This window comes from Xylaria bambusicola (assembly GCF_022495145.1).
Source record: "Xylaria bambusicola strain CBS 139988 unplaced genomic scaffold F5B22scaffold_32, whole genome shotgun sequence".
NCBI lineage: Eukaryota > Fungi > Ascomycota > Sordariomycetes > Xylariales > Xylariaceae > Xylaria > Xylaria bambusicola.
In genome coordinates this window covers 303,230-363,347 of record NW_025953585.1, presented here as the reverse complement: position 1 = coordinate 363,347, position 60,118 = coordinate 303,230, and the positions used below count along the sequence as shown (strand labels likewise).

Genomic DNA, 60,118 nt, shown 5'->3' with positions numbered 1-60,118 from the left:
TGCTCTTGGCCGCAGCCGTTAGGTTGCATTTCTGACCTCTCTGGCCCGGACTAGCGCACATGGCTGAGCTACAATGGCACCTTACCTACTTCGTTAGTACCGACCTAGTTGAGGCTGTTCTTAGACAAAAGTTGGGACATCTATTGAGACCAGAGATCTTCCAACTCTGACGTTGGTGATAAGGGAGCACCTACATACATGTTGGTGGTGTCGGGCCGTTTTAGTTTCCCAGCAGCGTCTAGGACCAAAAAAAGAAATATTTTGTGTTCCTTGGCGTTGGCTGAGAGCACCGAGCGAGTTGGTAGCAATACTCACTCCGTTGGTAGGGCCAATGTTTTGAACGAGGAGATTGTGCTAATCCTCTGGAGCTTGAGAGTGGCGGTTCTTCGCTCTCTGTTCGCTCGTTGCGGTGCACACGACTTGATTACGCGGTCCGTGTGTTTCTGAGATCTCATGGCTCGTTGCTCATTGTCATTGTATGGCAATGTAATGCTACGTAACATACCGCGACTTCAAGCACTGCCCGTGTACATGTACTGCATAGGCTATTAGAAGGGGTGAGTTCACCGTTGTCGCTTGGACCAACATGTATAACAAGTCGCATTTTCCCAGAGATTTCGCCTCTGTTAAGCTAGATATATTTGTCTGTTAACGGCTTGCTATCTCGCGCATGACATTTTTCAGATAAGCAAAGCAAAGAGGTGCCTCCATATCATCACTACATGTACGTATTGTTCAGGTAAGATAGGATATTACCTGGTAAGAGTGTCATCTGCAACCAACGTAATATATGGAGGCGGTACATGTCGTGACTCTTGAGACCGTGTGTAGATGCCGGCATCATGTGCCCACAGCGTAATGCACTGCAGATCAATAGGCGAACCGATGATGTTTGATTCGCCTCGGCACCGCGAAACGGCATGACTTGATTTGCTGCTTAGGAATCGTGGAATGCAGGCCGCCCTTGTTGGCAAGATGTGTATGCTATTTGTTTTCCAAGTACTACTCTGGAAGTCTGGAATGTCGCATTGTATTGGCTGTTTGATTGATATGGCCCAGAAATGGGAGTCATTGCTGAGTCCTTGCATACATATATGCAGTACTACCTAACAAGGTGCCTACGAGTATCATGTACTGAGATTCGGTTCAGAATTGTCTATTGAAGTGCTTATTCTGACTTGATGTAAGCGCTTCCGTTGGTAGTTGCTCGGGAGAGCTCGACCCCTTTGCCTCGTTCCTGGCGCTTAATAGTAAGAATCGCGGAAATTCATGAGGGAAGTGAGGGTAGTATCTACGAATTTATCGTCACTTGATCATACCTAGGTGCCTAACTATCTACATAGTGAGTCTTTCTTAAGGTAAAGGGCCAAATCTTCACCTTAGATTTTATAAGGCAGAGCACGGGAAGGGCTTAGTGCATTTTAGTTAGAAGTCGTCTCAAAACCATCGTGACACAGTGCTCGCGCAGTCTCTCCCTTAAAGGTCGGGTCTGTTCGGGCTACCTCTCTCTTGTACAGGTAGGTCAACGATTCACAGCTGCCAAGTAGGATACCTACCACTTTCCCTCATTCTGTGAGTATATGTTGTACCTAGATATAACTAGAGTGGGAAATGTATGCCATCGGACACAGTTGAGCGCTTTGCATAGTACACATCACATTTTCACATGATCTAGCAGCCAGCAGTGTCTCACTCAAGGTAGCATTTATTATCTATTACCTTTGATAGGTAGCACGCATCCCCCACGTATTTCAAGTAGACCTGACCACCGGAGCAGTTTTCGATGCTCTTTCACTGCCTACATATTACAATATCAGGTAACCCGAGCGTGAACAAACGAGACACGGGCCGAGAAACCTAGATTTCCCCACACACTGTAGTCGGCACTGTACATATAACTTTCGTAAGACTTGAGTAACAGCCAACGGCTTCGCCGGAGGCAAGGAGTTTTTTATATTTGTTCAAGTATTTATCGTCACTCGGCCGAGTACCTGCCGCAATATCGCAAGCACGCTACCGCGGTCGGCCTGTAGGGAGGCGGGAGGTATCTGTCTTATATATACCCGTATTACTTAAGTAGCTGACCGTCTCTGGCGGTAACGGTGACTTGATCCTTATTTGCACTTGGAAGAAAGAGTTGTGGTGGCTCTTCTGGTTTTCTAGCGCGTCTACTGTCCCGGCTTCTGATCCGGCCAACACTAATACTGCTGGGTCCTTCGCCCTAAACTCGAAAAAGTACCTACGGTATCAGGGTTATCTCACCACAGACTTCACCGACAGCTTTTCCTGCCTGGTGGTCCCGACAGGGGAAATAATACTAGATACAGAAAAAAAGGCCAGTGCTTTGACGAGCCTTGATCGATACAGTCTACCGACCAAGACGCTTACTGGGCAGGTTCGATATAATACTAAAGTCGCTAAGTCGGTACTAAGCGAATAGCGAATCCAGGGACACCTGAATTGACGAGAACAGCGCGCGAGTGCATCGAATCAGCTCTTCCCGCTGCCTTGCCACCCCCTTATTCCTAACAACTTCAGCATCTCTGGGTCTTTCCGGTACCCATAAGTGTGTATGTACATAGACAAATGTCTGGGCGAGAAGCCTGAGCAGTGCAACGAAACTTATTGGTCAGCGATTTCATTTGCAGCCATTTTAGCCTCTGCCGCCCTGACAGCCCGTAGATTCGATCGAAGCTATACATAGTACGTAGCGGCGTGACCAGATCGAACGGGCCGCCGCCACCATCTACATGTAGGTAGGTATTCGGCACATCGGGGTACACGTACTTGGACGGCGACATACAGTACTATAGGTAGGTAGGTCAGATAGGTGGGTGGCCTGCGGTGTTTCGTTTCATCTGCATCATGATCGACCGAGCTGGAGTCCGGGGAAGGGAGGGACACGATTGGATAGTTGACGAATGTGTACGTTCTTCTTTGATGATCATGCGACTACTTACGTAGTACTCCTGGTGGTGCGTAAGTGGTCTACATTTCCTGGAGCGAATTGGGTTCAAATATACTTTATTTATCGGTAGACAGACAGCACGATGTCTCGTGGGCTCGACTGGTAATAGTTTGTACCGATTGTAGGTGTTAAGTACCTACCTACATACATATATGTAGGTACCATAAAAGTAGAATCTAATACCACAAACCCTGACCTGAAGACTATCTTGCAGGCTCTATGAGGGATGTTAGGATTTAGCTGGCAGCCTTTTCTCTGACACAGATGCTATCTGCCAGACCTTCGAGTATGTATCTTACAGCAGGTAGGTAAGTTGGTACTTGTAGTCTTATACTTAGATAGGTCCATAAAAGGGGGCGGGCGGACAGAGGCAGAAAAAGAAAAAAAGTAGAGAATGAGAACGAAAAATAAACAAATCAAATACAAAGTAGTAAAAAAAAGCAGAATAAATCAAGAGAGCCTACCTAGGGGGGGGTCAAGCTTCGAAGAAGCATCGCGATACTGCTTCTCATAGGATAAGAAAGTAGAGAACACGAAGCACCGCCGGGATAAGAAGCACAGAGCCAGCATAGCATATTTATTCCTGACTCGTCTGACCGCAAGAGTTCTTCCATCGATTATCAGACTGGCTGAGTAGCGGTGTTGAAGTCTTGGTGACGATTATCTCTAACTTTTTGATTTATTCTCATACTTAGTTTTGGTTCTTCTCTCCCCCCCTCATCATCCATCATCCCTGGGCTTCCCCTCCTTTTCATGCTTGCAACACCAAGAATCTTTTACCTATCTACCTACCTACTTAGTATAATAATAGCCACGTATATACCTGCCTATCAACAACTTCTATTCTGCTACTACACCCATTTGTATAGATATTTGCTTAGCTCTCTGCTTCAAGCTCAACTCAATGATCTAGTAGGTATGTTCCTACTGTATATCAGATCTAAGATTGAAAGTTACGAGCATGTTATGTGCAAGTACCTCAAGGCCAAGATTCTACCTTACTCACTTATAAAGTACCTGACTAGCGTCGCATAGGTACATACATATACACACACACACACACACACGCTACAGTCCGGGTACAGGGTATCTTCCCTGCACGTGTCCCGCTCTCCCATTTCCCATCTCCATCTTGTTCCCATCTCTCATCTGGCGTCCGCTCCGTCTTCTAGGTCTGTCTAGGTATTCAAGCAAGCAATCTACCTAACTACCTACAGTAGGTTAGTCTAGGTGAAGCCTGAGCTGCGCTGTGGTGCGCTAAAATCTTTCCCTTCTCCACTGCCCGCCTGGCTGGCTGGCTGGCTGCCTTGTCCAGCAACGGCGAAGCCAAACAGGAGAGCAAAAATTCTCTCCTGCGCTGCTTTGCTTGCTCTGCCCCGGCACAGCAACAGGATCACTAGGATTAATAGGATATACCCAAGGCCTTGGACAAGAGGCCCATTCTCTCCTCTTCCCATCCTCATCACAGACACCTTTTGTGTTGTGCTGTGCTGTTGTTGTGCCTATTGTTGTTCCTGTTGTTTGCTGGAGGGTTGTGTCCGTCCCGTTGTCCGTTCTTTTCCCATTCCTCGTCGCCCCCTTTTCCTCCATTCTCATTATCATTCTCATTTGCTATTTGCTCCTGGGCGCACATAATCTCTTGCCTCGGCCACAAGACGTTCACAGAACATTTCCCATCCTTGCATGAGTGAGCAGTCCTTGGCTCGTGAGCCGTGAACGGCCTGATACTACATGCCTCCTACCTACAGCCCACACCATCAATCTCCATCAATCTCCATCAATCTAAGCTACCGCCTTACATACAGCACCCAGGTAGGTCCTAGCACTTAAGATTCCCTCCATACAAAGACTCCATACCGAGACTCCATAGGTACTTGCCTACTGCTACCTACCTACCTAGGTAGCCTGACCTACACCTAAGCTCTCTTCTTTCCCTTTCCTGCGTCTGACCGCCCAGCCAATCTCTTCTTCTCCTACCTGACTAACCCTCGCATCAGCCAACCAGCCTTCTCCATCTCCATCCCACCAACCTCCATTCCACACCCTACCTCCCGATCGACACTCCCACGTCCTAAGCCCTTTGTCGCTGCTGCTGCTATTGTCTCTGTCGCTGTCGCTGTCGCTGTTGCTTCAGTCGTGCTGTCGCTCTCAACCACGCGACACCATCCGTTGTCGGCTTTCACCCAGTTCTCACAACCTCCAGATTTATCCCCATTAAAAATCTGTCATCGGTTGGACACCAGCTACAAGTCGAAATTCAGCGGACTCGGCTATCCTCTGAATATCGCTACACCCGTACGCGCTATCTTTGCACACCAGATCGCTTACCCTTCCTTCAGTGCCGCCTAGCTCCGACAAAACAGCTGTAGCAGACCGCTGGTCACCCATAGCCGGTGTACCCATCCCATCCTATCCCTACACCCGCTCCGCCCGCACAAAGATGAACCGAGGAGACATGTACTATGATTATTCTGCGACCGCTGCGCGTTCACCGGGATCGATGAGGCAAGGATACGCGACTGTTGGCCTGTCCTCGGGTTTGGGAGGAAATCGCCAAGGTCAGCGTCCATTAGATTCCCACAACCACCATGTCGGCGCCTACGGTCACGATGACCGGCTTGGAGGAACTTCGCCATTCGAGGCTGCACAGAGATTCGAGCGTTTAAATCCAAACGGAATGCACCCTGGGTACATGCTCGATAACAGCCAGACTTGGGGGTACAATGGAGGGATAGCCACTATGAATGGTCCTATGAATGGCAATAGCCGGCTGGGTGGTAGAGCTGTTAACCGACGCGCTGCGTTGCCATCTGTAAGTAGCCCTTCTCTTCTTGCTCACACATCTCCCTGGCATTGTCAGTGTCTAACAATGTGTTTATTAGACCTGGACCGACCAGGCGAATCTAGGTATGCAGCCGCCCATGTCCCAGATGTTCGATCCTAGCATGGGCATGAACGGCAACGAACATGACATACCAGGCATGGCAGCCGATGCCCGCGGCATGATGACAACCCCTGCTTCCGCCGATGCTGAACAATTAATCCCCACCGCCATCGTCATAAAAAACATCCAGTTCCAATGCAGAAAAGAGATACTGCAAGGTCTAATGGTCTCCATGAACCTTCCACAGCCCTACGCTTTTAACTACCACTTTGACAAGGGAGTCTTCAGGGGTCTTGCCTTCGCCAATTTCTCCACCCCAGAGGACACAGCTATTGTGATCCAGAAGATGAACGGGCTAGAAGTTATGGGTCGGAAGCTTCGCGTTGAGTACAAGAAGATGCTGCCGCAGGACGAGCGTGACAGGATCGATAGGGAGAAGAGGGAGAAACGTGGACAGCTTGAGGAGCAACATCGCGCGCCACTTCCCATGCACCAGCAAAGCGCTCTACAGGCTCTTGGTGTCAGCGTTAAGCAGCAGCCGAATAATTCCCCTTTACGTACGTCGACAATTCTTATTTGCGCCTGATTAGTCCTGTATACTAACTCATCATTCTAGGTGACGTAGATCTAAACGATCCCGCAACCTTAGACTTCTATACTCAGTTAACCATCTTCAAGAACGATCCAACTCGCGAAATTCACATATTCCCTGCTGAGGTTGCTCCGGAGCAGCGTCGCCAGATACATATCTTGGCTCATAATATGGGTTTGGAGCATAAATCTGTGGGCGAGGCGCACAACAGGCAGATCCAGGTTCAGAAACGATCGGAAAATTCACCCCCTGTGCACAATCAGAACCAGTTTCCTAATGTATCTTGGGAGGACCACAGGCGAGGACTGAGCCGTGCTGCTACTTTCGATTTCGCAGAATCTCGCATAGGTTCAAGTGCATACCACACTCTTGGCCGACAGAACCCTACATTAGAGCTCCCTGGCAGCCCAGAACACAGCATACCCAACAATCTCCGTGCTGCAAAGAGCTTTGCGGATCTTCGAGCTCACAGTCCTAGTCCTGCGCCTTCAGGTTCCAGTTATGCTGGTCTTGGCAATGGGCTGGGGGCTCGCTATGGTGACTTCTCCCAGACATCGCTCACAACACCTCCAAATCTAACTCCCACCACTGCGCATAATGCTGCTTCCAGCACAGATGCCTTGTTGGCATCCAATATGAACTCATTAGGTCTCGGCTACGACTCGAGTGGCTCACATTTGCGAAGCACTCCAGGTGCTATTGGAAGTCAACGCCCAGGCGCAAATGGAGCCAGTCGTAACGCTCCCGAAAGACAACCTCGTGGTCCAGAATGGGGAGAGCCAAGCTCTGGATTCTCAGCCCGCGGTCGTGGCCACATGCAACGAAGCAGCGGTAAGCCATCCAGAGACTTGCTATTTTCTTCATGACCTCTTCCTGTACTGATCTTGTGTGGGTTTATAGACTCTTCTGATGCTGGTCGTAACTCTGGAAATCCCCGGTTCCATTAATTTGCCATGCTAAATGCCCCAATCCACAGCTCAACGAGGGCTGCAGTAGCGCATTGGTCCATTTCAATATTTAGAAAACCTTGCTTCCCGCTGTACACGCGAGCCACTCCACTTAGGATTGTATGACGACTTCTGATGTCTGGGGATTGATATCAAGAATGCCATATGGAGACACGCTTGAGATGTATTTGCAAGTTACCCACGGTCATGATGCTTTTCATCTCGACCTTTGCGCGAAAGGCGCACCAACGAGACGATGATTTTACGATATAGAGTTACAGCCTGCTCCCCGGATCAGATCTCATTTGCCACATCTCCCTTCTCCGCCATTTGGGTCAGATGACTTTGTCTAATTATCGGCATTTTACCGAACGGACAGTTCTTTCCGTTCTACGGCGTTGGCTTTCGACCATTTTGTAATATGATAACTGGTTTGCGGTGCTTCTTTATACACCACGCGCATTATTATCTGCTTTTTCGCCCACGCTGAAAGTCCACCTGATACAAATGGAGATGTGGCTTTGTGAGGGAGCTCGCAAGTTATTTACGGAAGCAGATGGAAGGCAGTATACGATCCTCTTCATTTTATGCCACGATAGCCTCTGATGATGACCCGGTAAGCGTACCATCTCTGGATACAATATACAACAATTCATGGGCGACCATTTACGGCTTGATGATTTCACAGCTATACCCTCGGGACGTTCCCGGTTTCTGCACCGCTCTCCCCATGGGGCTTGGAAACGGAACCAGGAAACCCCCTTGACGATGGCCACGCTGTTATGACGCATATGCGCATCAATTAAAGACGGAAATTGCGGTACCGGTTGGCTATTACAACACCAAGACGACTCTGCTAATGATTGTCACTACGGCAGAACAAAATCTGGGGTCGTCATGGCAGTTGCCAACTTAGTATCAGCAGACTGGACACGAAGAACGAAACCATGATGTTGACGGAACCTATTACGTATTGATTGAATTTTATGCTTATTTCTCACTATTTTCTATTTCTTTTGGCGCTGGTTGGACTTATTCGTTTGCCGTGCAGCCGTGTGGCCTAGTGATGAATATGAAGAGAGACGGCGGCGGGTAATGGATTGTATACTCGACAGAATTGTCTTTTAAATGCGTGTCTCTTCGCTATTGTATTGCGCATTTCGATTTGCTCGGGCGAGTGACTTGATCCGAGGGCGGAATTAGTATTGCTTAGAACGAGGGTCGGCTGCAACGTGGAGTTAGGGCAGAAGAGTATGGGCGAGATGGTCATCATAGCGGAAAACGGGGTGCATTGCGAGATACCTAATCGCTTCCCCAGGGGATTGAACCGTCAATATAAAAAAGTATCTGATCGTTTCACCCCTGTGTCTCATTTGGATTGTGCTCATAGTGTGACGGGCCGGTATCTTAAGTGAATCAGCCGCTGCCACGATGCTTTGACCAACTACACCTTGAGGTATTCCAGTCATAACAAGTCTAGGTTTAGTCCCATATTTGTGCGGAGAGTCTATATTGCGGGTATATTCGACTTACACGCGCCTGGACTGGAAAGCTACTGAAGATCCATATCTATGATCGGCAGCACGCTTGAGCGAGCGAGTTTTTCAGGTTTCAACTATAGTATTCAACGAGCTCCTCTTATTTTCATTACGTTTGTGAATAGGTAGATGTTCACTAACAAACCCCCATACCTACTTACTTAAGATGACTTGCTTATATATGTTTGGGGGGGAGGTTGTTATTTATCCGTCTTTTCTATCATCACGCGCGCGATGAACCACTTGCGGGTAAAGTCCGCGCCGCATTAAGCATGAGCTCGAGTAGTGGTAATATCGTGATGACGGGGTACGTAAGGTGGGAAAAGGTAAGTATGAGCTCATTGCGTTCTGGATGTCCTGACTGCGCATTCTCTTAGATGCTCGAGGCCCTGCATTCTACATATTAAGGAAGGGGGGTGGGCTGTTTGGATCCCTTTCACCTTCATGCGAAGCCCATGGCGATGCTGCGTGGTCGTCTGTCTATATATCCTCCAGTCAAGCTTGTCTCGCGCTTCTAGTGAAATCCTGGAGGGGTTCGCGAGGGTCTGGAAATACATTATTCTTGATTTTTGTCTTTCGGTGCAGGAAAGAATATCATGCAGGGCAAGCTGGTCCTTCACATATTTCTCATTTGTTCGTCTGTCGTGGGATTCATTCTGCCGAGCTACTCTCGACCAGATCTTACACGCATCGACAAATCGAATAAGAGCTTGGAGCGCATTGATGGTACTGGCTCACGACACATCAGCGCGGCGCTGCAGTCGCAGATCCTGTACTCGGTGAACACGTCGGACCGCGACTCATCGCGCGTTGCGCCGGCGTGGCAGAGGGAGGGATTGGCTGGGTTCGGCGTCGGAACCGTGTACATGTTGGACCGTCCGTCCGTCTCGTTCTCGTTCTCGTTCTCGCATTTGCTCTTTCAAGCTTTGAATGCTCTAGAACTAACGAACCATTTGTTGGATAATGTAGTCGAGATCGGGACTCCGCAGCAGAGAATCTCGCTGATACTAGACACGGGCTCGTCCACGACGTTCGTGGACCCGGATTGCGTTCGCGCCGCGGACCCTGACGCGTGTCGGAAGTACGGGCATTATGACACGAGTGCGTCGATCACAGCGCTCGCTCTGGATAAATACTTCGCTGCCCAGTTTGGAACGGGATATATGGAGGGTTCGTGGTATAATGATACTATTTACGTCGGGCAGGACAGTACGTTGGACGCCCCTTTTCCTTAACTTCCTATGTGGCAGAGTACAGATCTATCTATGGTGTTTGCTTGCTGCCTTTGCTTTTGGCTGTCTAATTTAACCTACTATGTCTATACAGAGCTGCCTCTCCCGCGCTCGCGGATAGGCGTCAATATCTGGAGCACATATCTGTGGGCGGGGATCCTCGGGGTGTCGTACGGGATGCGATGGAATACAGCGTATCCCACGCTGCTGGACCAGTTGGTCCAGCTCGCGTATATCGAAGTGCCTATCTTCAGTCTCGAGGTGGGGATGCAGGGGAACGGATCTCTGCAGTCTGGTATGTTGGTACTCTCTCTTACTTTGAAACCCGCAAACGCTGGTGATTGATATTGGGTATTTGCTGCACTAGGTAGTATCGTCTTCGGAGGCGTCAATCGCTGGAAGTACCGCGGCTATCTTGAGCCAGTGCAGATATGGCCCAACCCGTCCGATCAGAAGGATCAGCTTCACCAGGTAGGGTGAGTGATACCCCTTATATTCTCCCCAGCGGAGATGGGTGTGGCAGTTTTGTGACTAAGGCTTTTTCTTTCCGCAACCCAAGGTACTCGATCAACTTAACCTCGTTTGGGTTCACTCGACCCGGCCAGTCTGAGGTTACGCTGACCAGCGACGATTTTGCCCGGACGATGCTGATCGACACTGGGTCAACCTTTACATATCTCGACGCGGACCTCGTTGCGGCCGTGGCGCAGGCGCTTAATGCCTGGATTGATGAAGAGGGTGTGTATTATGTGAACTGTGAACTGCGATCCGAGGATGGCTTCGTGAGCTTCGGGTTCAATCGAGGCAACATGGTTATTCGCGTCAGCTATGCCGACTTTATTGTCGATTTCGATACTTATTGCGCCTTGGGCGTCCAGCCTGCGGATCTGGGGGTTGCGAGCTGGGTGCTGGGGAATAGTTTCATCCGGGCTGCGTATAGTATGCTTCCATCTATCATCACCATTTTGTTATTGTTGTATGTGGTCGAGAAGCTGATGCTTGACATAGTTGTATTCGACCAGATGAACGACGCTATCTGGCTCGCTCAGTATATGACATGTGACAGTGATGATATCAGCGATCTGACGGTGAACGCTGGTAGAGAGCTTTGGTTAGATTATACGGGCCTCTGCTGGTGAAACAGCGTCGATTACTTCGTTTCGGAATGCGATACGGTAGTATACTAAGCACGGAAAGATCTTGATTTGTATACCGACGTGGGACACCTGTCTTTATTATATCTTGCCTGCCTCAGTATCAAGCCATAAAACCATTCTAGATATCTCAGTCTTTACCCCGAATATCCTCACTCAATGCCCCCTGTCGGGTCCAAATGTTCATCCCTATCTTCGAGCCACTCGTCACCGGGAGACCAGCGTGTAGCGTTCGCTGGTCTCCGGTGCCATCGTCGAGCAAGTTCGACCAGAAGACGGCATTTCCCACTATCGGGCGGAACGTGACGCCGTTTTCCCACGGCTCGTCGCAGTCTATGAAATCACACCACCTCGCATGGTGCGGCGCCTTCACCATTGGGAAGTTTGTCCCGCCACCCGTGATGTTCTCGGCGGAAACATAGGCGAAGAATGAGCTTTGCCTGTTGCCGCCTACGGCAGACGACGCCTGCGCCGCGTTCGTGAACCAGTCCGTGTGGAAATGATAGCGCTCGCCTGTGCCGTACTTCACTAGCTGCAGTGGCTCGAGATGTGTTCGGGGCGTGTCGAAGCCCTGAAACAAGAGTGCGCGCTCCTCGATGCAGCGGACTATGTCGTCGCGCTCGACGTTGGTTGACTGCGAAGTCCGTGTTTCCCGCTGTCCTTGGACACCAGCTTGGTCAGAAACGCCTGAGCGTGAGAATGTATCTTTTCTACAACGGGTTGTTAGCGTATAGTGTACTAGAGAATCCTGTGTCGCTGAGCTGACAGACTTACGTGATTATTTGTAGATGCTTTTGCTCTTGTGGTGTCAGGAAGTTTTCGAGGTAGATTACGAGCGGTGATGTCGATACCATGTAGTTGTGGTATGCTGGATGTTGACATGATGCACTTTGATCAGGTTGGCTGTGTGCGCCGGTGATGGCGGCAGCAAATATCGTGTATGATAATGATTTGAGAAGACCCATCTCGACACCTACGCTCAACTTTTCAATGAGTCTATAATTGAGAACTTGGTTTTTTTTTTACATGAAGATAAAGTGATGAGAGTCATCTCGTAGCAGCAACTGTGCAACTTGTTCAATTACCAGCGCAACACACGGGGGATGAGCTGCAGGAGTGAAACGTCAGGAGCACTGCTGTGCACCAAAATCCTACCGTTTGGTATTATTCACGAACCATCGTCCCAACGCACGGTAACCGCATGTTTTAGCTGCCTCTAATCCCAGTCCCGATGCAAGTGCAGGGATCGTCATGCCGCCGTACGTCTGATCTTCTTGGGTCGCGGCGCTTGTGGCCCCTGCAGGAGAACCCCTGAATTGGGATTGTCAAGTTGTAGGGTAGCGTTGCTTACTTACTCGAGCTCTGCTTGAGCTGCCCCTCAACTCCCCACACTCCGTGCCCAGATGGTGGAAGTTATATTTCAAACAATTGGGTAGTCTACATCGCTCTTTCACTACATATAAACTAACGGCATCGGCGGGGACAGCGATAAATGACGACAAGTTAAAGGCTCGAGATTTCAACATGAAGCCTCAAGCATATCTCCTATCAGCCTCTATTCTTGTCTTCAAGTGTTCAGCTTGGGAGCACACCAGTGAACAAGACCTTCGTCGCGGCATTTCAGGACATAATCATGCGCTGGTCGCATGTAAGTCAGCTTATGATGCCCTCTAGAGGAACATACTGACAGCGGTCGAAAACATAGTTATACACGTATGTGTTGTATGACTTTGTAGCAACATTCTTACTAACTCGTCATATTGGGGATAACAGCCCTCATCGTGGGTTTTCCGTTGCTCTAACATCAGGTATTACCTATAATGCTAACCAAAACATAGCGCCGGAAGCCAAATTCTAGAACCAGAATGGACATCGGTCGCCAAATCACATAGATCGCTAATGAGTATCGATTGCTCAACTAACTCAATGTTGTGCGACGAATTTGGTGTAATATCGTACCCTGCGTTGCGATTTTTCGACGGACATGGTTATACCATATCCTATCGAGGGCCGAGGAAGGCTTCAGCGTACGTACAGCAGACCTCCTGTTACCTCGTGGAGAACACCATACCAAACGTTTCTCAGGATTTCCTCATTCCTTCGGAGAGCTCAACGTCCCACCGTTACAATATTAGATGACGAAACGACAGCCAGTTTCCAATCGATTGATGATACGGTGCTAATCGCGCATGTAAACCCTCGCGACGAGCACATCGCAACTGCACTTAGGGCAGTTGCATCCCAGTTCGAGGATCGAGCGTCATTCGGACTCGTAGATACGGCGGGTACTACAAGCGTCGAGTGCTACAACAACAGGGACGAGCAGAAGTTTACCTTATCTGACTTGACGGCTATCGACGCAATCACTAAGCTGACCCAAAGTTGCATAGCGCCATTGATTGGCGAGTTCACGCGAGCTAACGAGCTGGATTATCTCCAGGTGCGTGTCAGAAAGCGCCCCTACCAACGAGCAGAGAGACTGCTGTCAAGTTGGCCTAACTAATTGAGATATTATAGTCTGGAAAGTCGTTGGTATTCTTCTTTGCCATGTCATCGAACGAGAGGGAAGCATACGTCAATAAGATGAGGCCGGTTGCGAAAATGTATAAAGAATATCTCAGCTTCGTGACGGTAGATGGTGATGAGTACGCAGACTTCGCAGCGCCGCTTGGTTTGGCGGCTGGCGAATTTCCTGCCCTGTCAGTTCAAAATCCGAGGGTTGGTCAGACCTTCCCCTATCCCTCAGGGGCGGATATAACCCCTGAGACTGTTGGTGCTTTTGTGATGGACATTGTACAAGGGAAGGTAAAACCGTGGGATGGACAGAGAAGGCAAGACAAAACTCGGGCACATGATGAACTGTAAGGTGGATAGATGATATCACAGGAAACTATTTGATGCCTATCTAGCGAGCTGAACGAGAGATAAAAATGAGTGGTTCTGGCCTGCGCTTGTGTCGTGACGTTCCACGTGTGGCAATCTAACTGTGAATGGCGTAAGTTTCAATCGACAAGATTATTATACGACCCCGGGGACAGTCATATATACATACTCGTTATAATCAGCTTTCTGCTTAGATATCATCTCTGTTCAATTAGCCGGCTGCTTGACGAGTGGACTTGTGCCAACATCATAGTCGATTTCGCAATCACGTCTGCCATATGCTCACACAGCTCTGGTAAATTGCCTAATGCCAACAGCTGATCTTGGCACCCTTCACATTTGGCACGTAGCACGTAGCTGTGGGACCACCTTTAGTGAATCACTCCTGTTGATCTTATCATGTGAGAGATAGTACATCTAGACCGCCTCCACGATGCAGTGGACACATTCTCAGCTTTAGCTTCTTTGTCTTCTTCAGTCCACCGTGAATCTACGAACTAAATGCTTGCCGTTCACTCAACTCGGAGCGTTGTAGCGCGAATTCCCCCAACAGTCTATTTTCGTCGACCTCTTAGTCGTCGCCCATTTAGCAAGATGGGTGCACCAGTCATTCTATGTGGCAAAACAGAACAAATCGGCCAAGGCGTGATTGCCACCCTAAAGCCCGAGTACGATGGTCAGTATAACACCACATGCTCTACCCAAAACCCCCTCCTACCATCCGTCTATTAACGAATTTCGAGAACTCAATTTAATGTGTATATAGTTATTCATTTTGTGATGTCCCCGGCAAGTGGTGCCGTGCAGATCCCCGCCATTTTAAGGGGGGACCAGCAACCGCCATCAGACTCTAGACTGGGCAGCAAAGATTACTCTAAACCGCCAGTCGCCGTCATTCTAGGCGCGGCTTTCGACGATGGTGATACCGCTGTGATGATGGAGGCTGCGGCAGGCATCAAGCCCATTCCATGGCTACGCCCAGACCTCACCAAGGCTACTCCACCCGTAGGTCCAGAGTATGGCAAGGCGCTCGTTGCGCGTATTAAGGTACTTCTGGCACAGCTGGAAAAGGAGGGCAAGATGAATGAGGAGACGGTTCAATGGTACTGAGGCTTTCTTTTTAACACTTTTTTGTGTGGTTGTAGGAACGTAGCAGGGTTCTGTCGTCGATGATCTAATCTCCAACTAACAGCCCCTACTACCTGATAAACACATTTCCATGAGCTCACATAACAGTACCCGATGCCAGTAGCCGGATCTTGTGTGCTTTGCATTGGACAAGTCTCTAGGCAAGTTCTATAGTCGGCTGACAACTAGCTAGAACGTGGCTCTTCTGGGCATGTTTAGATGCAGTGTTTGTATTACCTATAAAGTATAGGAAGCATACAGCACCACCACCGATAGGTGAGCGGTCACGATGTTGAACATAAAAGCATTCAACTTGCCGTGGAGCTACTAAGCATGAGGTGTTGGCTAGACTAGTAGATTTCTACTTATGATCCGTTGACATGAGTCTAGAATGTGCTGCATACTGGGAAACCTCCAACCAAAATAAGGAGGGGGGGGACAACATTCTACTGGCAGTTTGGTGACTATTCCAGCAGGTGAGCTTGAATGATAACCGCCATACTCGCATTCTCGAACTGAGGCAACAGCACCTCTTTCAGAAAGGTCGGCTATACTTGCTAACAGCAATGACATAGGAATTAAATAGATATGCCAATATGGACGATCGATCTCGGGTATTATTACCCCGGATCTTAACACTTCACCCCCACAAAGTCAAGAGGTCTTCCCCACGTTGGGGGCTCCGTCTCTCCTCATCCAAGACGTTCACCCCACACCAGCTTTTGCGGAGGTGTTGTTTGCTTCTTTACTTACCGCTATTTATACAGGACGAAGCAAACATCGAAAGATAAAAGACCGTCACTAGAAAACTCGTCAACAGCTATAAAGAGTGGTGTTAGTTTGTAAACTCAAGCATTGTTATCCAGAATCGCTGTGCAAACTCCAAAGTTACGACCTGCGTCTATACCATCGGCAGATCATCCATCACATAGTTAGGATGGACAACTCCAAGGCCCACGAGCCTCTCGGTGCGGCCAATTATGACAAGGAGGCGGTACAGCACAGAGAGGACATCATCGAGGAGGCCGCTAGAAGCAAGGGCGTGGACGAGGAGCAGATCACCCAATTTCGACGCTTTAAAGAGGCCGATGTAGAGTGGCACCGAAGCATGCATAAGCAGCTGATGAGAAAGGTAGACTGGCATCTGCTGCCGCTGCTGGTGTTGATGTATCTCCTCAACTTCCTTGATAGAAAGTAAGACGACACCCTCTCTCCTTTTAGGACACACGCCGAGTCTGACTGGTTGGTGGCAGTAACTTGTCACAAGCTCGTCTGGGGACCCTGGAGCAAGATCTAGGAATGTCAGGAACCGACTTCAACCTGGCGACGAGCATCTTGTTCGTGGGCTATATCCTAATGCAGCTCCCTTCCAACCTAATGCTCACTCGAGTGAAGCCATCACTATACCTCAGCATTGCAATGACCGTGTGGGGAATTATTTCCACTGCACAAGCAGCTACTCATTCTTTTGGCGGTCTCGTGGCCGCTCGCTTCTTTTTAGGCTTCGCAGAAGCGCCATTCTTTCCAGGAGCAGTAAGAAGCCCAGTCTCCTTAAAGCGGACAAGTTTCGTATACTTATCACTGTAGACTGGACTAATCACATGCCTTCGCACTAGATCTTCCTGATGTCGAGTTGGTATACCCGTAGTGAGATGGCTCACAGAGTTGCCTGGTTTTATTCAGGCAGTGCATTAGCCAATGCCTTCGGTGGTTTCATTGGCGCTGGTGTTCTGACGAACTTGAGCGGTGCACACGGCATCTCCGGATGGTGAGTCTCACAATTCACGGCAACAATAAGTTCACATTGTCCCTTATGCTGAATAAATCCATCGTAGGCGTTGGCTCTTCATCATCGAAGGGACTATCACTATCGCGGCTGCCATCCTCGCTGGCTTTATCTTGCCCAACTACCCTACAAATACGAAGTGGCTGACCCCTGAGGAGCAAGCGTATGCTCAATGGCGGCTGATTGAAGATACTGGAGAGGCCGATCTTGCTAACTCAACCTCAGTCAAGGAGGGAGTCAAACTAGCCTTTAAGGATCCCAAACTATACCTTTTCACACTTCTTCAGCACGTTTCCATTCTATCGCAAGCCTTCCAATATTTTTTCCCTAGCATTGTTCAGACTCTCGGGTATGGAACAACCATCACTTTGCTCCTGACTGCGCCCGTCTGGATCGCCACCTTCCTCGTCTCCCTAGTTGTCACTTACACATCGAGTCGTTTCAACGACCGCGGCATTCACATCATCTGCTTGATGCTGATATCTGTTATTGGAAACATCATCGCGGTGTCCACTCTCAACACAGGAGCACGCTTTCTTGCCGTAAGTCCCCTTGTCTTCCCCGTCTTCCAGTCTCACAGGATATCCATTGCCGCATTCATTTGACCTGCTCTACCTAGCCATCACTAACTATCCCATTTTCGCAGCTCTTCCTCTTGCCTATTGGCGCCGTCACATCTTATCAGATTATCCTTGCCTGGGTGGCCAACAGCTTTCCCCGTCCGCTCGTGAAGCGCAGTGCATGCATATCGTTTGCCAACCTGATCGGTAACGTAGCAAACATTTACGGCAGCTACATGTACCCGGCTTCTGATGGGCCTCGATACCTTCCTGGCGGCGCTGCTACAGCTGGTGTCGCATTCTTGTGCGCAGTTCTTGCCTTGGTCACGAGATTGGTGTTGCAACGTGATAATAAGAAACTAGCAGAGCGTGAGGCGGCTGCTGAGTCCGGAGGCACAGTTGCTCATGATTCGGAAATCATTGTTCCTGGCTTCAGATATATCTTGTAGCGCTGTTCTAGTATAACTGAATGGTTGCGAATCGGTTGCAGCTGAAGCTGCGCATACTCGCCACATGTTGTGTCTCAGCATTCGTATTATACAACAGATGGGCTTTGGAACCTTGGGCGTTTCGATTCAATTGCCATCGTCCATAAACACATTGGTTTGCGCGCCCATAAACGACTGTTCACAACCATTGGTTTGGAGGGATAGCGAGAAGCATTGGTTCCTATAATTCCCATCAACTGTGCCAGCCAGATGCTTTTTTTGGGCCAATGTTAGACAGGACTTCCTAACTTCACCCCCCACATTGGTCCTCTCGTTCTAGGCCTATGCGTCAGCATTGGAACATATCGGCGACGGAAGTCGCCACAAGCACAACAGACTTGCTCAACCATATTTCATAGGATCGTTGCCGAAGCTGAGGGAAAGGAGACGATGGCGTGTGAATGAGAGAGTGTGCAGCAAGATCGATTGAGTACATGGACACAAAAGATCGGAATAAGGTCAAGACGAGTCTCGGCGAACTGAACCGAATGAATAAGAACTCTGCCCGCAGATAATGAGCTGGCACAGTCAATAGTGAAGAGGCGAGATTCATGGGACACAATGCTACTGTACACCTTATCGGCTTGCTACTCTATCTGATGGTAAGCTGGCTGCTTGGCACGATGATTCTTGAACGGCGAACTATGGCCGCGGCTACACCATCCGACGAACCGAATCTCAATCCTACAGTAGTAATGCTCGGGGTTCATGCTAGGTAACACGTACATATAATAACTCTATGTCCGTGGCAACTTTTGTACTCAGACAAGCACGCACGTGAAAAGAGAATACATAGCCTATAGCGAGTAACTATCAAAGCTCATAATGCCGGCCATCCGATGCTGAGCAAAGACAGCTCACGGCATGGAAAACGCAGACAAATCACAGTTCTCGCGTATACTTGCGATCGACGGGGGGCCGGAAGTGCAAGTTCTATGAAAATTTGATGCAAGGGTTCTTTTCTGCATCTGCTTAGCAATCCAGGCCGTTGGACCGAACAGGTGTTTGCCTGGTTCATTATTGTCGGCGGTTGACTGGCTTTCTTCGGACCAAAGCTTACAGATATGTTGGACATCTCACAGTGGACCCAACGAAGATTACGCTCTTTACAACATGAAAGGGGACCGCAGCATCCTGTACAATTGAATATCGATGCTGAGTTGGATAGCCTATGAATATGTTCGCCTGTTTATCGTCAGCTATTCTCAACTGAATATAGCTTCTTGGGGCGAACTCCCAACCAACCAACTCGACCAACCGACGACGGCGCCACGTACCGTAATGCAAAAAGGAGGGTCGCATCTACCACACATTTATAGCTAGAGGAATCGTTTCCCATTGGTTGCTCAGCCTTATGGCACGAGGGCTAGCTGTGGGATTGGGTAGCTTTTTTCTCCCCTTCCCGTTTTTTTCCTGCACCCGGGAGAAGATGCCTCGTACGGACTAAATGGGGGCGTCAACGAGCGGCGGGCAGATGCGATGCTACGGTCTTTTGTGGGCGTCATGCAAAATCTTTTGGCCAAAAAAGGTAAGATTTCCCCGCATACCTATTCAATTGACTGTGGTTGGAGTTTGCGACTCTTGGGGATATAATCGGTATCTCTAGTGACTTTCTTTCTATTGGAGAACATTAAACGCGTAGATACCAGCAAGATGGAAACTTACTTGCTTACATTGAACCGAATTCGGCACCTAGCTATATATCTCACCTGGTAACGATCCTTATTCGGATCAGAAAAAGTTTAGCTATTACTCACAGTCTTGATGATGTGTCAGAAAGTTCCACATTACAACTACTCTGATTTGCTGTCTGATAGATGCATCTAGGCGCATGTTATCAGATATTTTCCTAAATAGCGAGCGTCCTGCCTCCAAGGCCGAGCGATTCTGACTGGCCGGCACGCCGTTGAGAGCGGGCAATGGAGGGTATGGTTTTGTATCGCAATGCGCCGTCGTGTGAATTACACGGTTGTACCTTGCAGGATGAGGTGAGCCAGGATCTTGGCTACTCCCGCCCATCCACCACGTCTACGATCAGATCATATTCAGGTTCAGCTTGAGGATCTGAGGGTGTAATACCTAGCGTACTTGGTAGGCTATGCGCGGCAGTAGACATGGCACCATCAACTCCTTGGAGACCAAACTATTATAGCGCGAAGATGTAGTACCTACACTACACTGGGTAGAAAACTACCTAGCTATCTAAGTAGCTTAGAAGTTATTTTGGGCGAATACCTACACCGAGGAAGCTCGCTGATTCGATTGGTAATGCTCTCAAGAGATGTCGCCTCAGGGCGCAAATGGGCGAAGGAGAGAACAACCAAACTACTGCCAACTGGCTCTGTGCTAGCCAAGCCCGGCTTTGAAGCCGAACGCGGCCGTGTAAGGATCTTTTTTTCCCTACGAGGAACGAGGTCTCATATGTTGGCCAAATTGTAGTACGTACGGCTCGTCTACCAAAACGGAGGAAAACACAGCGGTTAGTGAATGGGCCTACCTCGGGTCGACAAATCAGTTCGCGATCGCATGAAGACGCGAATCACCCGTCGCCACATGGTTCTAGACTCCGCTATGCGTTAGCCCCGTTCCCGAACGGTTGTTAAAACCCCGGTAAGCCAAACCCAGGTATGCAATCACATCTACAAGTACATGATACGTTAGGCGTGAATTGGAAGGCAGTGAGCCACGGGAACATCGGCGATATATAGCTCAGTCCCGGTGGATGGGAGAGCTATCTATATACGTTAGCTACAGTAGAACCCTGGTCTGGTAAGCAGGCAAGCTGAAGAACGATGTCCATTTTCCGGGAGTTTAGAATTTTCACAGTCTCTACCTAGGTATGTTGAATTCTCGTGTGCTCTGCAGTTGATGAAATGTCCCAAGACTACTGTATGTAATGTTTTGCTGGCCGTTAGTCGAGATCGGCTGCTGTTTAAGGGCGCCTCGCACGTACTTCCATTACGGTACAATATCTATAGTAGCCTATGTAGGTCAACCCGTTGTTTGCCTCTGTCAGCATCTCTACACCACTCACTGGATGTACTATGGAGGTGACGGCTGGCGAGGCTGGCTATTGTCTCTATTAGCAGGCGAAGACAAGCGGAGTGTTTACACTAACTTTACTAGTCTAGTATAATCCGTAACGCTCCCGCAGCTTGAGATCTGACGTGATCGTTAGGGGGCTCAGATGATGATCATCGCGGCATTTTTTGCAGAATTCTCACAAAATGACGGCATGATCGCGATGTAGTGTCGTCTTTTGCGCCCTCCGCAGACTTTTACCAAATGCCGTTATATATTCCTTGTTAGTCAATACATTAACACCTTCTGAGACTAAATACCATACACATCAACGCCAGTGGCAGCGGCTTTCGCTCGGCGAGCTTCATGGCGCAATTCCCGAGCCGTTACGAGCAATAACGCGTTCTCGCCTGGTATGGCACCGGGAACCAGGAACATCCGCGATGACGTGCATTGCTAGAGACGTGGACTGTGCTGGGATATCTATACGCTAGGCGAGCTAGGTACAGTTCTAGAGCCGACTCTGCTCTCGACTACGTGGTGTATCAAATGTGACTTATGCTGTGTTTCTTTTAGTGTGCTATAAGAGTACATGAGTTGTCATACTATACTTCAACATAAAATATACCCATATGATTCGTAGCAATATCTGTTGAAGACCTATAGCAGTGCCAACCTCTGTCAAAGGTTATGAGCATATGAATCCTGGTAAGCTTTATTAAGAGGCCAGCTATCGGTCCCTTACAGCTCAGATCTGTAGATCGGGCTGTAAGGGCTGGATTTCCTACAGCACTCGAACGTAATTCCCTGGCTTATGGGCGCTATGGCCCTGCTTCAGCGGAGAAGCCTGTCTCAACCCTGCATAGCTGCTACTTCAGACATACACATACATACAGTAGAAGGCACAGTAACAGGTAGCCTCTCATCCTCTGACGTATGTGGCTGGCAATAGTCTAGAGCCTCTGGAAAAATTTTCCTCATTTTAAAGCCCCCTCACCACAACTCCGGACTGTCACTGAGACTCAATACGCACGCTGAAGACAAGTCGATATATCATATCATACCTTGCCATGCCGTATATACCATTGATATAGTCTTGGAATCTGCAGGCGGCAGTTGGGGCGGCAGTGGCTTTGATTGGGTTGTCTGGGGATGTAGTACACATGGAGATGGAAAGTTTATAGTGTGATGGTAGTTTATGTAGTGTTCATGTAGTAACTGCTTCAAGGTTTGGTGTGTATCGTGTCCACACCACCAGTACGGACACACCACACACCGTCGTCTATTTTTCCCAAAAGTCCCGAACAATACCGTGCTCTTGTTCACAGCATCCACCGAATAGGCAGGCTGCCTGACCCTCCCTCCGGTGTTAGCTAATGCAAGGTACGCCCAGCTCGCAGCGAGACCATTGCGGCGGCGTTGGGCAATCGACATTGACAGTAACCAACTCGGACAACGCTACATGGTTGTTGAGGGGCATTATCGTGTGCCAGCGCCGTGGTGCTGCTGGAGGTAAATCAATGTTATAGCGAACACGGCCGAGTAGGTCGGTGCGTAAACTTCCCTTCATAAGCGAACGAACATTATTCTATTGCTCGCACACGCCTTGCCAGAATCATAGCGACCTCGCGTAACGAGGAGCACAGTGTCATTAGGGACCGGCCAACATTGAGGTACGGCCGTTACTGTACGAGGGTAAGCAAACTCGGTTCGTCTAACGGTTCGTCTAACGAGCTTGCTGCCAACGGTTCATTCATGCATTGTGCCACAAATGTACTTTTGAGATCGACCAACAACCTCTGCTGTGTTTCCAAGATGGTTAGCATTGTCTTGTTGTGATTTGTGCCACTCACGAAGTAAAGCTCGATTTTAGGGAAAAGTCGAATGTGGCTTGTGCCAATGAAATTGGGCCTAGCCACCACTTCTTAACAGTACTCTCCATCTACTCCATCTGAGTTTTGTCCGGAGCGGCCTAAACATACTCTGGTATGTAATCTATGACTAACAGATTCAGAGCCTCGTCTTCCTGAGCGATAGACCATAGATTGCCAGGTGGCAGAGCTTCTGGATACTAATAGATAATCCTTGGGTGCGCCGCGATAAGAGATGGAAGCAGGCCGGTGGCAGAATAGGCCCGATCTTGAACAATAAGTCAAAAGGTCAAGACTGGGCATGGGAAAAAGGAACATTCCCCCGGGGCACCGTCACACGACAGACGGAAGAAACGGGAAGCCCCCCCGTCGTGATCCAAGCAGCACGATAAAGCCCACAAGCCTATGCAAATGCCCAGCAGTGCTACACGTCTCCCAGTAACATCGCTGGCTAAATAGGAGCCCGGGAGCATGGGAATGAATTGATGATGCTGGTAGTGAATCTCGACACGAGAGACAGGCTTCGGTGGACGGGCTCCTGTATGAGAGATGGACGGAGTCAGGCGTTTATTGTGCGCCAGCTTGTCTGCATCTTGCCGTTCTGCGAGGCGCAATCTTCAATTAGAAACTATAGTCGAGGGTGTGAGTGTGTAAGGTGAGTATATGATAGGCTGGGTAGTCTTGACATGTGCATCCCAGTCACCCATTTCGCCGCTGTAATGTAGACATGCACTACCTAGTATTCTAGGAAGCATTTGCCTACCTACTCCCTGACCACATAAATACCATCTCGTTTCTTAAGCATTTATATAACATTCAAGGGCGAATATAGGCATATATAAAACTGTCCACGGCCCTTCAACCCGCCACACTGCTCTAGGTATCCCTGGCACACGGGGATTATGTGTAGTGTGGGCGGGCAGAGCGCCATGTAGGTATCCAGAAGGAATTTGTTTCTGGTAGTCGGGCTAAATTTGGGCTGGTACGCTACACAAGCCTACACAAATAGACCAAGAAAAGCCGGGAAAAAAAGAAACGAGGCTTGAAAAAGCCCAAGCTCTCTCTGCGCCCGGAAGCTCGGTTTCCAGGACTTCAGCTTCGGCGATGAGGGGCTGCGGCGATCCCTTTCCCCGTTCCATCATACCAGCCCAGCACATAGCATCATATCGAGAAGCAAGTTACATGTATATACCAAGTGCGATTGTCAGATCGCGTTATTCTGCTCCTTTTCTTGAGAGCCGATAACGGGTCTTGAGACGTGTCTTGGATCTCTTTACGTACTTGTCGAACTACCATACGGTGTAAGTCTGGTGCTTATTGGGCGCTTCATGATACTAAAGTAACGTGCTATGCGCTTCTTGGGCATGATAACAGCACTGAGAAGCCTTGCTTGGCCTTGTCATCGGCCCCTCTGTCTGTTATCCGTTTTTATGTAAATCACACACTGAGCTTGACGGAGCTTTACTGAGCCTAGTTATCTCACAATCCTACCGCCACGAAACCCAGTTTCTTAACCTGGTGCCAACACAACGGAAGACCAACTAAGTACAAATAGAAACAGCCATACTGTAAGGCCACCCGCCTCCGAGGAATTATAGCACTAACCTGAGCACAGAGTAGTGTAGTCTCAAAATCTGACAAGCGGAGAGCTTCTAGCGCGATTGGAAAAAATTCTACTCGGCCCCATCCAGACCCATTTCTGCCCATCCAAGCTACTAAGTGCTTATGCCACAAATAACACTGTTTCGTACTGTATAGCATGGGCAAGTTAAGCCTGAGCCCCAAGCAGAACCCAGGCAAACCCAGCACAGAGTTCTACCAGGGCTCGCCAAAAGAGGTAAGAAAAGCCTATCTATCTAGCCACGAACCGCGTAGCGCCACCTGCGGGCGTGGCGGGTGCTGTTACCCGTGCGGCCGGCGGCGGGTCGACGAAGCAAACCCGCCGTCCTTACTTTAGTCGCGTAGCGTGCCCCCGGCTCATAGTACGGTGTTATTCAAGACCAGCAAGGCACGGTACACTAGATAGATACCACACGTATCTGTAAGTAAGCATAACGAGTTCCTTGTGTTGATAGCTGTCGGTAAGCATAGAAGAGTGTACAAGAGATACATACCGCTTTGCTGTCATTGCTCTTATCTACGGGATTTGGAACCGTGACAGCAACAACGTGCGGTGTATCATATACCGCGGCAGAATCCTCAGTACATAGTAAGTTGGGTATCGTGATGCTTAGGTATGTAGAAACGTACGTGTACACACAAGTATAGCACGAGGTCAGGACATACGTCGGCATCGATATCCACACTGTCCTGGCAGCGTAGGGCAGTGTACTAGCAATGACATGACTCTTTTCGACGTGGCCAGACCTTGGTACTGGGAATAGTGTACGTAAATAGTGTAGTGTAGTCTGCTATCACCCTTTCGGTATGGCATATAGTACACGTAAGTAACGATGGCGGTATCGCAGCGAAGTACGGTATGCACCGTGATTACACGTTGCTTGCTTGCCTTGCCTGTCGAGCTGTTTCGCTCGTGACACTGCCCACAGCAACACGTGGAGACAGCACCATTTATGCATAGTTACTGGAGATACCTCGGTAGATACCAAGCGGTTAGTGAGTCGATATACTAAGTACCGGTATGCGTACGATTGGGCATGTATCTACTTTACGTATGTTGGTTGGTGTAGACTGTAGACCGACTTTTCGCCGTCATCATTCAATGGGCCAGGTCAGAGAGGAGCCAGAGGACTAAAGTAAGTAACAAGCCGCGGCAGCAGACGGACAAGCGGGCTCCCAAGAAACGTCAGTGCTTCTCAGTCCACTGTCACAGTCAGAAAACACATTCAGTCAGTCAGTCAGCGGGAGAAGAGGAAAGAAGTCCAACCGACGGCGTGGGCCGGGGGGAACGGATCCGCCAGATTCCCATTTGCCTGGGTTCGAACACTATTATAGGTAGTTTGGCTTCGGCTTGATGGGGCTAGGCTGTGTCAAGCGGATTGGCGAGAAGGAGCATCGAGGAAGAAAAAAAAAAAAAAAAAATTAGTGAAAGAGAGAAGAAAAAGAAAACTGGAAAGACAGTAAGGATTGGGACAGTATAGTAGGACAAACATACTGTATGATAGTATCGCGTTCTTCATCTTCTTCTTCGACACGCAACCTTTAGCGTGATGGTTTCCCAGGATCCCATGGCTACAGTCTGCTAACTACGTACAGTGTCCGGGGCCATCCCGACTCCTGGTTCTTGGTGGAGTCGGCTTGTCGACAGCCACCAGGGCAGAACCAGGGCAGAACCAGGGCAGACCCAGGGCGATTGGTGGTTGGACTGATTCCGCCATCACAGCAAAGCGAAGAACCAGTCAGTCATTGCCGTTGGCTTGGTAAGTTGACGAGTGTACATGTCTGCGTGCGCCGGCCAGTATGCTGGAACGAAGTAGAGTCGTTCAGTCAGTCGGTTTGTCAGTCTGGTAATCTGGTATCTGTCAGCAAAGGCAGGTTATGTCGCCCAACCCACCGCCGCCCAACCATCAGCTTACCCCCAGTCTGCCCCAGGTTCTCACAGATGCTCTCTACTCTACCTACGTGTACACTACTGGCAGAAAAATAGAGCGGCATGTGAGGAAAGAAGCAAATCGTGAGAATCAAGCCAGCTTTTCCCACCTCCTCCGCCTCTCTTGCCATCTCCCCTCCCCTCCTCCTCCTCCCCTTTCCCCTTCCCCCCCAGTTTCCCTCTACTTGTCAACGGGTCCCCTGCCTGCAACCAAGCCTCCAGAATTACGAGTGGCTCGGGTCTTGGAAACGCTCTCGCTCGCTCACATATACATACATACATACATGCACCATATCCCGTGCTACCACATGCTTCAACTGGCCACCGCCACAAGGATAGAAGGAAACTTGTTCAGCTCCAGCATCGCGACGCGAGTTCTCACTTCCATAGTAGTATATACATAATTTGAACCCCGCGCCCGCCCATTGGCATCTGTCGTGCCTTGGTTACCACCGAGGACTCGAATTTGGAGACAGGCTTTGGCACCACCACTGCCACCACTGCTACCTCGCTCGCTTGGCCCCGTGTCACAGGGCCATCTCTGCACCAGACCCCGGGACAGTATCGGAATTGGGACGCATCCTGGATTTGATTGGGGAAGAGGCGTTTCTTCCTGCTTCTGGAGGACCAGCACAGCACACAACAGGAGCCTAACTGCTACTTACCCCACGAAGACTCACAGGCGGTATACAGCACTTCTCACACCACAACTCACACCTCACCTCTCGCATCACACACCACCCTCCTCCACACACCTCGTCGGTACACGTGGACGACTCCCACTACGCAGAGTCGTGTGCACGGCGAGTGGTACACGTATGAATGTGCGAAGCCACGAGGCCACTCGAAGCTTGGAATCCCTCTACACTTGGCTCTATTAGGAGTAGCGACGAGGGAGTCGGCACACGCCCAATCCATCTTGTCAACTTGATCTGTCTTACCCAGTATATTATGTGGAGGTAGACCTTGGCCTGTTCTTCAGCAAGCAAGCAAGCAAGAAACCAAGCGTGTTTTGTTTCGACCATCATTGAGTAGTCAGGACGAGAGTAAGAGACGGACCAGCTTCCAGGGTCAAAGCGCGGGAAGAGCAAGAAGAAACGAGAATTGGAGACGAACGCACTAGCACTACCAGCACCAGCAAGCTTGCCGTCCTGTTCATTGACCATTCACCATTATCATTGACGTATACCCTGCCTATTGAGCTATAGGCTGCGTGGGTTGGAGAAGCATTGCTCATACAGCATACGACATACAGCTCACGCACACCCCCGCCATTCGTTACTCTCATCATCGCTGCAACGCCAAAACACACACGGACGCGCACTTACACCACCACCACAACCACCACCACATTGGGCCGTTGACACGCTCACAAAAACCACAGGGACACATTGACCACAGTCATTAAATTGTCTCTTCTCACCCTAACCATTTCACTAGGCATTGCCGTCCGCACTGGGAATATAGTATCGCGCCTCGTCACCGCTCGTCATATCGCAGCTTTGCTGATTAGCCGACCGACGCTGACCTCAACATTCGTTGTGTGCGTGCAAGCGGCGTGATTGGTGACTTGAGTTTACGTGCGCCACAGACAGCATGTCTCCTGGACTACGCCCTCTTCGACTGCCGTTACTGGTTGAGCGGAGGAGAAAACGAGAGGAAGAAGCCGTGACGACGTTTTGTGACACAACCGACGGCGATCTTTCTTCATATCACTACAGTTGGCAGCAACAGCAAACCCGCCAACAACCGCCCATGGTTACAGATTCCACCTCTTCGGGCATGACGTCGCCCGTGACACCAACTTTCTCTGCTCGGGGGCATTTGCGCTATTCGAGCTCAATGTCCTCGTTCGATTTGGCTCTACCGCCCAGCTGCGAGGACTTACCATCACCCGTACAGGCCCAGCAAACGCCAAGCAAACGCATTCTCGATGACGTCGAAGAGGAGGAGCCTTTCGAGTATGATCGCTTTAACCATTACGTTAGCGACGCCCATGTTGGATATGGTGACTGCTCGGACCAGGATCTATACCACTGCCTATGTAAGTCTATAAAGCTCGTTGTGGATATACCACCAAAATCTCATTCTAACATTCTACCTTTCTAGGCGATGAACCTTTGTGCATACATCGAGATGGTGATATCGTGCGGACCTCAACCAACTTTTACGCGCGTGGCAGAGGAGTTGAACCTGACTTTGGCTTTCTGAGTGATGGCGACTCTCCAACCTCGCAACGCTCATCGAGGACGAAACAACGCAACGGATCTTTGCCACCGCTCACCAGTCTTTCACATCGGATAGGTTCGCGTTTTCCCTTTACACGATGGAGATCGCCTAGGAAGTTGAGTGCCGTTAGCTCACCTGTTTCGGACGTGGGTTCTGAGCGTCGCTCCACGTCGCGCGCTCCTTCCAGCCGGTCGTCGTCGTTGTCGAGGTCGAATCGGTACCTGGCTGATCGCTCAATTGAACCGGTCGCCCCGCCGACACCTGCTCTATCATTTTTCGAGAGCAGCGACAGCATCATTTTACCCGGTCCCTTGGACGTGGAGCACGCCGACATCGTGTTGTCTTCAATTCAGCGCGAGCGCACCCAAGCAACAACGCCTTTGTTGCCACCAATGATGACCAGCAACTTCGCCGATTATGGCCACTCTCAACCCTCACCACTGCAATCACCGACCATCGCGTCTCCGGTAGACGATGAATTCCAATCACCTCTGATCTTGTCACCGCCCCTCAGCACCAAACCCTCTATATCATCATTCCGGCAGATGATGGCATCCGATGAATTGTTGTCTGATTTGGCTCCGGATTCCTGGTCGGATCGTCTCGGACACGCTAACTTTACTATCTTACCGGTTCCATACAGACCTGTGGTCTCGACTCTCTCATCACTTCTGGAGCTACGAACGGACTGGGAAACAGCACGTGTCAACTATACGAAGCACCTTGTTCGGACTGGTGAGCACTACGGTCTTACGTCTAAGACATATGGGTACACGGAAGAGAAATGGGCAGAGATCGACCGACAATGGCGCACACTCCACGACGAGGTCGTCGATGCTGTCGTTGCCAGCGGTGAAGCGGTAGGCTGCGAGAAGTTTGACGAAACTATCATGACTACGGTCCCCGTCATGGACGGTGAGGGCAAGTTCCCTGAGCGTGGCGACGAGGACATAGTCGGGCCCATGGTGCGTGAATTGACCATGACCTCGCCTACCGGGACCGAGCGCCGGCGACCGAGCTTCTGGCGGCACTTGACAGACCGTGTCGGCTTACGGAAATAGAGAGATTTGGTTATGATCGAATTGGCTACATGAAAAAAAGGAAAGGATGAACGAGAGCGATGACAATTACGATCCAACGGCTCCCACGATATGTCATGACCCATTTACGACCTGCTGCGCGGCATCATTTACATTGATTTTACCCATCTACATATTGGCGGCATAGTTTATGTTGCCATCGTTTTGCGCATAGAGAGATACCATTCTGTTACTGTTACCTGATCACACATACTAAGGCATACTGCAAGCGTCGCATGGGAGCACCATGGATGTATGCATATACGTGTGTATTTGACAATTTTCGTCGGCACACACACCTACCACCGAAGCCATCAGCCCTGAATCTACCACTAGCGTTCTGGCTTCGTCGTACATAAGAAAAATCTGTCTTTATTGATATTACTACCTAGCGTCATTTTCATCTTCCATTTACACAGCCCGGTGTTGGGAGCCTGTTTTTTATCAGAGAAAAAAAAAGGATGGAGGGTTGATTGGCTGACAAGCCACATACTACCATATCATGCATTTTCGGCTATTGAACCCTTTGGGTTATGGAGCATGGGCATGTTTCTGTTTCTGCAGACGGACGACTCCAAGGCGAAACGCCACATGGATTCGTATTGATTGCTGGCGCCCATGCTGGCTCGCTGGCTGGTCACCTCGTTGCGCTTGCGGAATCGGCTTCTGCAGCCACGCGACGGGAAGACGAAATCAGTTGGTCTTGCTATTGTATTCATTCGGCCCAATTCCATTCTTGCGCTGTGGCCGTGCCACAATACGCATTTAATCACTAGTGTTTATTTTCCATATTACCTAGTGTCTTGTTCTATTTATTCCCTTGCGCCGCCACACAATCCGAAATTAGAAAGGAGAAAGGAGAAACTCCATGGGCGACCAAGAATTTAGGGATGGAAAGGAAAGGGGTGAGGGGGTTTCATTGGGGGGAGTACTGGTTATTGGTGACGATGTCTTGTCATACAACATCGCAAGCGAAAGAGCGAGCGCTTTGATTCTTCACATCCATGTTTCCTGGGTTGATGAGTTCGCGCATTGGCAAGACACACAGCGGAGGTGGTTGATGATTACTAGCCGCTGGTTTCCTCTCTCCGTCTCTCATTTGCTTCGATCATTGATATCTTCTTCCCTACCTGATGAGGACGAAAGTATATCTGAAGGGAATATATGAGACGATATGAAGGAACCAGCCAGCTCTCCGGCCTCGATGAATCATGTTCTCGCGGCGTCGAGGAGATATTGAAGAGAAAGAAGGAAGGAAGGAATAAATTAGAACAATAAGAAAAAACACTAGAAAATCTACCTTTACAACAACTACTCTGACATGTGTGTGATGCCTTCGTATATCATCGCTAGTAGATTCTGGGTGTACGCATTGTGAATGGAAGAGGAACATCTACCTACATCTCACTCAGTCCTTCCTTCTTTCTTTCTGACTTTCCTTTTCTTTTCCCTGTATTCTGGGAAGGGGAGGGGGGGGAAACGTCGTTGCGGCTTCCTGAATCCATATGCTTTTTTCATCACTGACTTCGCTTGTGTAACGAATAGGTATACATATCTTGCACTATATCGCGATGTGAGGAGGAGTTGAGCGTATCGCCATCCTCTAATATCTATTGGCTAGTCATCTTCACTACTTCTTCACTTGAAAGGCTCAATGTGTATCTTTTGTTCCGTATTACCCTACCGGTAGCTGTTAGGAGACTATCATCTTCCAAGCCCCATCGTCTGAGGAATGCGCTCAGCCACTTCTGTATCGCCTCGCTGTAGGTTAACTTATAGCGCGGGTTGCCAAGTACTCTAGTTGTCTGAGGCTATTGGCAGCTACTGTGCTTTACTGTAGATATGCCGATGCTAAAAGAAAGTAGTGTGGTGATGATAGATTTTGTACCCTGGCTGACGGCCACGTGGGATGCGCAAACCAGCGTACCACTGTACATATAGATACTTCCGAGGTTTGATTGTAGCATGGTTTGTTATCTAGTCCTTGCAGGGCGAGGCAAACATTGATAATATCAATGGTGGTATCGCACGTGCCTCCCCCATACCGTACTTGTACCCAGGTATGTGAATATACCTAGGTACTAGACTGCAATGCAATTCCCGTAGCAAGAGGGGTCATAATGATGCTGATATTAGATCGGTGAGGTTAGTCATGATAATGATGATGTAATGCGATAAGTGCGCAACCCATTGTGTGTACCTGGTGTTTATTTACCACTAAGAGTATAATAGATTCTGTCGCTCTGTAGGTTAGATAGATAATGACGGGGATGGAATGGAATGAGATGAAGCTGTGGAGGAGAAGTCCTTCGATACCGAGTCTCTTGTGAAGGAAGAGATGGTGATGGCTAGACTATCTAGAGCTTCTATAGTACCCTGGCGCAATGGAACCAAGAGTCTGACCAGAGCTCGATCTGATAATGCGTGGATCTGCTTCCCACTTACTAAGATAGGCGCAATCAGATATCGGAACCTACCATTCACATGCGTGTCATCATCGCCTGCGATTGATTGATTGATCGCATTCATTCGGTAGGTTAGGCGAGGGTTAGGTAAGTTTTTTGGGCCATTGATCGATCATACCTCGGTACTGTACTGTACTTACTTACTTAACCTCTGAACACCACCAGCACTTATTTACAACCAGGTGTCGGACGTCGAATGGAGATACAAAGCCATTACTTGAACAAAGACGTTTACTTCGCTTCTGTATTATGTAGGTACCTATGTATCTATTCAGTATGGTTGGGACTGTATTTGGACAAATTACCCTGCTTTCTTATCTCAAGGATTTTGGGGGGATGGATGACATTTAGGTCATGATATACTGTAAGTAAGCCGCATCAGGCCACCAACACGCAATCCCAGCAGTGCATCGAACCATTTACAAGTGCGTAAGCCACACCTGTCCATACAACGCGACTCGCTAGAAATGCTCCTCTGCAGAAAATCCCTAACAACGCCCTAAACCCCCAGCATCGATCAGTACCTAGTACTTACCTACCTAGAGGTACCACAGTTTTACCTTGGTAGGTACCTACATACATGTGTGCTTACCATGGTCGTACAGATCGTAGTAGGTGGTAGGTAGTAGCTGTTAGGTATATACTTGAGCAGGTTACATTAGCATATACATATATGAACGCTAACAGAAGTTCCAACAACTCCTGTCTTGTGTGCTGGGTACATGTAGAAAGGTGCTCTTTCTGTTAAGTCTACCTTCATTGGACTGGACATCTATTCAACCTCAATCCTCCCCCCTCTGGACCCATCAAAGTTGTACCTCTAGGTACCTCTACTATACATATCTCTCTGAAAGGTACCTCCTATTGTACATGCGAGTTGAGCAGCTTCACTGCAAACTCAACCGGGGAACCAGCAGAACCAACCAACCAAGAAGCGGGTTTGTGGGCAAAAAAAGTGCAGCCCCCGGTCCACCCTGGCAGTACAGAGGTAGGTAGGTAATGTAGGTAGGTTCAGTACGTAGGTACCTACCTACTGGGACCACAGATCGACCTTCCTCCACTGCCTCTAACCTGCCTCTAACCTACCTCTCCCCAGGAGCCTCTTGTCTCTTTCCAGTGCAAGAACCAGTACACTCGACCTGGCTCGCTTCAATCCAACCAGCCAGCCAGCCAGCAGACGAGCCCAAGCCCAGCCCGCTTCAGCTCAGCCAGCCAACCAACGAACCATACCATTCAATACCATATCAATCATACATACATCCCATACATCCATCCCTCCGTCCATCAATCCAACCAACCAGCCAATATACATACACCTCCCTACCGATCGTAGGTGGCAAAAGAACGTTGCACCGCTGCCGCCGCCGCCGCCGCCGCTGCTGCTGCTACTGCTACTGCTGTTACTGCTACCACTGCTATTATCGCCCCTGCCTTTCGACATCATATCGGCCCCCCAGTACCGACGTAGTCTCGACCGAAAGACGGTTTCGTCCGATCCGTTGCCACTAGCAGCCTGCGTCGATGAGGATCCTCAATTCTCTCGTTGATCGCATGTAGCCTATCAGTCGCTACCATGTCCGTTGAAGCGCCTGTCCCGGTCGCGGCCTCTGCGCCTGAGATGGCAGGTAATGAGCCCACGGCCATGCTTCACGACAATCAACCTACTCAGGCTTGCCTTGACCACCCCGACAATCATGTCCAGCCCGATGTCAAATCCGCACATGTACTTGCCGACTATGCTGTATCCCACCAATCTCCCAAACACATCGGTCTGCATTCCCCGCCTGATAGCAATAACGCCATGAAGCTTGATGGTAGTGATGATGACTCGGAATTGAGCGACGTCGAGGACCCCACCCTGGACCCAGACCAAATTCCCTTCTTGCATGCTCAATCCACGCCCCAGAAGACCCCCGAGGACACTCCCCAAGAGGAAGAGGAAGATATTGGCGAAGTGACACCCGACCATTGGTCTGGCACAGTTCCAGTTTTCAAACCCGACATGTCTCAGTTCAAGGACTTCAAGAAATTCGTACGTTGGTGATGTGTTATGGCTCCTACTTCCCCCATAACCGTCCCGTGCTCACGCTGCTGACCTGGATCGTGAACAGATGGAGAAGATCGATTCCTATGGAATGAAATCCGGCATCGTCAAGATAATACCGCCGCAGGAGTGGAAGGATAAGCTTCCTGCGCTTGATAACTTGGTGAAGCAGATTAGGGTTCGCGAGCCCATCAAACAAGAGATTATGGGCTCCAGTGGTACTTATCGACAGGTGAACATCCTCCACCAGAGGGCCTACAACCTACCCCAGTGGCGACAACTCTGTGATCAGAGTGAGCATCAGCCCCCCGCTAGGCGAGGAGAGAGGCGTGCGCAAGCCCCTCCAAAATCTAAAGCAGTATCCGCTCCGACATCGTCCAACGCCAGAAGGCGTGGTCCTGTTACTGATGTTGGAGCCGGGCGTTCTACGAGGAGCAAGACCAAGAAAGGTGGTGCCAAAGGTGGTATTGCAGACTCAGAGGACCGCCCTATGACCCCAGTCTCGCCCAGGCCCGAGGCTGTTATCGAGTCTGTAGAGCAGGAAATAGGCGATGAAATTGACAACGATGACCCAGTTCTACCAACAGTTGGCCGGATGGGCGGCTCGAGACAGGCTAAGCCCAAGGAGCAGAGCACTTCGGCCCGACGCAAGTTCGCTCGACGCGAGGGCTCTGCTAGGATTGACGAAGAGGCTTTTAAAGACTTTGATTACCAGATGGACATATCTGACTATACGCCCGAACGATGTGAGGAACTCGAACGCATCTACTGGAAAACTCTGACATATGCACCTCCCCTGTACGGAGCTGATGTTCTCGGAACTTTATTTGACGACTCTACTGAGGAATGGAACCTCAATAAACTTCCAAACCTCCTCGACGTCCTGGGCACTAAAGTTCCCGGTGTCAACACGGCATATTTATACCTCGGCATGTGGAAGGCCACATTCGCATGGCATTTGGAAGATGTCGATCTTTACAGCATCAATTACCTTCATTTCGGCGCACCAAAACAGTGGTATAGCATTTCCCAAGGCGACGCTCGTCGTTTCGAAGCTGCCATGAAGAATATCTGGCCCACGGACGCTAAGGCTTGTAGTCAGTTTTTACGTCATAAGGCATTCTTGATCTCACCAAATCATCTTCAGCAGAACTTCAACATCAAAGTTAACAAATGTGTTTCTTATCCCGGAGAATTCGTTGTAACGTATCCCTATGGCTATCATTCCGGATACAATCTTGGCTACAATTGCGCAGAAGCTGTCAATTTCGCCCTAGACTCTTGGCTACCGATGGGAAAGATTGCTAAGAAGTGTGAATGTGCGCAAGCTCAGGACAGTGTATGGGTTGACGTTTATGAGATTGAACGAAAACTACGGGGTGAAGACACGGAGTACGAAGAGACAGAAGACGAAGATGAGGAAGATGACGAGGAAGATGATGATGATGAGCTTGAGAATACATCCCGACCCGGTCATGCTATCAAATTCATAGCACCTGGGCGTAAACGCAAACGGGCGACAAATGATAAAGGAGAAAAGAAGGTTAAGAAGATCCGGCTACGTCTCAAGAGTCAGGTTGAACCGCCTTGCTGTCTTTGCCCGCATGATATTCCAGGTATCGAGCTACTGCCTACCGACAATGACCGCAAAGCTCATCGTCTCTGTGCCCTTTACGGCGCAGAAACGTGGATCGAGACAGTGGATGGAAAAGAAGTCGTTGCAAACGTCGCGAACATTAGCAAAGCTCGGCTTGATCTGAAATGCTTGTTTTGCCGCTCCAAGAGGGGAACGTGCTTTCAGTGCTCCCACAAAAAATGCGCTAGATCCTACCACGCAACGTGCGCCGCCGCGGCAGGAGTTTTTGTGGAAGAAGCTGAAGTGCCCATATTCGGCGAGGATGGCACCGAATACAAGGAACAAGCATTCGAGTTCACGTGCCGATTTCACAGGACGAAACGAGATCGGAAGTTGGATGGAAATGTCTTGGATGATTGCCAGAAGACGCGCCGGGCTGCCTCAGCACTCAAGAAGGGCGATATCTGTCAGCTCCAATACCACCGTGGTGAGATTTTCGCAGGTATCATTATTGAAAACAGGGACAGCGAGCAGACATTCCTACTGGATATCATACCGAATGGGTACGAACGCCAAATTAGCTCTGATAGTAGACAAGTATTGACAATCTCTAGTGATCGGGTGGAAGTGGAATGGAAATGGTTGCTTCTCCCAGATCCAGCCGACTTCCATTTACCACAGGCATCACAAAAGGCTATTCCAATGCCAACCTCACGCAAGGCGAAGGAGCTCATCAATGCAACTAGGAAGCGAATCGAAGAGCCTCCCCGTCCAGAAGAACCATTCGTCGAAGGCGGCTTCACGTGGGCAGAGTTTAACCACCATGATCTTGAGCGAAACCCAGTTCAAGCTAGAGTGGACTTGTCCAAGGATAACCAGGTCTGGCACTACCTGGGAAGGTACTCTACTGATGCACGGCCACAGTATACCGAGGATCCCCAGAAAAAGAAGCATAATCCAAAGAGTAATTTCTTGGACACCATTCCTCGGCCGGCTCCTCCGCCCCCCATGCCACGGAAGTCGTACGGTTCAACCTTCTCGATTCACACCCCTACTCCGATAACAAAGGCCGAGAAGCCATATCAATACAAGCCCCGGGATCCTGTCCCACCAACTTACGTCCGTTCTCCCTTTACGGCGCATCAATTTGTACCAAAACCTTCTCCATACACCGCCCATCACTTTGAACCTAAACCTTCCAATGCTACTACTTTTGTCCACCATACGCCGCCTAATGCCGGACCACAAAACTACGCTACTCCTCCCCAGTCCGCATCCATGCATTCACCATACTACAAGTTCCAGCATTCGTCGTACATGGCACCTAGGCAGCAAGCACAACGTGCGATCCAACCACCACAGGCACAGCCGGCAACACCAGCATCCCAACAACGGCCACAGCATGCCGCGCAAAAGCACCAGCATTATTCTACCTTCCAGATTAACAAGCCAAGTCAGCAACCACAGAAGCCGCAGCAAGCTACACCACAGCCCACGCCTTATTTCGCAACCTATTCTGCAGATCCTGCGCGACAGTCGCAACCGCCAGCTCCCCAGTCGACGACTACTCCTGCCTCACAAGCTGGTGCCAATGCTATCTGTGCTACGGATGCCTCAACGCAGCAGCAATTCGTCCCAAGACGGCCTTCTATTCCTAGGCCAACGCCCGCTCATAATGGGCCTGGCCATACGCGAAATAAATCTTCTGTCAGTAGCTACGGTGGACGCCGCGCTCTTGGATCTGGACAGCGATTCGGGACGCCACCTGCGTCTTACGGACATGCACGTGGGGACTCATTGACGAAATCGCCTTTCAGTCATGGCTTCACACAGCCGCCTGGTCTAGGGCCATCGCCATCACCTCAAAATGGCCGGCTGTTCCAAAATCAAGCAAGGGCACGATCGAGCTCACTTGTATCTAATCTTTCACTCAACACTCCAATGACATCATCGGCGATTAGGCCGTCATCTTCCGCCTCGATGCAAGCGTTGACAGGACAATTGCAGTCTGCCGTCTCACCGAAGGAGCCGCGACCCAGCGTCATCCAGAAATACGCCTTCTTCCAAGTGCATCATAATAGGTTTGTTTATTTGTCTATTCGTTCATCTTTACCTCATGTCTGATCGTGTATTATAGGGACTCGACCAAGTATAGAACTCCATATGCGCACTGGGGTGGGTTCACGAACGGATACGAGGGAAGTCTCCGAGCACATTTGATGCGTAGTCCAGATGCCTTATATAATATACCAAGACAGTCACTAGGCTTGAATGGGGTAAGTCCTGGGGTGTCGTCAACATTACAAAAGGTCGCCGCGGGCGTTCTGCCACCAGCGAGCTCTTCAAGCGATTCTGCGCTGCAGTCTCAGTCTCCTCCCGCCCCCAACAACCCAACCCAACAGACCATTCCATTTGTTAGTCCAGCTGTACCTTTAGCATCATTCGCAGGTTTACAGTCGGCGCCGCCTCCATCATGTCAAGATGCTAGAATAGATAACCCATCTAATTGGCCTTCCGGGATGCCCAATCGATGGGACGACAATCTCAGCACAGGTGCCACTTTACACCCAGCCATTCGGACTCACTATGCTGCCATGCTTTCAAACAGGAATGTGAAGATGGAGCACCAGGTCGACTCCGGCGATACAAACCAGCCATTAGCAATGATTCCGCCATTGTCGTCGGCTCCTCCGAACATACCATCATCGGTACCTGTAACTCCAATGCCAGCACTCCCATTAGAGTTACCAACTTGCCAGTCTGCACCCAAGCTGACAGCACAACCTAAATCTACGACTCCAATCCCTCCACCATCATTGCCCGTTACACCCAGGGGCCCGCAGAGCACATCAGGGCTTGCTGCTTCAGCTAAAGCTACGCCGACTATACCTAAGAAGACACATATTCCTGCACCAAGACCGTGGGAAACATTACGGAAAACGCAGCCACCGCCACCCGTTTCCATGGCAGCGACTCCTAGTCCAGCATCTATGACGCCCAGCCCGCACATGTTGCCCGCCTATAGCTTATCGGAGAATTCAAGGCATCTCCCCCAAGCGGGATGCCAGCTTAATCATGTTGTAAGCCGACCTCTCCGGCAGACTCTCCCACCAGCAATGCCTAACAGCAACAGGTTCAGTCTGCCGGCTCTCGGGTGTCCCCCGTACAGCAGCCCCAGCCAGCAGCCACATCTCTATCACCGCCCGTCGCAGTATGCCATTCCCCCGGCGTATCTTACGCAACAGGGGGCCAATATCCCGCTATCAGTGCAGGGGAACAACCCGCACCCGTACTATTTCCTACAACAGGGCCCTTAGTGGCACCGAATCAAGCCAACGGGACGCCTGATCTACCAGAGGTCTCGGATGGGTCTATGGAGCTTGTTGAAAGCATAATACGGAATGCTCAGAAGGCTAGTGGATTTTTTACGGCGGACTATATCTGACGTCTGAGACGTCTGTGACTAGGCTATGGGTAGGCGTATGGACACATTGGGCTCGAGAGAGAATAATGTAAAAACAAGCATTCTTTGGGCGTTTTGGTGTTACGGGTTGTCCAGACCAACGATAGCTTTGACATGGTGGTAAAACAAAGTTCATGCATGTACAGTACGCAAGCGGGCAGACGACAGACGACAGACGAGTCCAAGAGTTAATGAGTGAATAGTAGCAGGCAAGGGAGGGAGTAATCGTTATGGGCGCTTCGGATGGCGCGAAACGATGCAACGGTTCATGTATATTACTTGACATTGTTTTGCTTGCGGAGTTTACACTAGGCCACGGATGACAACCAATACCAAGTACAAAACCGGTAGTTGTTAGAGCGATGGAATTGCTTTACTATATCATTTTAGAGGCGTTCGAGGCAGATAGGGCCCTAGCTGGGCAGCTAAATTCATAAACGCGATCGAAAACTAGTTATATATTATATATTAAGTACCTATGTTTGTTGGATTTTCTAGGCTACCTAGGTATGGTAAGAGATGAAATTTACATCGCTGTATATTTTGTTCAAGTCTTGGATTGTTAGATGTACCCAGGTACTGCACCTCCCTTATCGCAGCCTTATCGCTATTGGCAAGGATGGATGCGACAGCAGCGACGATGAAGCTTGTTTGGTGGGGCGCTCAACCGTGGCGGTCCTTCCAGATTAAAAAAAAAATAGCACATCCCGAATTCGCAAGCCAGCCGTATGTCCTGATCCAGCTGCTTGCCTGCCTACCTAGGTAGACTCTCTTTTCTCATCTTGTGGCATCTTGTTGCCTTCTTTCATTTCATTCTTTCGCTCCACTAGGTGCATTCAACAGCCTGTCCTCTTTCCACCGCTGCCTGCTGCTCCCCAGCATCCAAGGGGCACCCGTAGCATAGCCGCGCATCGTTGCCAGCACTATCCGACATTCACCATGGCTGACGAGAGGAGTTCCAAGGTCAGCATGCCCGAGCGCAAGAGGAGCGGGAGCCCGGCCCATGCTAACTCATCAACCAAGCGGATGAAAGTTGAAGACGACGACAAGAAGACCATCGAAAACAACCCCTACCTGTCGCACTGGAATGACAACAGCAATGGCTACGCCAACGGGAAGCTCCCTGCCGGATCTGCCTTGAACCACTTCAAGCGCCGCGAGACGACCTCTAACCAAGCCGCTAAAGCCGAAGATGGCGACAATAATCCTTTTACTGGCGAGCCGCATTCCGAACAGTATTTCTCTATCCTGAAGTCTCGCCGAAACCTGCCCGTACATAAACAGAGGTGAGTGGCCATGCGATTCCCGAATACCGCAGCGCCATCAGCTAACTTGGTTCTTTTTTTTTCTCCACTCATCAGGCAGGAGTTCCTCAATGCGTACCAGAAGTCCCAGATCCTCGTTTTCGTTGGTGAGACAGGTTCCGGAAAGACCACACAGATCCCTCAATATGTCATTTACGACGAGCTTCCCCATCTCAATCACAAGATGGTTGCCTGTACCCAGCCAAGACGAGTTGCTGCCATGTCGGTTGCTCAGCGTGTTGCTGACGAACTTGATGTCAACCTTGGTGAAGAAGTTGGTTATAGCATCCGTTTCGAGGATAAAACAAGTTCAAAGACTATTCTGAAGTATATGACGGATGGTATGCTCTTGAGAGAAGCTATGCACGATCATGCTCTCTCCCGATATAGCTGTATTATTCTTGACGAAGCTCACGAGCGTACCCTGGCCACCGATATCCTCATGGCTCTATTGAAGGGCATTACTCAACGCAGGCCCGATCTGAAGCTCATTGTCATGTCTGCAACTCTAGACGCTCAAAAGTTTCAAAGATATTTCTTCGATGCACCTCTTCTCGTTGTACCGGGCCGAACTCACCCTGTTGAGATTTTCTACACGCCAGAGCCCGAGAAAGATTATGTCGAAGGCGCAATCCGGACAGTTCTACAGATTCATGCCGGCGAGGCCGAAGGGGATATTTTACTTTTCCTGACTGGAGAGGAAGAGATTGAGGATACGTGTCGCAAGATCTCCCTTGAAGTCGATGAGCTTGTCAGGGAGACTGACTGTGGCCCAATGGCTGTATATCCTCTCTACGGAACATTACCCCCGCACCAGCAGCAGAAGATCTTCGACCCACCCCCGGCACCTTTCAGAAAGGGTGGCCGTCCCGGCCGTAAATGTATCATTTCGACCAATATTGCCGAGACCAGTTTGACCATTGATGGTATTGTTTACGTCGTCGACCCTGGATTTAGCAAGCAAAAGATTTACAACCCGAGATTAAGAGTAGAGTCGCTTCTTGTATCAGCAATCTCCAAGGCTTCGGCTCAACAACGAGCTGGTCGAGCTGGTCGTACGAAGCCCGGAAAGTGTTTCCGTCTCTACACCGAAAAGGCCTTTAAGGAAGAACTCATTGAACAAACGTATCCTGAAATTCTCCGTTCCAATCTTGCAAACACGGTCCTGGAATTGAAGAAGCTTGGCGTGGAAGATTTAGTTCATTTTGATCTGATGGACCCCCCTGCCCCTGAGACTATGATGCGTGCGCTTGAAGAACTGAACTATCTAGCCTGTCTAGATGATGAGGGTGAACTAACGCAGCTAGGGAGTTTGGCGTCTGAATTTCCCCTTGACCCAGCTCTGGCAGTGATGCTGATCTCAAGCCCCGAGTTCTACTGTTCCAACGAGATACTGTCTCTTACCGCGCTTTTGTCGGTCCCTCAGATCTTTGTGCGACCAGCACAAAAAAGGCGAGAGGCTGATGAAATGAAGAACCTCTTCAAACATAACGACGGCGATCATCTCACTATGTTGAACGTTTACCACGCCTTTAAAGGCGTCTTGGGGCGTGGAGAAGACAGCAAGAAATGGTGCCACCAACATTACCTTTCTTTCCGTCACCTCTCAAGCGCAGACAACGTGCGAGCCCAACTCAAGCGTATCATGGAAACCCATAGTCTCGACCTAGTTAGTACCGATTTCAACGACAGAGACTACTATACCAATATTCGCCGAGCCCTGGTCGCGGGCTTCTTCATGCAGGTAGCCAAGCGCGAAAACAACAAAATATATCGAACTTTGAAGGATAACAACTCCGCCGTGATGCTGCACCCGAGCACAGTCCTTGGTGCCGACTACGAATGGGTTATCTACAACGAGTTCGTACTAACATCGAAGCAATATGTCCGAACAGTTACTGGCATTCGACCTGAATGGCTACTGGTCAGTAATCCCTCTCGCTCCAGTTTTTTTTTTCCCCTCCATTATTCCGTTCTGTTTTCCTATTTTCTTTATGGGAAGAACATCCGATCTTATACTGATTGTGTTCTACAGGAATTGGCTCCTCAGTACTACGATCTAGAGTCATGGGAAGGACAGAAAGATGTCAAGCAGGCCCTGAAGGCCGTCGCAGACAAGATGAGAAGGCGCGCAGCAATGAAGGCCGGTCGCTAATCTCTGCTTATTACTACATTACCTCGATGTGACAGTATTACACCCCCCATGCCACGTGGAAAGTCCAGCAGGAAGGGACTTCTACGCCATGGTCAAAGCTTCTGCGATCCCAGGCCTAATAAATAACCGATGCTCCATGTATACTTGGTCTATGGAAGATGTCGGTAACACACATTACGAGGCTACCCTATGGAGAAGGTTTTTGGAAGCAACGCCCATTTTGAGAGCAAACCTGCGAGTTTTCTGATATACCCATGCGGAGAGACAAGCCGGTTTTTGTTTCTGCCGGTCCATTTAAAGGAATTGCGTAGGGGCTGATAGAGTTTGGTGGTGTCCTTACTGTTATTCTCAGACTCGACTCGTCTAGACCTAGAAAGTTCTTGATACGAAATAAAATAAAATAATGTAGAAAGAAAAGAAAGACTCCATTTGGCATTATGTGTAAGTGAAGATCGGGAGTGGATTATCGTGAATGTGTTTTTCAGTGCATGTATGCCTCCTTCTGGGTGTATTTGCGAGTAGGCAGCGCAACTGTGTAAATTATATTACCTAGAGTGCTAGACAGATCGGCAGGTAAGCAGGTAGGGAGAAAACAATGGAGATACGAATGGCAAGGTAGTTCTTCCTGCGCTAATTTTTTCCCCCCGACCTTCTCTGAACTATCGTTTATCCTCTTTTTCTTTCAAGTAGGTGCCATTTTCTTGGGCTTATGTAATATATATATATATATATATATTGTATTACTCGGTTCTACGGCCTCTGGCCATGCCGGCATTTGCTATTAATGTACAGGTAAAACCATTCTCCCGGCTATCCTCCGTTCGCAAAGGTACCGTAGTCGTGCCGGGAGCTGGGTGAAAACGTCCTGTATTCCCAGCAGTTCTACTACGTCCCTCCTACCCTTAGCTATATATAGTCATCGGTCAACTCCCCGATTGTTCGACTGCAGTCCTTTTCCATACAGTTTACTAGGTGCGTGCACCCATAGTTTGCAAGTATATATATACATTGTTCACATTTTACCTGGCTTTGGTACGGAGTTAAGGTTTGTGAGCCTTGTATCTTGGGTATGCGAGGGGAAGAAGACAGGAGGACGGGTGGGTTTGGGGTGGGGGGCCTTGCAGCATGTAGACGCCTTCTCTTCATTTTGCCTCCAGATAAAGAGCCGGTTTGCCGGTTCTCAGGAATAAGATGTAACTTGTTGATAAGGCTTGTTGCAAGAAGATTTCCTCCTCATATAGTGGCTATAGGAGCAGGTGAGAAGCGATCAAGGAGGGTAAAGCACTGAATCAAAAGAACTCCCAATCAAACTAGTCACGCCTGCCGCTTCGGTAAGCTTTACCTGGTATTTTCTTAATTCTAGTAGATCGGCACTGTTTATGCTGGTGAGCACGTATGGCAGTGTATATGAATGACTTGTCATAGGCCTCATAGAGTCAGAATATAGAGCAGATAAGTGTGTTTTTAGCGTTATGGAGGAGTATTGAGCGAGTTACACTCGAAGAATTGGTAACTAAGTCTTACTTTGGTTTGACTTTTAGAGTCTGCAGCTACAGCAGACATCGAAACGGATGGTTATAGGTAATGGTGTGGGGGGTAAAATGTTACACATGTAACCTCTGTACCGGCTGAAGTATGCAGTTCACCTTGCACTTCGGCCGTACGAAGGACCATTGCAGGCTGTTCATGACCTTTCAAGACATGCAGGCAATATTGGGCAATATTGGAAAGTGATGTTATACAGACTTCGCTTCTTGAAACAGACCTTAGAGACCCAGGCGGTCTGGGCTGGCAGATCATTTGTATATAGAGTCATCTCAAGCCACCAACAGCCGAGAAGGAGTTGGTTGGTCAAGGACTACTGCGGCCCTAGTAGATCATTGTAATCAGAATCCTCTGTTCCAAGCCCAATTTATCTGCCCTTGTTATATAAAATTTGTTTATCAAGGCCTGCATGACCAGTCGGCATTCGCTATTTCGTCTTCGTTCCTGAGGCGACGCAGCTGCCAAGTCTAGTATGGTTGTAGTGATTCGAAGACGTCGAATGGTGTCTTGAAAATTCGCTCAAGTGCCTCCGAACATCTTCCCAATTATAACGCTCCCATCTGCTTGCCGCATGGTATGATGGGGTACCTTCGTATTCTGTTACTTCATCCCAGAGGCCTAGACACATGTGATGTGGCCCAGTGTTATTTTCACGAGACTTGGAATAATAAGACCGGATAATCATAAAAGCAGGTGCCTTTCAACTTGAGTGATGAAGTCTTCGCCAATAAGACCCTAGACCTGCTCCCGGGATTCTTGGAGATGGCTGAACGCAGGGAACGAAGCCTCGGCACTTCGGATTATAGTTAGAGATAGACGAAGATCAGCTGGTAGTGTTACATGATGTGTCGTCATTGGTGCAACCGGCGTGGTAATGACCCTTCATTGATGTCCCCTAGGGGTTGAATTGTTTTATTGCAGCGCGTAGCCCGCTTCCTCCAGCTCTAGCATTGGAGAAAGTATCGTCGGTCTCATTTTCATCAGCCAGGTAGTTTAGATATTGCATTAGAAGAGGAATCTCGATATTTTTACCGCGCGAAGCGACAATAATCCATATACTTGGGCTATTCCATCGAGCGCCTGGAAGTCGTGAACTTGCGTCGGAGAATTCCTCAAGCCGTGGCAAGCACTTTATGTAGCTTGCTATTGGCACGTAAATGGATTGGCATTGTTGCACAAAGAGATCGTCCGTGCGATCCTCGCCTGCCATTTACTTATAAATTGCTAGTTTGATCCAGCGTGGTATCGTGACGTCCTTCAGCTCGTGGTAATACAGTCTCACCACCAAAGCAAGGTAGGGTTATTGCACTGCTTCTAGAAAACTATTATGTTATTAACTTATCTTACGGGCCGCGATTTCCGCCCATACTTTAAGTGGATTGTTTTGGTTTGGGATTTGAACGTAGCTTTTATCGTGGAGATAAATGGCTACTCACGGATAGGTTGCATGCCTAGCCAAATCATAGAGTGATCAAATAGTCGTATGACCTCTTTTGGCTATCAGTATCCCTGAGAAGAATGTGATCACTAGTCGACCTCTGAATTTAAGTGTTAGGTTGCAGCAGAGTTAAGACAACGTACATTATGTAGGTAGGTCGTAAGTGAAGACAGTTGCACAAGCCTATTTGGACTTAGCTTCACCACCCTGAGATCTTCTCTGGAAAGAGCCAAGAAAGCCGAATTGAGTAGAGTTGCGATCGGGAAAATGCAAGGCGCAATGCGTGGCACAGTTTCTTTTGTATAGTTTAGACCCGGCCTCTGAATCTGATTAAAGACTTCTTCACAATAAGAAATATTCATGACATAGGCATCACAGTGAAATGACTGGGTTAAGATAAGAACAGCAGGTTTGTCGGGTCGTGGCTCTGTTTAAGTATTACTTGCAGAAATGACCAATCATTTATCAAATACTGTGTTTCCTTCTCGTTCGGATAGATCATCTCTTCTGTCTTATCTTCAGACAAAAATACGTGATCTGTCAGTGTGAGTGTATGCACTTTCAGTTCGGAGTTGATTTCACATTATACGATTGTTGTCCCGTTCCCGTGGTTTAAGTTCTGATGATGTACTTTTTGAGTTCTCGATACACGATTTCCAATGACGAACGGGCTTCGGAAGCATTGCCACCAATGATATTGCCCAACGGAGCGGCCGAATGAAAGGAAGGGTATCTAACTCTGGAATAGAACGCTGTCCCGCTGCCAACCTTGCATCCCCTTGACAGCTGCAGGGGATCATGTTACATTGACGCAGCCAAGTCGAGATATAATTATATGGTCTGCTAATTCGGGGGACTGCCCCCACGCAGGGCGTCAAGCCATGGTAAGGTACCAAGAACTTTGTAGATTTGGAGGTGCCGCAGCTTCGGTCAATCATAGGATTCGGAGCCGAGGTGGCGCCCCCGAACCTTCTCTCGCTTCAGTGTTGGTCACCGCCAGAGTTTGCGCCAAGAACGGAACCGAAGAAAGTGCCGTTCACCAATACCAGCCTCGCACAAAGTTGGTTGTAACATACTGAAGGAAGCTGACTGCATTCGGCACCGCGACTTATGGAGAGTGACCTGTCACGTAACATTGCGTGCCGTTGCAAGCTGTAGTTTGTGCGTGTGCGGTCACAACTGTGGCCGAATAAACACACATTGGTATTGATATCCTGGGCTTGGGGGCCACAACACTGCCCGATACTATTTACTCGGGCTGTGTTGGAAACTCTCTATCCGTCCTTGAGTCTTAGATTAAATATAAAGCAATTCCATGCCAGAACTGAGCTTCAAATTGACGTTTTGAAACTGCTATAATATGGAGTTGGTAGTTGAGCTACTACACTCTTGAAGAATATCTTGTGCTGCTGTTGTGAGGAATGGGGAATGCGAGAAACACCCAGCTCTGACAATGCTCCAGTTCAGCGGTCGTGGTGACATTGCACGGGATGTTATTCCATCTGTGGTTACGAGAGACGTTGACAGCATCGAAACCAGAACGACAATAGTGACAACTAAGACAGAGAAAGACTTGACCACCACTGCGATCTCGACTCCGAAGGCTGGGAGCACAACTTCAGTCGCTCCTACCCAAGATCAGACTACAGCTCTTGGTCAGAATGCATGGCCATGGAACGGCGACTGGACCGCGGGTGGCAATCCATGGTCAGGGCGATGGGGTGGGATGCCCACTACAGTTATTACTCTTGCCTCTACAGTAACATACACCGATCCGCAATCCACGGCAAAGACGTCCCAATCGACCCCCGTTGTTCCGATGGCATCAGAAACCGGAATAGAAGGCCTGGACATCAGTGGTCCTGTGGCCGCTGGTATCGGTGTAGGTGCTAGCGTCGGGCTGCTCGGTCTCTGTCTTGGGGCGGCATACGTTTGTAGAAAGGGCTTGCGTCGAAATAGGCATCAGTTGTCGTTGGTACAAACGACAAAGCACATTAAGACGGACGATGTCATTTGGCCACCATATCTTTATTCAGCATCCAACGAATCGCCAATCGAGCTTTCGGCAACACGGTCACCCAAAGAGTTAGACACTGAAGTAAGGCCTCGCGAACAGGATTTGTCGAAGAATTTGGGGATCGTCGAGTTGGATGGAAGCGGTATGGTAAATCCGAACTGAAATGACGCGTGTCGAGGGCTCTGACGAGTAGAAGGGCTGATAGGTATCCGTCCTGCGTTCATGATATGTAAAACAGTTTCGATGACGAGACTCAACAGATCAACAATACGAAATTGATAAATACCTAAACCAGATACCTAGGTAGTTTTGGGAACAAAAGCTCGCAAGAGATGGCTTGTGTTCTAATACACAACATAGGGGACTAAACACAAAAGGGGACTTTCTATTTAGTTTTCTTGCCTACCATAGCCGTAATTAACCAACCCCCTTTTGTTCCATTCCGTATTAGGAACAGTATCGTCCCAGAATTGTTCCTAATACAACCGTATCAGCGTGCTTACCGCCCGTTTTTTGAATTATGGAATCAACACATCCATCCAATTAGCTATTAGACCAGTACAGAACGCCCCAGTACGTGTTTACATGTAACCAACAGCAAGAAAAAATCACAGCAAACTCCACAGAGGTCTTCAACAGCCTCTAATTTCTCGATTCAAGTCGCTAGAAGATGCTATACATGACATTTGTATCGGCACGTCTAGCCGAGACGACCACACCTTCATTGCTGAGGTTACAGTATTGCTATTCACTCCAGAAGGACTATCTAGACAATAGTTGCCAGGGATTCTATTAATCACGCCACTTTTCCTTTGTCATCACAGCGAGTCCGGCGAGTCGTAAAAAAATAACACTATATTTACCGTGTGATCAAGCGATTCGCAGGGCAAGCAAACCGCCTAGATCTAATGCCAACAGAATACAGATCTTATTTATATTCACGATGTGATCTACAATACCATTGTCTTATTGTACATGTACTTGAACGCTGGAGTAATACCACCATTGGGCGAGGTCGGCTCTATTTCCAGTCAAGTGGAGTTAGAGTGCGAGGATAGTGATGGCCACCTCGACCCTTGTCGCAGTATGGGTCACCGTTTCGAACATGATATTCCTATTCTTCCTCTCTGACTAAACCACCAAATATGAATGAAGTTAAATGTAGAACTGTTATAAGCGATAATTGTGCATCAAATGTTGAGAATCTAGTTGACACAAACTCTACAAGTTTACTTATCAACCAGGAGCAGTACCTACCTGGTCTAATAGAGGAATCTGATATCTGAGTTCGGGGATAGCATGCCCAGCCTGCTCGGTGTCTCGGCATTGAAACACGGCAGACATTCAGCAGAAAAAGTTCCTAAAAACCTTAAACATTCGAAAACTGCCCGATGAAACGCTTGCTTTGAGAGTTGACTGTCATGTACATATTGCTACCAATGAAATCTTGCCGGGTGCCTTGCGTAAATATACTATTGGAGAAAGTGTTGTCAAGCTTGTGTTTGACAGGCTGTGTCCTACGTTCCTTTCTGGGTAGCTTCATTTACCTAGATCCTAGTCAGATACAATTGATCTCCCTACAATTAGCTCTACGCCCAGGTGAACGATCCCACTAGCTATAGATCGATATGTCATTAGGACTGAAGCATTAGGTTAAGCGAGATCATTGGTGAGCTGAACTAAATGTTTTGTTTAAGTCGTACGACTACGTTGAACAATCTCAAGGCTGATGTAATAAGTTCTTCCACAAGGGGTATTTGGTCTGGTAGCATATAATATGCATTGTGCTATCCTATTATTGGGGTGATACCACACAGACTCAGGAAGCCTTTACTAGGTGTCCCGAAGGAAGTATCCCTTGAGGGAGATCTTGACGACACCAGAACGTATAACAAAAGAGGCTCCGTGCATACGGTTCTAGATTAAACGCGAAGGTCTCTTGTAACCCTAATAAACCAACCAATGCCATTTCGTTCACCAGTAGTTGAATGCTCACCTTCACAAGGTAGTAGCTGTGAGCATTGTAATTCGAGTGCAACTGGACGGACTTTGATATGCTTTAGTGTCTGGACATGCTCCGGGATAGTACTGTACATCCTTTGAAGGGGACTCACGATTAACCTAGAGGTATTTAGGGAAGTAGTTAGGTTAAGGATAACGGCAGGTAGAAAAAATAAGAGGGGATACTTTTGACGTATTGAGAGGACAGACTAAGGTGGCGTACGATGTTAAGCACTGACAATAGTTTGTACATCGTAAAGCACACTATGTCAGATATACATGCAAGAATGTAGATCGACAAATAGCAATAATTTTGAGTAGCAGGTATAGCTGTCGATGTTTATGAGCCATATAGTCCCACTTTCTGTGTCGACGTCCCGTCCCCCCCCCCCTCCACAGAACTATCACATGTCGATCCTGCCAATGTGTAGTTCAGAATCCTCTCAGCAAAGTAGGGTGCTCGTTTACATACTACGTAGGAGTGGGAGAGAGTCAATACTCCCCCGGTGCATCCGGCGTGGGTGTCAATGCTACGGAGGCTGGCCGGAAGGAGATCTAGCCAGGACAGTGACATTTTGGTGCTCTCAAGCTCTTCACTGTCGAATGGTAGAATACGGGAAGAGACATGCTAGGATGAAAATGTTTGGGAACAGGGGGTTATACAACAGGCTGCTGTGGCACAATCTGGGCCATGCCTACCCCTACCATTAATTATATGCACATTCACCACCCTGTTGACTGATGATATCAGTTCCATGCGGTAGTATTATGAACTCAACAAAGGGGTATTGCCCATAATCAGCCAGTCATTGCATTTTGCCTGTTGGTCATTGCAGTTGATCCCTATCTATCATATGACAATTTGTCCTCTATTCCCATCGTCTTCTTACTGCTACGAGATAGACTACTGGCATCAAGCGCTGAAATAATTTCTGTCCAGGCGATATTAGCGAGACTAAAATTTTCGTGGACCCTCTAATCATCGCCGCAAAATTGGTACCGAAGCTATCTGCACATTGCTCACAGCTCGACGCGCCGGACACCAGATATGCAATGCACGAAACAAAAACCCCGGGTTGACACCTAAGAGGCGAAACCCCTTGAACAAAGCAAGGATGGTGTGGTCTTAGACAATTATGAAATAGCAAGCTCGAATCGCGGCAATATTTAAATCTAAAAGCACAAAATCTATTTAAACGTGTAATCGGGTGTAATAGACTATCATTCGCCTTTCGAGAGGAAGCAGTGATGCCTGATCTGCACGTGCGGCTTGCTGCAAAAGCCTTGAGTTTACGCTTTATTGTACTCCGTATGTTGTCACCCTCTTCCCTTCTACTTTCTGGCGGGTCATATGAATCCGAGCCTTACATGACAATCCCAAACTACATAGCATATACCGTATAGGATACGATACGTTGACGGAGCACATGAGTAGGGGGAAGAGGATGCATCCAAAGCACTTTTCACCCCTTCTTTTTTTTGTTTTTTTTCCAACCTGCCATAGCATGATAGGAAGAAGGCTACGTAACAAACGCTGGTAACACAAGTGGAGTTGAGGATGACAAAAGTCCACACGATACAATGCATTCGGCTGACATAAGCGACTTTGACCCAGGTAAGATATTGTGCAGACTGGCACATGAAACTAAAAGATAGTATACGTAGAGCCTTCTATAATGCATCTGACGAATTACTCTTACGGTGTGGTTTCTGGCATTTTCTAAGATACTTCGTAGGACTTCCTGCAAGTTCAACCCAATCATATGATCCAACGCCTTCATGATCATACCAGCGCGCCTCTACACATACACGTCTCCTTTGTACCTTCTTCCTAGGCATGAGGCAAGCTTATGCTTCAATAGAGTACACTGATGGAAATTGCAGGAGCCATTTGCCAATTTATGCGACGGCCATAGCACCCAGCTAGGTATCTGCAGAAATAAATATATCTGAATACCTATACCGCTGAACTTGAATTTCGAGTTTACAGCCCGAAACTAAGCAAGCCGGATGTAGTGATACGCCAAGATCAACAAACTTATTTTGGATGCTAGATACTGAAACATTGCATCCTATCCTTTCTTTGTCTGACTTGACGACCGGTGAGATAGGCAGCGGGATACCAGGGTGCCTTCTATTGCCCGTGCGGTGACATCTTACACCAGTAAACTCCTTAGGTGATATACAAGTGGCTGGAATCAGTGCAGCTGAAGACGACGTGGGGTTGTATCGTCGATATCTGTGCTCCTTTCCTGTACCGCGGAATTGTCGGTAGACAGTATGACAATACAATGGCAGCGTCTTGGTCGACAACAGGCATGGGGTATCGTGACGTCAAAGGCTTGTGATGCAGGATATGGCTCATCTGCAGCTAGAGTAAGCAAGACAAAGCAGTAACCTTACAAGCACTTGCGGTAAGTATTTATATCTCTTCAATGCTTACCCAAAAGGCTACTAGTAGCATGAGAAGCGAAAATGCCGCGCTCTAACTGTCTACATCGAGTTTTCATTCAAGTTTTTTACATACGAACTGACCTGAAGGGAAGATGGCCATGTACACCACGTGGAATGGCTGTCGAACCATTGAAACTGCACTACGTATTTAGAATCCATGGGGTAATGATTCGTTAGTGCGGATCATTTTTCTGCGAATACACATATGCATAACGGGAACCACTGAATGTAACAACATAACGTTTTTCTCCCGTTAGCGGTTTTTGTCGATCCCAAATGAGTGTGCCATCGCCATCCAAGAAGGGCCAGGGGGCTGCGATCCCTGTTCCCCGATCTGCGGGAGAGACAGTTGACACTCAGAGTCCCACTACACAGTGAGCCAGCCGCCAGCTTTCGAATGCAGCAATCCCCGTGGAGCAAGGACCTCTTCTCTTCCTGTTGTGCTACCCTCCCCTAACTGTAGCGTACACCTTCCGATGGCCCCGAAACTCTATGATAGGTGGGACAACAATAGAGTAACATATGACTTGCCCAGTCGTTTTGAGAGGCGATGTGCCCGGCCAGTATCCGAGTTACCTACTATAGAGCCTCCACAGACAGCAGATCTGGCGGCTAGGTAGTAGGTACGTAGGCGGCCGGCATACAGTTTTATTCCTTCAGCCGCATCCATGGGTTCATCTACGCCAGGGCAGTACCAGGGCAAGGTTGACGCCTGCACTGCTGGAGCTCAGCAATCGCACCGTCCAATGTGCGAGGGTTACATGTGCGAGTGGGCGAATTACTCGCAGCTGTGAACAAGGGATACCTGGACACAGCTACATTAGCGTGCCTACGTACGTATCACAGTCTTGTACACTGCATTCATGAGTTGATCTACAATAGGCATCGCGCCTTATTGTAGACTATACACGCGTAGCGACCCTGGACCTAACGGGAAATATCTTCTCAACTACCGTGCCATAGTGTAAATATGCGGTAGCACATTACACTAGCTACACTAGGTATACTCTACTCTTGGACCTCGTGAAGGATTATTTACCAAAGCTTGGACTCCAAGGCGGCGATGATTCTATTAAAAGTTCTACACAGCTCGCCGAGATCGGTCATAAGCTTCACTTCTCGGTTATAGATGTATATTCAGGAAGGTATCAAATGTGCCTCAATGCGGTTACAAGGCGCGCACGAACAAGCTGGGTTACACTCCCAAACTACAGCAGACAGTTGGGTTGGGGAACCAATAAGCTGCGGCTCGATGCTTATCGACCTGTATCTATGAGTATTGCGTGTAACATGTAGGCTTATTGTACATCATATTGCAATGTAGTGTATAGTAAGATACTAGGTTAGGGATAATGTGGTTCTTTTGATGGGGTTGTGATATCCTGGTACCAACAAAAAAAAAAAAAAAAAAAAAAAAAAAAAAAACACCACTGCTGAATGAACATCCAGCTCCGACGCTGTCATATGATGCTGAACTGGTAGCGAGATAAAATTACGGGGTAATTTGTCTTAGGTTGCTTCTACTGAACATTCACCTCCGCATATAGAATATTTTAATAACTTACGAAGACCAGAAGAAGAAAAAAATCGCAAACTAAGACATGATCTCATGTTTCAGTCCACATTACGGGACTGGGCAGCAGGTCTCCACATGCCCTGCCGCTTGGCCCCATGTTTGTCACATTGATCTCGTGAAGCAAGTGGTGTGCAGCCGGAAAATGTGGCAGGGGTGTTTGTTAAGCGTACCCATCTCTCAAGGGGACTGGGTTATAACGCGATTCGAGAAGACCAGTCTGTGATGGTCCCGCCACCCCTCTCTCATGATTGCCGTGGTAGAGTGCTCCGGTTACTCGTTCCTACAGGATTGCGTTCTGGCACTGTCTACTACGCATTGTACACTACCTGTAACCTGTGTCAATCCATGTTGACACGATGCGTGCGTGTCCTGGGCGAGGCCCCCAGTATATCAGCATGCTCCCATCTGTGCCCTATGTCGACCTCCTTGCTTTTTCTTTCCGCTGGTGCCATACTACGCTGTAGCAAGGCCCCTTCGACCTCGATTTATACTTCAAGAGCTTGACAACTAAGCTCTACTGATTGGACGCTTCCTGTCCTTCAGTCATTCAACGCCGCTTGGCTGTCAGCGGACAGTCACACCTTCAACATATCAAACGATCGTGTTTTCCCATTTACAATTTCTCTGGAATTTGAGTAGAAATTTGGCCCATTTCCAGAAGCGTTTTGAAAACGAACCTCAACATGAGTGGCAGCGGCGGATTCTACAAGTACCGCTGCAAGTACTTCCTTACGCATGAGTGCCCCAACTGGGTATATGTAAACAATACCGCATGCGCTGAATGTAGCGTGAGTGAAAAGATTGATTTATCCCACAATAACCACATGATGCTGACCAGCAATTGGATATCCAGGCCCAAGGGCGAGAAGCCGACTCAGAGGCATCCCAAGCACCCGTGGTTTATTACTCACAGGAGAGATGCGTGCCCCGAGTCGAAGACGGTGTGCTGTATTATACCCGTACGGAGATTCCCGTGGAAGTAGAAAACGTCCAAACGGCTACCACCAACAATTATTGGTACGGTGCCAACAACCAGGCTCAAGCTCGGATTCCGACAACGAACGCTATCCCCGGAAGTGCGACAGCAGCCACAAATTACTGAGAAGAGCTTTCGACAAAACTAACTATGTCCAAAGGGAGCGAGGGAAGGTGACGTAACAAGTTGGCACGATTCGACGTATAAGATGTGAACGAAAGACAATCGGTAGTTTGTGTGTCGCGTGAGAACAAGGAGGCGCCTGAGTATGAGCTTCGTGCGGATCGAGAACTAGTAATTCTGGTGGGCAATGTTTTTGGTGACGACGAAGATGGCAAAGCTGATACCAGTGGGATTGTATTGAGGAGGATAATGTATGTTAATACGGTCCTTACCAATCTGTTCAATGACAACACCGCTTTGACTTGACGGCATGTAAATTCTCAGCGACGATAGAGAAAATATGCATCCGCTAATGCTGGCGAGAACTTGTCTAAGTAGCCATTGAAGTTAGGTCTCGGATGAAAGGCTTAATCAACCAACTACTTTACTTCATCTCGACATGCGAACCAAGCACGATGGATATCATATCAGCTCATTCACTCCAGGCAACAACCTGGAAGAGGATGGGGGACCTAACGACAATATTTATCTACGATGCTCTGGTCATTTTATTTTCAGCTTCTTACTCGCAGGGGTACTTGATAAGTGGTGTAAGTGCATGGTTTCCTTAGGCTTTACCTTTCCAGAATTGGGAACCATTGGGTCGGGAAGCTGGGATGGGCCTGCTAACGGCTGCAAGGATAGAAACTCATGCAGAGAATACATATTGCTTGGTGGAGCGTATCCATGGTCCATGGTCCATGGTCCATGAGGGGCTACCATGGTAACAGCTCAAAGAGGGAGACATGCCCAAACACTTCGCGTATCTTATGTATAGGTGAGTGGACGCTCGCTCTACCGTAGCCGCTCCATCATGGGCTGAGTAGAAATGGTTCGTCTGTCCGGTATCTCGCTACATAGTCTAGATCCTACGGAACGCAACACTGGCATAACCTCTCCATTCGAATAGGTATACTGAAAGTAGGCTCGTGTGCCATCAATACCCTCCGCTGGGCGGACCCCGGATCCAGGAATTGGACGAAAACCAAATTAAGAAGCACAACCCGAACCCACCGAGACCAGGATGGCTGCTCTGACAGGGGGGAAGCTCTTGAAGCTTCTCCTACTTATCTGAGTACCTTCTAGAATATACGCCCTCATGCTCCTCTCACGTCTCTAAATTGTTGACTTACCAATGATCTAGACAATACACCAACACCTAGGTTAAGAGCGCGGTAGACATAGGGCCCCGAGATTATAAGCCGGTGTACCTGCGCTCGATTATCTTGTCATGCTCGACACCTTGCCAGGAGCCAGGTCCCCGTGTACCTGCCAAGCTGCGGGAACATTCTAGCTGACGTTGGCAGATGCCCGCAACATGTTATGGGCGGAACGCAGCGGTCCGACATTACAACAGTGTTTAGTTCCATTGCTGGTGGAGAAAACATGCGAGGTAAGACGGGTATCGGTTAGTAGTGAGGATTTGTCGTTGTTACCTACCGTCCTTCCACCACACTACGACGTACGACGTACACTACATCATGGCGAAACGTTATGCCCGGCAATGGGCTTGCCATGACCCTTGTCGGTTCGTTGAACCAATGGTACACTGTTCGACGGGAGGAGGAATATTCCTAACCGACTGAAGCGATGGGGAGCTAGGTATCCTTAGAGTAGAATCAATAGACGGCTGTCGTATCTCATTAAGCCCGAGCTAACGAACACTACCAACCGCACTGCTCCTTGTCACTCAATATCGTATCATTTGGCATCAATCTTGTGCCACGTGTAGTGATAAACAAGCTACAGCAGACGACTACCGGTAGACTACAGCAAGTAGTCGAAGCTTTCGCACATCGGCTTAGTAGAATGGCTCCATAGAGCGAGTCATGGGACAAGGGTAGGAAGCGCTACTAATTTGTCAATCTGAATCGCACGTGGCCTGCCGCGTCGCATTAGTAGTTGATATGAAATTGCAGCAATACTTCCATGTTGCCTCCACCTCGCTCGCGCGTACATGTAGGAAACGGAAATAAATATAGTAGCGTTCACTCTCCTCGATATCTTATTGTACTCAAGGTCAGGCCAGTCTGCAGCTAAAGGCGGGAGGTGGTTTGCGCGGATATTCAATCTCATCTAGACATTCCATCACGATGGCCTCAACAACAACCGTCGCTTAAGGCTTAAGGCACCTGCGGATCCAGTGGATATGGCAATACAGCGCGCTCGGCGGACGGGCTTGTCTTGACCATCTGTGGAGAGCCAAGTGAGGGTCAGTGAGGGTCCTACGCTAGACGCCGAATGGTGAAACGACATCGACGTCTCGTATATTATTCCTCCTCGTTCGAGCAACGGCGGGAGCGGGACTGGCGCCACTGGGGATACTAACGTCAACATGACATAGAGGGTTACATCTCTAAGGCGCCTAGATGTGCTCCATGGCCATACACGACCGGCGGCGAGTGTTGTCTATCAGCACTGTTTGGGGTCGTGTTCTGAAGATTGTTTGTGCCAAGTTTTTCACCACTTGCCTCATTTACATTGGTGCTTTGGAAAGACGAGACTGCCAACACCCAACTGGGTCATCGTGCATCAATATCAACTCACTCGGCAGGCTTTCAACCTGGGGTTTAGTCGCGAGTAAGACATCAGCCGAACACATGCACCTGCCCGGAAGCGACTCACTTCCGTTCTCACGATGGGCCGCCGACCTTACGGTAAACCATCTTGGGTGATCTATTGCGAAGCAGCATTGATTCAAGAGCCACACCTCGCTGGACTTATCTCATCAGAAGCGGAAGGCATAGCCGCAGATATGATCTTCTGTTGTCTATATCCCATCTCATAGAGCAAGCATATCTTGGATGAGATGGGTCAACATGTTTCACTAATTAAACATTATCTCCATTTACCCGGCTACGAACTGACAACCGAGGATGAATGGCTGCTCTCTTGGTTCTACCTGCCCTCGGCCGAGATAATACCTGTCGCCGGACAAACTCTTTATACATACGTTTATAGCCTCAACTATGCACCAGATGCCCCGTCGCAAATTCTAGAGATATCTTTGCGCGGATGTCCTCGCGGAGCTGTGCAGCCACTACCTGTTCGATCTGGCTCTTGAGACTAGGCGGTGCCTCCTCTCGTGTAACAATAGTAATAGTCTTCCTCCTTTGGACAAGTACCTGTCCGCCGACAATATTCGCTTGGTCGAGGGCTTGGATGATGGCCGGCAGCACACGGACCTCGTATGCCCTTTTGAACTCGCCGAACTCTTCGTCGTTGAGAGTGGACATGGCAACGGTAATTTTCGCGTGGAACTGCTAATATTGCGACAGGGCTGATCGATAGGGAGAGAAAGCGCCGGACGATGATATCGACTTGTGAACTGCAGAAGCCCGATGCTGTACGGATATCCTAAACACGCGGTACGAGAAGTGCCTTCTGTTTCCTTACTGATGGGCGATTGATGGTCCCGCGACCTTAGTTTGAACTTCAACTTTGAAGACCTTGAAAGCAAGGCCACAGTTTCAGTACCTCGTACAGTGAGGTTTCTACTTACTTTTCGTTTGCTTTGATGCCTCGTGGCACCGACGGTTGCACCACACAAGCTGCACCCGGCCGTGTCTTCCTTGCGCATGCCCGTAGCCCCTTACCGGATCTCCGTCAATCGGCGGCGGGGCTCTAGGCGCACAAATGGTGAGCCTACGGGTTGAGGCTTTTCATATGACGTGCTCTTACAAACGAGACGTCAAATGTTCACCAACCGACTGGCGCATATGTGACACAGAAATACCTGCCCTTTAATTGTTTCACCTAGCTTCGTATGCTAGTGCGCAAACGAAGTGCTACGATTTCGCTCAATTCGCAACGGCAAGCTCCCTAGGCCAGAAGCCAGGTCGCACGTACGCAACTCCGTGAGTTTTCACAAACATGACAACCCCTTACAGCACTGCAAGGGGTCAAAGACCGGCTTTTCTACCTAAGTACTTAGCTTAGTTAGATGGCTGTGCCCTATGTCTTAACTTCAGACGCCCATATATGTAGTTTCTTGGCTAGCCAGATTATAGTATCGAATCACCGAGACACTCATCCCTGAATTAGCAATCTCAATGTTCTGTCACTCGGCTCCCTAGTGTCCCTGAAACCACAAACAGTGCAAACTACGATCCAACGTCTTCACATCTTAGGGGTGTAGGGCCATAATGATACTAACTTTCCCCAAGTGTACTATTGTATATGGACTTTTCCCTTCATGCAGAGCTGGTAACTAGGGTGAACGAATGTCTCACTTATTTTGGAGCTGGTGCCGATAGTGGATGTGAATTCCACGGTTATGTCTTGCTGATATCTTTAGAAGAGCGAAATGTCGTCGCGATCCTTCCCTGACGTGCAGTACACTGTCAGAAGTGAAGAGAAGCACATGAAAGTCACAGACTTCTAAGGCTCTGTGTATTGTGATGGCATTCTCTTCTAGCTACCCAGTTTAGGCTCTAATCACACTGGTAACCATGTCAAACTAACACGAGTGAGCCACTCAGGGCGCATACATGCTAGGCGGCTTATACATACTTACACATTGAAAAGAGGAGCTTGGACGCTGGTAAGCGGGTAGTATAGACGTCACCCTTGAACCGTACGGTTATGGTTGAGGAGTAAGATAGGAGAGATGGGAATGGAAAGAAAGCAATATGCTCGAGAGGAAATTGAGCTATTCTTGCATCCAGTAGTCATGCACTGATACTCTGTAGATAGCTAAGGGGCAAAAGTCGTAATCAAAGAGCGCCGCTTCTCTCTCCTCGCTTCATCTAATCCTCTCACACTTGAGGATGCTTCACTTGGCTGTCCTCACATAACTATCATTTTGTCTCTGATCTAGCTGGCATCAAGTTATCTTCGTGACATTCTATACTCGTCATCATGTCTTTGCTTGGATATAGACTTGACACCCAACATCTGCTCATTCCATCGAACACTCTAGCTTGTGGGTGGACCCATCCTAATTTCATATATATCTGCAGTTCTCACTTCACGCTTCCCATTTGTTTATAAGTTTTGTCAAAATGCTGTTGCCACAGCTGATTAGTCTACG

General features: G+C 48.8%; 12 protein-coding genes across 12 annotated transcripts; 10 read left to right on the top strand and 2 right to left on the bottom strand.

Annotated features, from left to right (window-relative positions):
- Positions 1 to 5,408: 5,408 nt before the first annotated feature.
- F5B22DRAFT_657552 (uncharacterized protein) lies at positions 5,409 to 7,574 on the top strand (the record flags this gene model as incomplete). The annotated part of the gene is made up of 3 exons (XM_047980054.1): positions 5,409 to 5,780; positions 5,851 to 6,409; positions 6,469 to 7,574. The coding sequence occupies 3 exons, from the start codon at positions 5,409 to 5,411 to the stop codon at positions 7,308 to 7,310; spliced, it is 1,773 nt and encodes a 590-aa protein (XP_047829204.1). The 3' UTR covers positions 7,311 to 7,574.
- Positions 7,575 to 9,525: 1,951 nt separating this feature from the next.
- Positions 9,526 to 11,300, top strand: F5B22DRAFT_648267 (aspartic peptidase domain-containing protein; the record flags this gene model as incomplete). The annotated part of the gene is made up of 5 exons (XM_047978998.1): positions 9,526 to 10,138; positions 10,256 to 10,456; positions 10,529 to 10,637; positions 10,721 to 11,100; positions 11,170 to 11,300. The coding sequence occupies 5 exons, from the start codon at positions 9,526 to 9,528 to the stop codon at positions 11,298 to 11,300; spliced, it is 1,434 nt and encodes a 477-aa protein (XP_047829203.1).
- Positions 11,301 to 11,372: 72 nt separating this feature from the next.
- F5B22DRAFT_289329 (2OG-Fe(II) oxygenase superfamily protein) lies at positions 11,373 to 12,454 on the bottom strand. Its single transcript, XM_047970391.1, has 2 exons — positions 12,090 to 12,454; positions 11,373 to 12,025 (listed from the first exon to the last, which is right to left on the bottom strand). Exons 1-2 carry the CDS (start codon positions 12,278 to 12,280, stop codon positions 11,446 to 11,448), a joined length of 771 nt encoding a protein of 256 aa, XP_047829202.1. The 5' UTR covers positions 12,281 to 12,454; the 3' UTR covers positions 11,373 to 11,445.
- A 242-nt stretch (positions 12,455 to 12,696) lies between these two features.
- Positions 12,697 to 14,465, top strand: F5B22DRAFT_613743 (uncharacterized protein). Its single transcript, XM_047975426.1, has 7 exons — positions 12,697 to 12,963; positions 13,021 to 13,028; positions 13,089 to 13,096; positions 13,154 to 13,342; positions 13,401 to 13,755; positions 13,833 to 14,299; positions 14,368 to 14,465. Exons 1-6 carry the CDS (start codon positions 12,840 to 12,842, stop codon positions 14,178 to 14,180), a joined length of 1,032 nt encoding a protein of 343 aa, XP_047829201.1. The 5' UTR covers positions 12,697 to 12,839; the 3' UTR covers positions 14,181 to 14,299; positions 14,368 to 14,465.
- A 327-nt stretch (positions 14,466 to 14,792) lies between these two features.
- Positions 14,793 to 15,308, top strand: F5B22DRAFT_637499 (uncharacterized protein; the record flags this gene model as incomplete). Its single annotated transcript, XM_047977448.1, has 2 exons — positions 14,793 to 14,874; positions 14,965 to 15,308. 2 exons carry the CDS (start codon positions 14,793 to 14,795, stop codon positions 15,306 to 15,308), a joined length of 426 nt encoding a protein of 141 aa, XP_047829200.1.
- A 670-nt stretch (positions 15,309 to 15,978) lies between these two features.
- F5B22DRAFT_289248 (allantoate permease) lies at positions 15,979 to 18,285 on the top strand. The gene is made up of 5 exons (XM_047970390.1): positions 15,979 to 16,520; positions 16,580 to 16,859; positions 16,943 to 17,094; positions 17,162 to 17,654; positions 17,759 to 18,285. Exons 1-5 carry the CDS (start codon positions 16,264 to 16,266, stop codon positions 18,119 to 18,121), a joined length of 1,545 nt encoding a protein of 514 aa, XP_047829199.1. The 5' UTR covers positions 15,979 to 16,263; the 3' UTR covers positions 18,122 to 18,285.
- A 9,698-nt stretch (positions 18,286 to 27,983) lies between these two features.
- Positions 27,984 to 30,335, top strand: F5B22DRAFT_289132 (uncharacterized protein). The gene is made up of 2 exons (XM_047970389.1): positions 27,984 to 28,646; positions 28,712 to 30,335. Exons 1-2 carry the CDS (start codon positions 28,199 to 28,201, stop codon positions 29,890 to 29,892), a joined length of 1,629 nt encoding a protein of 542 aa, XP_047829198.1. The 5' UTR covers positions 27,984 to 28,198; the 3' UTR covers positions 29,893 to 30,335.
- A 3,090-nt stretch (positions 30,336 to 33,425) lies between these two features.
- On the top strand, positions 33,426 to 39,976 carry F5B22DRAFT_613703 (uncharacterized protein). The gene is made up of 5 exons (XM_047975425.1): positions 33,426 to 34,407; positions 34,487 to 36,558; positions 36,610 to 38,076; positions 38,133 to 39,075; positions 39,129 to 39,976. Exons 1-5 carry the CDS (start codon positions 33,949 to 33,951, stop codon positions 39,438 to 39,440), a joined length of 5,253 nt encoding a protein of 1,750 aa, XP_047829197.1. The 5' UTR covers positions 33,426 to 33,948; the 3' UTR covers positions 39,441 to 39,976.
- A 335-nt stretch (positions 39,977 to 40,311) lies between these two features.
- Positions 40,312 to 43,008, top strand: F5B22DRAFT_289071 (P-loop containing nucleoside triphosphate hydrolase protein). Its single transcript, XM_047970388.1, has 3 exons — positions 40,312 to 40,744; positions 40,820 to 42,686; positions 42,798 to 43,008. The coding sequence occupies exons 1-3, from the start codon at positions 40,398 to 40,400 to the stop codon at positions 42,915 to 42,917; spliced, it is 2,334 nt and encodes a 777-aa protein (XP_047829196.1). The 5' UTR covers positions 40,312 to 40,397; the 3' UTR covers positions 42,918 to 43,008.
- A 4,252-nt stretch (positions 43,009 to 47,260) lies between these two features.
- Positions 47,261 to 48,079, top strand: F5B22DRAFT_648258 (uncharacterized protein; the record flags this gene model as incomplete). The annotated part of the gene is made up of 2 exons (XM_047978997.1): positions 47,261 to 47,269; positions 47,363 to 48,079. The coding sequence occupies 2 exons, from the start codon at positions 47,261 to 47,263 to the stop codon at positions 48,077 to 48,079; spliced, it is 726 nt and encodes a 241-aa protein (XP_047829195.1).
- A 6,463-nt stretch (positions 48,080 to 54,542) lies between these two features.
- On the top strand, positions 54,543 to 55,268 carry F5B22DRAFT_288965 (uncharacterized protein). The gene is made up of 2 exons (XM_047970387.1): positions 54,543 to 54,736; positions 54,802 to 55,268. The coding sequence occupies exons 1-2, from the start codon at positions 54,632 to 54,634 to the stop codon at positions 55,048 to 55,050; spliced, it is 354 nt and encodes a 117-aa protein (XP_047829194.1). The 5' UTR covers positions 54,543 to 54,631; the 3' UTR covers positions 55,051 to 55,268.
- A 2,546-nt stretch (positions 55,269 to 57,814) lies between these two features.
- On the bottom strand, positions 57,815 to 58,322 carry F5B22DRAFT_648256 (uncharacterized protein; the record flags this gene model as incomplete). Its single annotated transcript, XM_047978996.1, has 2 exons — positions 57,815 to 57,856; positions 58,062 to 58,322. 2 exons carry the CDS (start codon positions 58,320 to 58,322, stop codon positions 57,815 to 57,817), a joined length of 303 nt encoding a protein of 100 aa, XP_047829193.1.
- Positions 58,323 to 60,118: the final 1,796 nt, after the last annotated feature.

Coding starts and splice junctions, on each gene's coding strand:
- F5B22DRAFT_289132 (XM_047970389.1), top strand. CDS start 28,199: ATGTCTCCTGGACTACGCCCTCTTCGACTGCCGTTACTGGTTGAGCGG. Junction 28,647..28,711: donor GGATCTATACCACTGCCTAT/GTAAGTCTATAA, acceptor CTACCTTTCTAG/GCGATGAACCTTTGTGCATA.
- F5B22DRAFT_289329 (XM_047970391.1), bottom strand. CDS start 12,280: ATGGGTCTTCTCAAATCATTATCATACACGATATTTGCTGCCGCCATC. Junction 12,026..12,089: donor AAGCATCTACAAATAATCAC/GTAAGTCTGTCA, acceptor AACCCGTTGTAG/AAAAGATACATTCTCACGCT.
- F5B22DRAFT_613703 (XM_047975425.1), top strand. CDS start 33,949: ATGTCCGTTGAAGCGCCTGTCCCGGTCGCGGCCTCTGCGCCTGAGATG. Junction 34,408..34,486: donor TCAAGGACTTCAAGAAATTC/GTACGTTGGTGA, acceptor GATCGTGAACAG/ATGGAGAAGATCGATTCCTA. Junction 36,559..36,609: donor CTGGATATCATACCGAATGG/GTACGAACGCCA, acceptor GACAATCTCTAG/TGATCGGGTGGAAGTGGAAT.
- F5B22DRAFT_289071 (XM_047970388.1), top strand. CDS start 40,398: ATGGCTGACGAGAGGAGTTCCAAGGTCAGCATGCCCGAGCGCAAGAGG. Junction 40,745..40,819: donor CTGCCCGTACATAAACAGAG/GTGAGTGGCCAT, acceptor TCCACTCATCAG/GCAGGAGTTCCTCAATGCGT. Junction 42,687..42,797: donor TTCGACCTGAATGGCTACTG/GTCAGTAATCCC, acceptor TGTGTTCTACAG/GAATTGGCTCCTCAGTACTA.
- F5B22DRAFT_613743 (XM_047975426.1), top strand. CDS start 12,840: ATGAAGCCTCAAGCATATCTCCTATCAGCCTCTATTCTTGTCTTCAAG. Junction 13,343..13,400: donor GGGCCGAGGAAGGCTTCAGC/GTACGTACAGCA, acceptor AACGTTTCTCAG/GATTTCCTCATTCCTTCGGA. Junction 13,756..13,832: donor ACGAGCTGGATTATCTCCAG/GTGCGTGTCAGA, acceptor GAGATATTATAG/TCTGGAAAGTCGTTGGTATT.
- F5B22DRAFT_289248 (XM_047970390.1), top strand. CDS start 16,264: ATGGACAACTCCAAGGCCCACGAGCCTCTCGGTGCGGCCAATTATGAC. Junction 16,860..16,942: donor CGCCATTCTTTCCAGGAGCA/GTAAGAAGCCCA, acceptor CCTTCGCACTAG/ATCTTCCTGATGTCGAGTTG. Junction 17,095..17,161: donor GCACACGGCATCTCCGGATG/GTGAGTCTCACA, acceptor AATCCATCGTAG/GCGTTGGCTCTTCATCATCG.
- F5B22DRAFT_288965 (XM_047970387.1), top strand. CDS start 54,632: ATGAGTGGCAGCGGCGGATTCTACAAGTACCGCTGCAAGTACTTCCTT. Junction 54,737..54,801: donor CCGCATGCGCTGAATGTAGC/GTGAGTGAAAAG, acceptor TTGGATATCCAG/GCCCAAGGGCGAGAAGCCGA.